The sequence below is a fragment of the Atractosteus spatula genome, chromosome 14 (genome assembly GCF_055471065.1).
Source record: "Atractosteus spatula isolate fAtrSpa1 chromosome 14, fAtrSpa1.hap1, whole genome shotgun sequence".
Taxonomy (NCBI): domain Eukaryota; kingdom Metazoa; phylum Chordata; class Actinopteri; order Semionotiformes; family Lepisosteidae; genus Atractosteus; species Atractosteus spatula.
In genome coordinates, this window is record NC_142719.1 from 37,788,823 (window position 1) to 37,860,911 (window position 72,089).

At 35.7% G+C, this 72,089-nt stretch overlaps 1 protein-coding gene across 1 annotated transcript; it reads right to left on the minus strand.

Annotated features, from left to right (window-relative positions):
- Positions 1-14,649: 14,649 nt before the first annotated feature.
- On the minus strand, positions 14,650-52,641 carry cplx2b (complexin 2b). Its single transcript, XM_088931718.1, has 4 exons — positions 52,492-52,641; positions 44,262-44,386; positions 26,499-26,674; positions 14,650-20,265 (listed from the first exon to the last, which is right to left on the minus strand). Exons 2-4 carry the CDS (start codon positions 44,290-44,292, stop codon positions 20,068-20,070), a joined length of 405 nt encoding a protein of 134 aa, XP_088787844.1. The 5' UTR covers positions 44,293-44,386; positions 52,492-52,641; the 3' UTR covers positions 14,650-20,067.
- Between the last annotated feature and the right edge of the window lie 19,448 nt (positions 52,642-72,089).

A 72,089-nucleotide genomic window follows, 5' to 3' on the forward strand; every position in this document is an offset into this window, starting at 1 on the left:
AGTCCAAGACCAGGGGATCCATCCGAGGTTAAAACCAGAACCGGGTCGGGACCGGCGGGGCAGGGAATCAGGAACAGGAAACTAAAACCATAACGGAGCCAGACGCGGCAGGATCCCGGGCTCTCACGATGCGGAAATCAATGAGAAGCGCCGGGCAAGCGCCTGCGTCTGGCTTTAAAGGTGGAACTAAAGAGGGGCTGGGATAAAGAACAGGTGTGGGGAATGGGACAGAACGAGGAAGGGCTGGAGTGCCCTTAAGAGGAGGAGTAACGACTGTGACAAGGACAAGACCTCCTACAGCACTGTGATTCCAGTTGCCATATAGGAACCTTAGTTTGAGATCTATTTTCTAGAGGGTAATCACATACTGGTCCACTTAATCCTTGAGTTTACCACCAGAGATCTTACGAAATCTGGCAGGAGGGAGGCATCGCTGATCTCAAGATGTTGATAAACTATATGATATTCATGTTATTCTCCATGTTTTATATTTAAATCAGTACATACTGTACTGTACAAATGATTCCCTGTTGAAATTTCCAAGATATTTTTGTGTCTTTGTTGTTTGGTATCTGTTTCAGCAGCCTGCAAAATTCTGGAATTGTCATGAAGATTTTCATAATCGCACAGACTCAAACTGTTCATAAAGAAACGTTAAACTTATGAAGATGTCTTGCTGCCAGAACTGGGACACACACTTCTAAAGAGGAAGAGGTTGGTGTGCTTTCCATATCTAAATAGCACACAGTTTACTTTAAACAGTCATCTGATCAGTTCACATTAGGGGCATCTTTGTTTCAAAAGGAAATATAGGCACAAATAGCACGATAGTGTCTGTAGTGACACTGAAATCCAGCTGAAGTGACATTTTGATGGACAAAGCTGTCTCTCTTTATTTATGCAACCTCTTGAAGTTTTTTCTCTCTTCCAAACATCTCTTGTTAAGATCCTTTGTTTGCATTAGATGAAATTCATGCATTCAAAGTATGTTTTTTTTTCATTCCGTTACTAAAAAAATGGAAGCAGATTCCATCTGAAACAGCAGGACTTTTGTCTCATGTATATTTTGATGTAGCTGAAGTGGTACTTGCAAAGCCATTATGCAGCTATTATTAACAGATGTGGAAACAATAATGAAAAACACATACATAATGAATGGTACAGAAAAAAGCTGTACCATTTAAATGTAAAAATGATAAACTAAATGTAAGATTTGGTCTTTTCGTGCCTTGAGTATGCGAAATGATTACCCTGGAGTTTTTATTTCTGGGGGAAGGGGTATAGTCCAGAGATGACTTCTTGAAAATTCAATAGCAGCTGTGCTATTGAAAACGTAGAAATGTAAGAAGTGTATGTTCTGCATACTAAACTGAAAACTATATATTTTATTGTGCTATCACAGTAGTTCAATATTTTTTCAATCTATTTTCCTGTGCCAGTACAAATAATAATAAATGTCAGATCTGTTAGAGACACCCTAATGATGTCTTACTGTAATTCCAAAGTTGATGTGCTAATAAAAACAGGAATTTGTGGAAAGGAATGACTTCCCAAAATTGGTATTGTAACATTACAGAAAACAGTCAAAGCCTTTTTGGTGCTAAACTGTTCCAATAATGTTCCAGGCCATTATTTTTGTTAGTTTACCACCAAACATTAAGCCAAATATAAAACTTGTACTTTTCTTAGATAATAAACACTCTGTTTGATGCCACTAATCTATCCGCTGATGGTGCCGGGAATTCCCATGACAGAATTAAAATCTAATCATACGAAAATGATTAGATATCAGGAAAGCTATTGGAAACTCAGATTGCTATGGCTGATGTCTCCTGACAGCTGACAGGGGGAGACTGAGGTCTCAGGGGAAGCATTCAGAGAGTGACAGACAGGGGAGAGAGAACCAATGTGCACTAAGGAACTCTGCTGTCTGTGGGTCATCACAGGCAGGGGATATATTACAGACCATTTAGAGCTCGGAATGACTATTAGGGTTTCGAAAATGGGTCCTGTCTGTAACATTCAAAAGAACACACCATGTACACAATGATACAGGCTTGACATTTTCCAGTGTGATTCTGTATTTTCTCTTGTTTGTGTAGGAATCTGACACTTGGTTATTTATTATGTTTACTTATTTAAAGACTTTGTTGACGCATATTTGTTGATTTAAACATTTTAACGGCAATTAGAATTGCAGGGCAGAAGGACAGAAAGACAGTTGGGAAGAGTTCCACTAACAGCACAAGCAAGAGAGAAACTCTGTGAACAGCTAGGACAAAATGAGTCATTGAGCTCACTGATGTCTCAGCAACTTCTAGAAATGTGGAGGAACCTGTTAGTGCCGTTTAGTTGTAGCACATGCTCAGTACATTACATTTTCTTTACATTTGCTAAACATATTCTTAGAGCTTCCTAAATTTACATTTACATTCAATATTTTTAACCTACAGTAAATTCTGCCTTTCAGTTCTCCTTGTTGCAACTATTACCATGCTTCCATTAGTGATCACAGTGACCCACAGAGCTGGCTGGCTTCGCCACTTGCTCATCAGGCCTGGCAACATACAATAGGAACTACACCTGCAACTAGCTGGGAAGAGTGTAATGGGGCAGCAAACTTACAGGGCAACAGAGACCAAAGGGGCTAAGAGGTGAGAGAAAATAACTTACATACAGCATAGGATATTTTAAGTTTGTCTTACAAAAAAAAATTAAACACATTTTGCAGAGGTGAAAGAAATTGCCCTCATCTAAAAGGGAGATGAATCACTTATGATTTGTTTAGGGTTTGAGCTTTTAATTTTTCTAGTCTGATATTTAAGCTTCTGACTCAGTGTCTTAATTAAAGGGTAAAACAATGATGCATGCTTAAACAAAAATAATTTAATTTTCCAAATTAGTGAGGGCAATAAAGGAGAACCTATTTTATGCTTGAGTTCCATCAGCCGAGGGAGTTGCTCTCTGTACATGCCTACACACTGGGCCCCACACACATTCACATTCGTCTGCTGGTTCTCGCCACTCTAATTGACAGATGAAGAAGATTGTTGAAGGTTGTCCACTGCCATGTTGTTCTGGGTCTCCCTCACTTCCATCTTGTGTTTTCTGGCTTCTATCTGAAGGTTGCTCTGGACAAATGATATTGTAATTGTACTAAATATTTAATAAAAAATAGCAATAAATCAGTATCTATTGCTAGGGGATCCCTTTTCCCCCTTGAATTAAGTTCTACTATCAGTTTATTTTAAAAATATCACAATACTATCCCAATAGTTCTCTGTATACTTACAAAATTCGGGGCTTTGGCTAAGCTTATAAGTTGTTTTTATGGGATAAATGTGACAAAACCCAAGACATAGTTTTTAAACCTGTCAAGTAATTAACACAAAATGAATGTTAATCAGCATGGACTCTACATCATGTACAATTAAGCACTTAAAACCCCACAATAAACAATTTCTAGGAACGCAGGTTGAATCATTGTCTTTATTAGTTGGGCCAACTAATTTACACTTAATGTACTTTGGCATTTTACTTTTATTTCTGGATAGGTGTTTGCCTTATTCTGTATAGTCTGATTCTCTGCCATTATTTACTCCTCCATTCTTCTGAAGAATTAAATATCTTCAGAGTACTTAGGTCTTATTTGTTTATATGTTGAATTTTGCTTGCAATTTTTCCTATTCCTTTTATACTTGGAAGACGAAAATTGTTTTTTTTGCCTTTATGAAACTGAAATTAGGTTATTAGGTCACTTCTGACCCCCAGTCATCAGCTCAATGTCACGATCAGGATCCCTCCTCTTAAGGGCGCTCCGACCCTTTCGTATTTTAGTTATTTTAGTTTTGTGTTCCATTATTTAAGCCTGGCGCTCTCGCTATTCCTGGCTCAGCATTGGAAGATGGACGCCCGGAAGCCCACCTACCAGCGGGTCCAGGAGAGACCCGACAGCATAGGCTTCATCACGGCATCCTGACCATCTGAGTCCGGGTCTCGGAGTGCCTGGTCTCGTTACCCTCGCTTTATTCCCCGTCCCTGCCCCTATTCCGGGGCAGTTTTGACTGTGTTTGTTTCCCCTTGGTTGGATCCCCCGGTTTTGGACTTTGCACTGTCTGGATTGTTTGCCATCACCACACCCCCCCGAGCTCCGGATCACCGCCGTCATGCCCCCCCTGTCTGTCAACCTGTCCTGATCCTCTACGTCTCCTCCCTGTTGTCCTTCTCCACTTACTTCCGGATTATACTATCTGCATAGGGTCCTGAACTACCCTTCATGGAACCTGGACCGGCTCCCATTACACTCAATAAAGCAAAACATGCGCTGACAGAGAGCAAACATAACAATGAAATTTGTGAAAAATTAGGAAATGTTAAATTTATGTAGGAGCTAACTTTTATATTCAAAACCATAAGGAAGCAAAACGTAGGTGTGGTATAAAGTAACAAACTCTTCACAGATTACAGCAAGCCTTGATAAATATATTTTCTGAGTGACAAAGTCACTTAAGCTACTGTTATTAAAGCAATGGTTACAGAACCTTTGAAAATAAACTAAAACCAAAAGATAGACCCCATTTGTCTCATGGGCTGGCATAAACTATAGCTACAATCCCAAATCAGTTTTTCTGTAAGCTTTTAAGAATATAATAAAGAAGGCTTTTGTTCCTCATAAATGGATAGCAGATAATTATCTTTTCTCTTTCACAAAGAGTGTAATTATAAAGGTTTTTTATTTTGGATCTGCTTTAATGCAGAACATATTCCAACTCAAATTGACACAGTTATTGATTTTCAAATGCTTAGCTTGGTTCACTGTAATTATATGCTCACCCCATTTTGAACTGACAGCAATCATGGAGTATTGTTTTTGATCATTTTTTTTATTTGAATAAGAGGTAGAAATAGCAGAATATGAAAATGGTGGGAAGTGCAAATTATTTAATAATTCACCAGATGTAGATTTGTAAAGCTATAGTGTGTGTATAGAATAACAATATGGTTGACCTGAAAAAAAAAAGAAGAAATGTATAAGTCTTTCTCTGTTTCTTACCTCGGACTGTCTGGTTCCTATTGGAATTGACTTTGAATTGAACATCTGAGAAATGGAATAAGAATGCATGACCTTTTCTGAGTCTGCTCAGACTTAACCATTAGTTTCATAGTTTGACTAAAAGGAAAACCTAAAGAAGTGCTCTCAATTATTATGTAAGACATTTACAAAATAGTTCATTTTATACAAAATTCGAAACTTTCTAATATTTTGAGCATCTTAGTTTTTTTTTATGTCTTGGTATCATTAATGTTAGAATATCCTGGTCAAGAAACCCACTGGTGGTTTTATTCTGTTCTCTGTACTTTGGCCCTTACTTTGTGAATAATAACATATAGGGACACACATCAATAGCAAGCCAAACAGCGTAGCCAATTAAAGCACAGCATGGCTTGTCAAGACTGCAACCAATAAGGGTGCCTTTTGAAGGCATGTATATATCAGTCAACAGGAATTTTGAAAAGAAAAGGAAGTCATGAGCAGAAACAGAATCAATAGAAATTGCAAACTTCTTTTTTTGTGTAGCTGTTGGGGTCACACAATACTCACATGGATATTTAGCAGGTCCACTTTCAGTTTATGCAGGGGTGCCTATTCTGTGCTTCTGCTCATGGCTTCAGATATGTGATTTCACTGGCTTCCTGGACAATTGGAAACTAGAACCTCCCAAAATATGCCCTGCTTTGTCTTTTGATGCAGCTTGCAGATGAGGGAAATGAATCTGAGTGCTTTATTGACATCTTGCACTATGTTTGGTAGCATCAGCTATACTGCCTAGAGTATGAACTGCAGTAATAATAATAATAATAATAATAATAATAATAATAATAATAATAATAATTGCTTACACTTATATCGTGCTTTTCTGGACACTCCACTCAAAGCCCTTATGGGCAGTACATACAGTATGAGTGAGCAAACGTTACAAAATGTTAGTTCAGTGGAGACACTTAGTGCTACAGGCAAATAGTATGTTCCCACCTGTCTCCTTCCTTTCTGTATACAGTGTGTGTGAGACAGGCTCAGGGAAAACAGACACTCATAGAAAGAGAAATTCATAATATTTGGGGATGTTTCCTCCTTATCCCCCTTTGTTTCTGACTAGGTGAAAATCCTATTTCCTTTCTCCTTTTTTCTTTTCAGAAACAGACACTGGAGGCCATTGTTGGTACATCCGCAGTATATACAGTATAGCACCAAACATGGTCTTGATATGGCGTTTACTCTCACAGCCAGGTATTCTTGGATTATAATGGATGCTGAAAAACACAAATACTGTATAAGCTGTGTGCTGTCAGCTTTATGTTGCTGTTATCAGAGAACACAGAGACAAAGGAAATTAACAAACAAGTGTTCTCTAGACACATAAAGTAAAGCACAATGTTTCGTGCTTTGATAGTTATTCTCACAACTGACCTCTAAAGCACAAAGCATGAATATGTATTTCTAATTAATACTACTTTACGATAAACCCCCAGATGTAATATGTCAACTTACCTTGATTAGCGGATTTGTAAGTAACCTGCAGCACTTTAAAATTTGCTGTTAATTGTTTCCTGTTTGGAACATGAGAAACATCAGAAAGGTCACAAATGCGATGATGCCATTTGTACTGTTGTGCTTACTTGTTTCTGATTCTCGTATGCCACAGTCACCCAATCAGAGCAGCCAAAAGGAGCCAACATGCAGACAAGCACCTCAAGCTGGGATCATCAAACCTAGGACTACAGTATGTAAGGCTATAACCAGCTATAGGCTATAACCACCATACAATTATAAACAACAGAAGAGTTTAGGAATTTTAGTATCTTAAAAATACTAGGAGAACCTAGATTTGTATATTCTTCAAAACAGCACAGAGAAAAAATTGAAATACAGTACAGTACACTCAACTGAATATCTCATATGCAGTTTTACAAACATCTTGCATGAGGTCAGAAATGTCAACCGTACCTAAGGTACAGTCAGCTCCATCCCCCACAAATAAATAAAAATGCATTGCTGTGAGCACTCAAGGAAGTAATTCTTGACTTGCAAAGTTCGTCCAACTCAATGCCATAGGGATATAATGACTATGATTACAAAACAAGCTTCAGACTACTTAGTGGTGAGCAAACTCCCACATCACCAAGCAGTGGGAGGCTATGAAGAAAAAAGAAAACTAAATTATTTGACCTGAGTGGGCTCAGACTTTCTTAGACAACTTCTTTTTCTGAATCTGAAACTTACATTGCCTGACAGTGCATAATTATTGAATTTAGTGTTTCTTAGTATTAGCAAACACAATCTGTAGCTAAGATATTAAAGAACAACAATTATTTCTAATTATTAGCATTTGTTTATTTTGATGAATGAATGTGTTTTTATAAAGATTCTGCTTTAGTAGTTAGAATATCATAATATCATTATTAAGCTTTTGAGGTGCCAAAAATAATAAATTAAGGAGATGCATTGCATTTGTCATGTTTTGTCAAATTAATAAATATATGTTTAATCTCTAAAACTGAAGCAAGCCATTACACTGAAGAAATATAAAAATTGGGTTTGATACATCTTATAACCATCTTACATGTAAAACTTGTGTCGTCCCATGTCCCTTGGAATATAAAGTGTTATTAGTGCATAAATAATCATTTAAATGATTGTGTTTTATAAGAAATAAACTTTATATTAATTGAGAAGTGCCTTTTTTTAAATGGTGTATATTGTATATTTTCCAACATGCTCAATGTGTCACGATCCTCATCCCTCCTCTTAAGGGTGCTCCAACCCTTTCGTATTTTAGTTGATTATGTGCACCTGCCCCCTGTTTGTTCGTCTTTATTTAAACCTGGCGCTCTCGCTTTTCCTGGCTCAGCATTGGGAGATGGATGTCTGGAAGCCCGCCTACCAGCGGGTCCAGGAGAGACCCGACAGCATAGGCTTCATTGCGGCGTCCTGACCGTCTGAGACCGGGGCTCAGAGCGCCTGGCCTCATTACACTGGTTTTATTCCCTGTCCCTGTTCCGGATCCCGTTACGGATTTTAACCTCGTTTGTCTCGGATGGATCACACAGTTTTGGCCCTTTGACTGCGCCCCGGATTTTCCCCCTTGGACTGTCAGAACTTGTCAGGTTGCCCTTGCCACGCCCCCCCACCGGATCACTGTCGTCACGCCCCCGTCTTTCAACCCATCCTGATCCTCTACGTCTCCTCCCTGTTGTCCTTCTCCACTTACTTCCGGATTATACCGTCTGCACAGGGTCCTGAACTACGCTTCGTGGGAGCCTGGACCGGCTCTCGTTCTACAATGATAAATTATAAAACAATAAAACTAGCCACTCGAGTCTCTTTTTAAGAAACCATTTTATTAATTTATTTATGCATTTCAATTTCCAAGAATTCTAAGTTGTTTTCTCCAGAGATGTGACAATTCTACAGTGATTTGGTTCCACATACAGTATATGACATGCAGTAAAAGAGTTTCTATTAGAGTTCACACAGTTTATATTCTCAACTTCCCCCCCACCCCCCCCCCCAAATCTTATTAGAAAAAACCCTACAGAACATGAACACTTTAAGTGTGGTCTTTGTAAAGCAGCCTTTTTTTTTACACAAAACCTTTCAACTTAATCACATTCATTAAAAAAATAAATAAACAAAACAATACAGAAAACAATGTGTTTTAGTAAATGGAAATGTCATCCACACGAGAGAAAAACTTTTCTTTTTTTTTTGGTCAGGATAAGATCAACGATAGGTTTTAGTGCAAATAGCAATACTGGAATGTACGAGAATTTGTGTTCAAGCAGACTGCTTGCTTTGCTTCGACTCGTGCTGTTTTCAAGCAGTTTAATTCTGTACACACCGCACATGGCAGCTGCACCAAGGATGTAGAAAATACCTTTTCTTTTCATGTCTTTCAGAAGCAGGTGCTTGTAACAGTGTTTGAATCACTCATCAAGGTCTTTTAGGCAGGACATCACTATGGCTAGTTTACTGCTATACTTGGGTGAAAATTAGATAGTCATTAGTGATTAGCTACTGTTCTGCATGTACTATGCTGCATTCTTTTCATGTTTTGAACGTTTGGGAAGTTGAAGAGTCAATTGATTTTTGTTCTAAGATTCATCTCACCTGTCTAAAGTCCAGGGTTCATGATTATACCTGGCATATAATGACACATAATTACTTGGCCTCTTATGCACAGTAATAAGCATTATGTCTGATTATTTAGATAAGATGGAGGTAACAAATTCACTGTATATCTCCTCCTTGAAAGTGATTACATGAAACTGTCTCTACTTACAGTATGTGTAATGCGCTAATTTTATGCTAAGAAAAGTGCAACAATAAACAATAATGTTGTCATTACAGTACATATTAAGCAAGACCAATTTTAGATGTTGTTGTCATTTCTGGTTTTAAAACCATTGTATAAAAATTATTTTCTTTCTTGGCATTTTCTAGCTTCTTATGCAGGACAGGATAGCTCACTACATTAGACTAAACACAGTGTTTGGGATTCTGCAGATGATGAAGTTGAAAGGATTAGATTGAAGGTTTACCTTTTAAGATGTTCTGTAGTGTTCCTCAGAAACAACCCCTAAACTCTCCTAATGTAGCATCAATAAATGTCATAATGTTTTAACACTAAAGAATAAAACATCTGTACAGGACTCTTTCTTTTTACACAACTGTCTTTTGTGTGTGACTAATTTTTTTACAGTTTACAAGGTGTTCTTATTTTTATGTAATTACAAAGATTAAAGTGACAAGCATGGCTTTAGGTAATACAGTTTGTACACTCATTGTGTTTACCATTGTGTTGTGCAGTTAAAAATGTATTATATGTATTTTATTTTTAAACTTCTAAATTTACAAAACAGTTATGTTACCTGGGCAGACAATAAAAATCTCCAGTAATTCAGCTATATCTTTTTTTCTCTGTATATTTATTTATCATTTGTCTTCTTTCCTTACAACAGAAACTGCCTAAATCACAATATCTGCTACAGTGACAGCATAAGGGTTTATCAGCTCATTTGACTTTTCAGGTTCATTCAGCTCTTTAGTAAACTAACACAATTCTCTTTCAAAAATGTCATTGCATTAAACAGGAAAGACAATCATGGAAACTACCAGACAGCTCCTTTAACTGTAGTAAGGTAACTTCTATCAGCTTTTTGAGAATAAAATATTTTAAAATATATTTAATAAACTGGAAAATAAACCAAGAAGTTTCCAGCACTCTGAATATTTCCTTCCATTTCTCTCACCTAATGCATTTAATCAAAGAGTTTTGAAGCATTCCAATCAATTTCATGCACACCTTAAAGTGCATTATTTAACAGCTTGTCTAAGACACTGTGATGTTCTCCTAGACTGAAAATGCATTTTAGACTGTAGTCTAAATTGTTAATTATTGTTAATTATTTTTCTAACAGATTTTATCAAATTCCCCTTAGGTGTAAAATACCTACTGTACATACAAGTGATATATCTATTATTTTCTTATTCTTCAATCACAGAGAACCTAATCTACTGTACATGCAAATACAACACCAACAAATAAAGCTGAATGGCTCTCTGCAAATGAATCCTCAACAAACACATTTCTTTGCATGACATAGACTGACTGAATTTCAGACAAGAACAAAGCACCCTGCATAAAAAAAGCTATTCCTTTCATCATTTTAATATGATAGTATCCACAATCAAAGCTTTTCAACAATTTCTCAACTCTTCAAACATCACTGTATTCAACCTCCTTTCTACATCTCTCCCATTTACTTTACTCCCAGTCCCTAGTGTTTGAATCCTTGTGTTTTTCTCACATTTTGGGCTCCAATGTTATAGGTCTCTGGAGATGTACTGTACATACAGTAGCAAGGAGGTATTCAACTAATGCACTATAACTTAACCCTTGATCTAATCATGGCTTGGAGATGGAAAAAAAATCATACCTACTGAGTCTAGATGATATTCGTAAAACTAAATTAAAAGCAATAGATTGGGTGGAATGAATGGATGGATGGAAATAGCCCTTTGCAAAATGTACTTTTCTTAGTAGTGATCTGTCTTGAATGAAATGCTGAAGAGTTAAAAAGAAAAGAATGTAAAATTTAAGGTTCTGTCTTCTGTCTTTGTTAGCTTTTGGACTGGGGGAAAGGAGGAACTGAAGCCCATCAGCTGAACTTCAGTTGAATGTGTAGCATGCAGAGTCACAAGTGCATTTCAACACTGCTTCCCTTGGGGTTTTACTGAATGCCAGCATGAGTTCATAGCCTTAACCCAGACCAGCTGTGAATGACCTGCTTCTGCGTTTTACAGTCTGTTGTGCTTCTTTACTGGAAATATTAATAAAATATGGTATAGAAAAAAAAGTTTTAAAAAACCCATGAAATTATTGATTTTTTCCCCTTTCTTCAAGCAAAAATGCATCCAAGGAAAAATCTAATAAAATAAAACCAATGATCTTATGGCCTAACACAATGGAAATTCCTAGCTTTGTTGCTCCTGGATTTCACATGATTACTCCTCTCCTTTTCTTGTATAGTTCCTGTGTACCAAATTAAGTCAATCTTTTAACCTCTAATAAATGTAACCATAATAACTTTAAACCTTTTAACAACTAAGCACTCACTAGAATTGAGCAGGATGTCCTGCTAGGCATACATATTATTGACTATATCATCTTTATCATTCCTTCTTTGACTTATTTGTCTGCGGATTACTCAGAAGAGGAGGGTCTTCAAACACCATTATTAACTATTTTTAGAGAAATTGACATCACTGGCAAATTTAACCTTCTAAACCGGCTATCCTGAACTACTGTAGCTATTTACAGTGCCTTGCAAAAGTATTCTGATCCTTGCATTGTTTTATTTGCTTTAAAGCTTGCAGCCCTGACAATTTGAAGTAGCAATTAATATTCGCTATATACTACTCCACACATTTAAAACAAAGACAACAAAATGAAAGAAGACAACGGTTTAAGGATAAGAATCCAAATGTACTTGAGTGGAGTCAGTCTTGACTTGAATCTTACTGGAAGTCTATGAAGACTTGAAAACTGCTGTCTGTGCAGGATCCCCAAGCAAGTTGAGCAACTCTGTTGAGTAATAAATTGCATTAAACCTGCATACAGTTGATAAGCTGGTAGAGAATGACCCCCCAAAAAACTAACTGCTAGAATTGCTGCCAAGAGTTCTTTCACCGAATAGTGGATTCATAGGTCTATATACTTACACAATTTTCATATTTCATTTTTTTCTCTTGTTTTTGTTATCATTTACTGTAACTTATCTTATCACTAGAAGCCTTCAGCTTGACCATACTGTTTTTGAATAAAATTTGAAGTTTACAAAATGTGTATGTGTTTTGTTGTAATTTAATAGGAAGGCCCTGAATACTTCTGCAAGGCAAAGTAACATTGCATTTTTAAAGAAACACCACAACTATCTTTCAAAATAGACAGTTCATTATAGTATACTCATGCATTTCTATCATTCTTAATAATTCCCTAAGATGATTACAAAAATGGCCCAAGTGTCCTGAAATAACTACAAATGAAAAAAAAGGCAATGGTTTTAATACCCCTTTTTGCTTTCTAGTCTTTAATTCTGATAGCTGTGGAGACTAGGCTTGTCCTTTAACAAAAGTAATCTTTCAACCAGGAATAATGGTAACACGTTAAATAAACTACATTTTTCTTAATGCATGTGTCCTTTCCACCTTTGAACCTACAACATATTATACAATATATATTAATTGATATTAAATATCTAAACAGGAAATGTCACAGCTGTAAATGTTTTTTGAATGACTCGTTCAGCCCTTTTGCCCCATTTTAAGTTTGATGCATTAAAGTTTTTCAAGACATATGAGCCTACTAATACTGTTCTTATACCAGATTCACTTGCTGAAGTTGTATGTTTATAAAACAGGCTACAAATGACTTTGATAACTACTTATTTCAATAGCTGTTAGTCTTTTCTGACAATTGCCTAATTGGAAAAAAATATACTGTCAGATATAATCAAGAAAATGTAATGATTATTTTAGTTATTTTTTTTTACCTTTTTTCACAGTTCAGAGATTTTTTCATGATTTTCTCAATATAAATTTGGATAGAATTTGAACTGAACAGAAGAAAATCTAAGATGGTTTGTAGAGTATACTACCACTATTTTAGATTTTAGTAAGTTTAGTTGTAGGGGTAGTGTCTCATTGTTTTTTAAAATTACAATTGTAAATTCAAGGGCATCAAAAATAAAATTATTTTAAGATATATATATACACATCTGCAATAACAAAAACTCAATAAGACATTACTTTACATATACTCCATACCCAATTAAGCGGATTAAAAATAAATAGCACTGAAATATCTGTAAAAAACTGCTCTTAAAATCATGTTTTTAATGCTGTATATCTTACAGTTAAAGGTACAAAAAAATAAACAGAAGCTAAAACTAACATATCATTTTTATGTTGCATTCCATGAAATAAAGTAGCTGTACAGGTCAGTGAAGTTATAAATAATCATGTGACAATGAACAACATACTGTAGGTGCAAAACCTCAATCACATAATTACTTGAATAACCCTACCAACACTGCCAGTTCTAATATCTTAAAGTGTCCTAATATTGAGTATAAAAATAATACTCTTTTCAATTTCATTTTTTAGATTTTGATTCAGTACATCATTCTGAGCTGAAAACCCCTCCACTCACAAAACTGTCATCAGAAAAGAGCTATTCTGAAAATAATTTGATGTGATATACTGTAATATTACTTCATAATTAAAGTAGGATGTTTCTACATCTCATTAAAAGCCTAAACCACTGGATTCAAAAGAACAGATTCTGTTGAAGGAAAAATAAAATGGAACAGGAATGTTTTGTATTGATTGATGCACAACAGAGTTGTAAACTCCGGTCTACTTTTAGTTTACACTGGAGAATTGAATGCCATGTTGTGTCTACTGAGTGTATAACCTCCATATTGTACTTCAGTGGAGAATTCTGTTAAAGGTGGAGCAAGTTGGCCAGAAACAGATTACGAGCAGGGACAAACCAGTCCGACAACATTAGCTAACATTACGGACAGACACGTAGACACACAGGTAGGTATATACATACAGTTACATACAAAGACATCATCACTGTGGCTTTTAGAAAGAAAAGTACCTTTCAGACACACATTTTTAAATAACACATATATATATATATGTATAGTTGTTTTATTACAGGAAACGTAAAAAGACGACAACTTTTTTACTTTTTTTTTCTTTTCAGGTTCTGACCCTTTTTTCTGTTTTAAGTATTGCAGTCTAAACAATATGGCTTTAACTATTTGAAAAACGTTCCACAGAGCAAAGAACTGAAATTACATTTTTAAAATAGTTTTCTTTTTCTAGGTTTCCACACTATTGTCATTGTATTCCTCCATCAGGAGAAATAAAAGAGGTTATCCTATAAGGAAAAGAAAGCTCAGTGTTGGGTCTAGGCATGAGATGTTTAACCCAACCACACAGATGAAGTCACATTCTCTTGCTTTCAGACATTAAGATTGCACTTTAACACGTTCATACGTTAGATTATTTGTACATTTTCTTTTTTTTTTACACTGTGATTAACCTTACATGCTAAAAACTAGTTTTGAGTGTTTTTGGAATCTATTTCAAAGCTCAGAACATTTATACAGCAGATAAATCACTTCATTGTCTACAACAGCTTCTTAATTTCATTTTAATTTTGTTTTTGGCTTCATCTAATGCATGATACTTGGCAGATTGTTGTGCCTCTACCCCAAAGTCCCATTTTAATACACCAGACCACTGTCCTCAAAAATACCTAAACCTTCTTTCAAAATGGTGCATTTCAGGACATTTCTTGAAATGAAATAGTGATGAAACAACCCAGAAATATTTATCTCAAATATATTCTTTCAATATTCTTCAATCGGACAGTTTTATTACTCAGTGTTGCAATTCAGAAATATTTATCTTACTCTTCCAGTGCTTGAACACTGGTGATTAATTGAACGTAAATGTAAGATGCAGTATGTAGACATGATAAGGTGCCAGCGGAATTATTATTTCAATTTTCAATTTTTACATTGCACCTAAAATGAAAATAGATATGTCAGTAAATGCAAATTTGTGAATTCATGCCTGCGTGTTCTAAATGCCATTTGGAAAACTGGTGATTGGGACGTTTTTAAATGAATGTAAAAAATGAAGGAGAAATATTTAAACAAATCATGAGAAGTAAACACATATTAAGTGAAATCTATGTGTGCCTAACAAGGAACTAATTTCATTCAGTTTCTCTACTAATAATTCAAATTCTCCCTTGCTTGACAGTCCTTTAAACTTGTTAGTTCAGAACATTCAACAATAATTTTAACGTTTGCAACACAGATCACGTGTAATGCCTACTAAGCAAGGATCATCACGATGCATCAGGTTTTTCTTTTACATCTGAATGTTGTTTAATTTCATTAAGGTATGCTTCTTCATGTAGTGTAACATTTAGTTTTCTCTTTTGTAACACAGTTACTGCTCAGACTAGTTACCATAGCAACATAAAGTCCAAACCTCCTCACACATCTCTGTCTTATAAAGGCATCTTTCTATAGCCCCTAACTCTGAGCTTTCCCGAGTGTCTGTTCTTGTTAGAAAACACAACAAAGCACTACCTTTGGATAACCTTCACCCCATTTATTTCACACTAAACATCTCACTGATATAGTACACTGCACGTCTGGGATATACTTTAAAATGCTGGTACATTAACACTTTGAAGCAACACTAATTTAAAGTGTTGTCATGTGAAATACATTTGTGCCAAACTTCCTGTATTCTGAAGATCAGCTACATGAACTCGAGAGTAAATGCATTTGTTGTTACTTTAAAAGGCCTCGACTACAGATTAAAAGACGATACAATCTATTGTATTGAACAATATGACTACGGAACAGTTAAAATACCAGTATCCTGAAGTACATTCTGCAGCCTTCTGTCTTGTGGAAAAGTGGATCCCATAAAATAAGCAAATTACTATACAAGCAACTCTCTTGCATAGTTTAATTCTTTTTTTTATACCGAGAACCATTACCTGAGATTTTTAAACAAAGTGTCCTAGAACTACAACTTAATGTTCTGTGTAAATCAACAAAACCATGCAAATTAATGGTTAATTTGTTGAGAATGACAAAACGTACTGTATCTCAAAAGGGGGCTGGAAGGAGGGGAAGGGGGATCCTTCTCTTTGGTCTTGGTGTTAACAGATTCAAACAGGCCACTTCCATAGCACTCTTTATCATTGCATTGTTAATAAATAGGTTGAAGGAAACCAACATCTGATAGAATAATGCTGACTTCTGCTAACACACTGATTCATTCTGTATATGGTGGCAAGGGTGAATAAAACATTGCAGAACTTTTTAGCATAAATTCTCATTTGCATTAACAACATTTATTGGACATGCTTTTTTTGCAGAGAAATGTATTGTGCAAAATTAATATAACAGGCTTTTGCCAAATATCATCAACTGCAATTGACATAACTTCAAAGATCATTGCCTTTTATAGTTGAATAGCTCCAAATGAGTTTACTCTCCTTTTCTTAGTTGCCTACAGGTTGAAAATATTTACCCACTTTAAACATAAGAGGCAACAACAGCTGACAATTTCTATTGTGGTAGCTTTTTTGTGTATATTGTGTATATGCTCATTTTTCAAATGTTTTGCACACTTTAGATAGAAATTCAGTTTGAGAAATGAGGGTGCTAACTAGTATCTGAAAAGTCCTTGTGAAAAATGTCAAAAATATTTTAATAGTTTTTTTTATATTCTTGTGATTGTATGCAACAGGAATTAGTTTATTTGTTATTTTATCAACATACGTAGTGCACACATTCAGTCAGAGGTGGTTGGTTTCCTTTGTGGAACCCTCACTAAAATATCAAAATTTACTTTGAAGGAAGTTGAAAATCTGCCCTAGAAGCAAAGGCAAAACTCTGGCAGCAGATCCGAAGACAAAATATTGGGTTAGAAGACAGCCTGTCTGCAAAATAAATCTATATATACCAAAATCCAAATATATAGATATAAAAAATACAACTTACAAAGTTATCAGATCCATTTCTAAGTAGGTCAAATTTTCCCTTTAAAGGTAAATAACTGCGTGTAAACATTCACATAGAAGGATTATGATGGTAAAGGTTGTAAACATTTCTATAGCAACTATAATTACAAAAATGGAAGTTACTCTTATCCTGTGGTAGACATCTCACATCTTACATCTGATCCTTATGCACAAATGATTGGTCCCTGTTTAAGCCAACAAGACAATGCTTCCATTTTGTTGGTGCCTTAGGTTGCACACAGAGAGTTTCATGAAACGATTGCTAAAAGTCACATTGCAAAGCCTTTTCAACTTTTGGCAGTCATCACGTTTCGTGTTATCTAACCTTTATTTATCCAGTTTGCTTAGCAAAACCAATCTGTATGTCAAATGAAAGAAAAAGAGAAAGGAAAGTGCATAATGGACCCTGTAGAAAGGCGACTGGAGCTAAATTTTAGCTATAAAATAAAGAAGAAATTTGTTTTTGTTTGTGTTTTCTTTTAAAAATCTCAGTCCCAATGACTTAGAAAGATGTGATTTCTAGGTTCTGGTAGCATCCCACTCATTAGCAGTAATAAACTTTCTGGAATCATTAATAATAGGCAAAATCATAACAAAAGTTATATACATCATATAGGACACATATATAAGCAACATGGCAACTTAAATGCAAAATGACATCATATATCGGCTACGTCCACTTCCATGCAGTGGTTGTGTTTGATTGTCTTTGGAATAGTCCTAAACTCTGGCAACTTGCCAGCTAGATGAAGGTCAGATTCCAGGTATACTGCAAAAACATTACAGACTTTGTCACCTACAGTACCCTTTAAAGCATCAATATTTATGCCCTTATGTACTTCACTGCTGTCTAAGTAATTATATTTTGTAACTCATCATCAGCGCCATTTAGGTATTTTTCTCCATTTATGACACATAGATGCTAGAATGTCTTTGTGAAGTTTCATAAAATAAAAAAAAACACCCTTTGAAAGGAAACTTCAGAGATCACTGAAACTCATGCACATAAAATTGGCCTTGCTATCTTCATTTTTTTTATAAATCCTAAGGGAAATTAAATATAAACCAAGCCAGAAAGAAATTATTCAGCTACTTCATTTTATGTGTCAATCATAGAGTCATACATGGAGACACTAACACTTTCTGCTTTACATAAGACTAACATATATACAGTATATACTGTATATAGTAAACAAAATGCAAAATGCTTTTCATGGAGATCTCTCTCTATAGGTAACAAGTCCATTTTTAACCTTGGCTTAACTTTTAAAAATCTAAATACAAAATAATGAATTTGCAGTATGCATTGAAGTTTGAATATCTTTCCACTATTGACTGGCTTTAGACCAAGTTAATATATTTACTTGCAATACATGAAAGCCATTGGAAAGACAGACAGCAGAGGACCTCCACCTAAAATGGTAACAGAAAGGAAACTGAGTACAGGAAAGTTTGACAAAAGATAAAAGTCTGGATTTAATGTATTTGTTATGGCAGTAGCTGCTGCTGTTCAAAACATTAATATAGATCCCAAGGTATGCACTGTGCATGACATATTTACCTTAGTTAATATAAAAATAAAATAAAAAATGAAACAGGATTTCAAATGAAACAGGGGGCTGACTGAATTCATTTAGCTTTTCACAACTAAGCACTGAAGCAGAAATAAAAAGGAAACGTAGTGGCGGTAGCCGATTCATGATCACAGCTGAATGCTTACTTTGGCTGTTTTAAGGCAACTTAAAAGAAAAAAAAAGAAAAGTAAGCAATTGAACAAAACACATCATGTTGAAGACGGAGAAAACAATCGCGAGGTTTTTAAGAATTGAGGTTGTATAGATGGAACTCACAGGACAGTGAAGATTGCTTCATCTTGCCTTCTGAGTCCCATTTTACCATCAACAGTTGCCTCTTCAGCATGGCTTGTGATAAGGAGAGGCACAAAACTGTCTGATGTGTTACACTTACTTAAGAAACCTATTGCAATAGTTAACAGCCTACTGAAGGATCTCAGAATGAATCCATGTCATGGAGAACTACCTTTTGAGTTATCTTTAAGTGAAATGGTGACTGATTTATCCGATTTTTTTTTGTGTGTGTCACACTAGTAACTTGCCCCACTTTATACATTTTATTATACAATGAAATAAATTCTGTATTTGACAAACACAGTTTAGCAGCTCAAAAAACAAAAATTATACCCCAATGGGAGCAATCTTGTTTCCCATGCAAAGAAAGACAAATGTATAAATCATCTCGCCACAAACACCTCTGTGCAAGAAAATGCACAAAGGCATATGCTAAATTAAACTCACGTTTTGTACCAAATCCATGTCCTGTTTTCTTTAGCAGCCTATTTTGCGTAGTTGGAATACATTACAAAATAAAAACAAAGATATGACTTTCTGTAATGAAGAGCTTAATGCAGTTAATACAGCATGTACATTTTTAAACAAAGTCTCTCAAACATATTTTCAAAATGAATGTTATACTTGCCTTACCTGTGTAGGGTGTGCATTAATCTTTCGTACAGAAAGCCTGTTATTTTTTTATCAGTGGACAACATCTAAAAAAACCCCAACGAATTAATGCTTCATTAAAAAACAAAAATACGTCTTATCGAGCGAGAGACAGGAATTCTGAGATCCTTGGTAGTGTCACTAGTTACATTTAAGAAAATGAAACAAGAAAAAGACAAAAAGATCAGTTCTTTTGATTGGCTGTTCAGATTTGCCCACTGCAAACAGATTGTTTGTGGATGATTTTTACTATTACAGTAATTTTAAAAACGGCGCCGTGGATGACCCAGTTAGGCAATCTCACCCAATCCCCTTCTCCCGCCAGCCCCATTCACCTCTCCTGCCCCTCATGTCCGTTACTTCTTGAACATGTCTTGCAGGGGTCCCGGCAGGAATTTGAGCACAGTGTCCAGGATGCTTTCCTCCTCTTCCTCGTCGTCGTCTCCGCAGCCGGCAGGAATGGCTTTCTTGGGGCGCGTCAAGGACCCCTCGCAGGGCTGCTCCATCGCTGCTTTTTCTTCCGCCTCCTTCTCCTCTTTCTTCTTCAGGCCGTACTGTGGGCAGACAAAGCAGAGCTGCCACAGTGGAACAGGGCAACGGAGTTCCTCTTTCTGAATTGCACTGTTAAAGATTGCCACGATAACTCAATACAAATCTTAGGTAAGAGATAATCTTCCGATAAATCAAGAGATGAGAGAGCAGCATCAAATAAATAGTGAGGGTCAGATTATTTCCCTAGCTTTGATTTTATAATCTGTGATGATCCTTTGCCCTTTGATGAAATCGTGTTCCTCATTATACTGTAATTGCATATTGATAGTGTATAGATGCATGACATTTGGCTGAGTGCGAATTTTATGAAATAGCTTAGAAAATTTACAACCTGTAATTCATTCTATTTTATCCTGATATTTCACTTTTGCTACATGGAGCAGGCCACTACTTACACTCTAAGAAGTAACTTTATTTTTCAGTTTCTTAAACATCGTTCAGTTGCATGCTCATGTTTTCATCTTGTTTTTAATACTTTGCTGCCTACATAAAAATGCTGTATCTATACATACACACAAAAAGATACTCTTGGTCTCATTTGCTATTGCCTGGTCTAAGGTCTGACAGGATATTATAGTGGTCCCTTATTGCTGTGCTGACTCTTTTGATAAGCAACATCCCTTGATATACACAAACAGCACAATCTTCATATCCATCTTTAATAATTTGTTGATATTTTCATTAAAAAATCAAATGCTTTCTTTTAGGTTTAAAAGAGATGAGCTGAAATCACATTAAGCAAATTTTTGGAGTATACATAATTATTTTATTATGCAAACTAATTAAACTTTTCTGCCTTATGATTATGATAGAAGAGGGGTTGCTTACAATACCTGTTTGTGTTGAGGGACTTTGTATTTTGCGGGTGCTTTAATCTTGGATCTGAGATTAAATAATTCACTCCATGATAAAAAAGCAAAGTGTATTGTCTGTGTAATAGTGCGACAAAGGTCTGAATAGTTGACAAGGTCTGAATTCTGAAACAAAAATTTAAAAAAAATCGACTTAGTGTTATTGTATGAACACAATAGTAAAGTCGAAAAAAAACATTTTTCAATTAGGGAGCTATAACATAAGTGCAGTATTAAAAGAATTGTATCCCCTCTTCTATCATAATCATAAGGCAGAAAAGTTTAATTAGTTTGCATAATAAAATAATTATGTGTGGTCCATAAATTTGCTTAATGTGATTTCAGCTCATCTCTTTCTTCAACTATGCTTTGGCTGTCATGTTCAGGTTCACTGATTTCATTATTTTTCTTTTTACATTAAAGCTGTCTGCGGCAGCGTGATTGGAAACTGTTGGCAAATGTATTAGACAGTGTCTCGTCAAGTAAGTAACTGTGTGGTCAATGACAATGTGCAATGGCCAATTATTTTACCAACCAACTGGGAATGAGCAGTTTTTAATCAACTCGGGTTTGCCACTGCGCCTTTTGTGCCAGTGTAGGTGATATGAGGCCTATATATTACTTTCCTATGAAATATGCACTGTCAGAATAATCTGCCATTTTTCACACTGAGAGCTCCATAGTGCCCATCGCAGGTTTAGTGTTGATTGCAAGAGTTCTGACAGCACTGTGAGCTTGCAGTAAGATGGAGATGGCTGACTCAAGTCCACCCAATCTCGAAGACACTCAGTTAATTGTCCACAGAAAGATGGGAGATCCTGCCCCATCTAGTACAGCTAAACTAATGATACAAACCAGTCTCAAACTGACAATTGTCTGAGCACCACTATAGCACTCAAACTGCACTTGGAGTGAGAAAAGATTTCTTAATGGGGACGAATGTGTTGTGTGTGAATTACTATCACCAGTCATACAGAAATCCTTACTGACATTTTTTTTTCTTCCTCTTACATTGATAACGCTAGACAGTAATTATGCTTTTGTGTTTTTTTTTACTTCTCTTGTCTGAACAGCTGAAGCAGACTGCAAATTAAAAACACGCTTTGTTTGAATTAATTATATGTTGCGTACATGCTGGAGACTGGAATGAGTTCCATTAAAAACAACTTCTTTTCAGTTTTAACTTGTAACTATTTTAAAATTGGTTAATCTTGGTATTTACACTATATTCAACTTTTTATTTGATTAGCTTTCTAAAGAGTGAAGCAAATGAATGCCTGTTGAAGACTGAAGTGCATACACAAAAGAAACATAGGGATACATTTACAGATTGCTTGCCGTTATATTTTTTTTATTTTAAATATTTTATATTTAAATATTTTTAAATATTTTCCATAAAATCATAATAACATACTTATTATGCAATTCATTATTTGTTTTTCCCTTAAAAGGCATAGTTTTACTTCTGCCTTTTTAGATACCTGACCCTTTTTTAAAAGCAGAATGACCCTTTTAGATTAATTTATTCAATAAAAGGGTTCATAAATGCTTATTGTTGTTATAAAACAAAATGGTGCTGCACTGAGAGCAGCTATAACTTGTAGGAACTAGGCCCTTGGCAATGATGCAACCATGCAACGGTAATAAAATAAAACTAATGGGGTTAAAAAGGAAGTAGACATTGCACTGCTGAAAATCTGGCAATCATGAGGCAAGAGGAGCAATAGTGGGTGAACACTGACTACCTCTCTTGTCTTTTTGACACCAGACAAATACTGTATGTGAAGGATCTGTAGGTGATAAGACACCAATGTGCAAGTAAAGAATATCGAGATTTCAGAAGAGTATACAGCATGTTAAAAAAGTGAATCATTTGAAGAATGCATTATTCCTTTGAGCATGTTTGAGAAACTTTAAGAACAGCTATAATTATTTATTATAATAATAATAATAGTAATAATAATAATAATAACAACACTATAATTAATATTAATAAGATTATTTAATAGCAAAATAATCTAAAAAACTCAATTATTGATATAATTTATATTATTTAGAATTAATAATAGTAACAGTTAAAGTGCTCTTCTAATAAAGAAAAATAAGACATTTAGTTTTTGTTCTACAGGCCTATTTATAGAAAAAAATTATATATTATGTCCATAAAACATAAAGATTAAACAATCTAAAAATAACATTACAGTATTAAATCTTATTTAAAAACATATAAAAGTATTCAATCTATTTGTTATTTTTAGTATAATATTTTTTAACTGCTAGATGAAAGAATGTTTCAAGCTATATTTAAAGCGTACTGTATAATTTTCTGTTTCTAAATATTTGTCATGTTATGCCTCTTTATAAATAATTTTAAGAATTTTGAATACAGAGATGAAACCACCTTTAATTCAAAGCAGTTTGAGGTTAAGTCATTTTGACAAGGATTTGAAATATGAATGACTGTTTTTCTTTTGGTGGAAATCCAAGGAGAATGGTTTTCAAAAACAGCAACAGCAGCAACGAGAAAAGCACAAGCTAGACCTAGGATTTGAGTGCAATAAAAACAAAGGGTTCACGGCACTTAAATTGCTCAGCCTGGACCTTGTACTTTACTGTTTAGAGTCTTTCTCTACTTTTTATAGCTTTACACAGGGAGTTGATAGTTCTTTCTCCTGTGGCTTTACAGTTTCTTCGCTCTGAATCTCTGGCACCTTTTTCCACTGAAATACATTATTAATAAAAATAAATTATGCTTAGTAATAAATGAAGATCAATATTCTTCAGATCAAAGGAGAGGTATTAAACTTATATTATGTCATGAATATTAGTCAACTGAAAAAAAGGGTCTCCCATCTGATGTTATTAGGAAAAAAAACAGACTTCCTCAACAACTGCTCTACACATCTTGAACATTTGACAATAAAATGTCGCCCTTTCTATCTCCCGAGGGAGTTCACATCGGTAGTTCTCACAGTGGTGTATATTCCTCCGCAGATGAACTACACAAGGGCACTGGATGAACAGGATGAACACTGTCACCTTAACAGACACGAGAATACACATCCTGAAGGAGCATTCATCATAGCGGGTGATTTCAACGGTGCGAACTTGAAGAAAACAATGCCTAATCTACATTAACACATCGACTGCCCGACGGGCGGAACAAACACGTTGGACAATTTTTACACTCCTTTCTGGGATGGTTACAAAGCTCTCTCCCGACCTCCTTTCGGCAAATCCGATCACATCTCCATTCTGCTACTTCCCATTTATACGCAGAGGTTTAACAGAAGAGGCCAGCATTAAGAGCCATTCAACGTTGGTCGGATGAATCAGATTTTACATTAAGTCACTGTTTTGCTACCACTGACTGGTAGATCTTCCACGAAGCAGCCGGAAATAATATCAGTCTGTATACGGACTATGTTACTGCACTGAAGACGTGGTTCCCAGGATTACTGTTCGCATATATCCAAATCAGAAACCATGGGTAAACGGTGAGATTTGCGCCAAATTTAAAGCTAGACCAGCTGCTTTCAATTCTGGCGATATGGATAGATACAAAAAAATCCAGATACGACCTGGAAAAGACACAATCCACACAAGGCTCCTGGCCCTGATACTATCCCTGGCCATGTTCTGAAGGCATATGCAGACCAGCTGGTAGATGTCTTCTCGGACATAATCAATCTTTCTTTAGCTCAGTCTATAGTTCCTTCCTGCTTTAAGAAAACCATCATTGTCCCTGTTCCTAAGAAATCCAGAGCCAGTTGCCTGAATGACTACCGCCACGTTGCACTCAAATCAGTTATCATGTAGTGCTTCAAGCAGTTGGTCAAAGCATACATCACCTCCTCACTGTCTAACACCCTAGACCCACTGCAATTTGCGTATCGCCAGAATAGGTCAACAGAGGATGCTATTGCCACTGCCCTCCATACTGTCCTCTCACACCTGGATAAGAAAGGAACATATATGAGAATGCTGTTTGTTGATTACAGCTCAGCATTCAAGACCATAGTGCCTTCAAAGCTTGTCATCAAGCTCCAAGACCTGGGACTGAACACCTCCCTTTGTAATTGGATCCTGGACTTCTTGACGAAATGTCCACAGGTGGTGAGGGTGGGCACCAACATATCCTCTACCCTGACACTGGACACTGGAGCCCCCCAAGGCTGTGTGCTTAGCCCTGTCCTCTACTCCTTATTTACCCATGATTGTGTCACCAGGCATAACTCAAACACCATCATTAAGTTTGCAGACGATACAACAGTCATCGGCCTGATCACAGATGGTGAAGAGTCTGCGTACAGGGAGGAGGTTGAAACCCTGGCAGCATGGTGCCAGGAGAACAACCTCTCTCTGAACATCAGTAAGACTAAGGAGATGAGTGTGGATTATAGGAAACACCAGGGAGGAGATCACATACCTATCTATATCAATGGGACTGCAGTGGAGAGGGTCAGCAGTTTTAAGTTTTTGGGAGTTAACGTCTCAGAGGACTTAACCTGGACCCACCACACCAACATCATGGTCAAAACAGCACGGCAGTGCCTATTCTTTCTCTGTAAGAAGTTTAAGAAGTTCGGCATCACATATCCAGGCCAGCTTCTATAGGTGCACTATTGAGAGTATCTTGACTGGTTGCATCACTGCCTGGTATGGGAACTGCTCTGCCCGGGATCACAAAGTACTGCAGAGGGTGGTGAAGTCAGCGCAGCTAATTACCAGCTGTGAGCTACGAAACATCCAGGATATCTGGATAGCCAACCTGCAGCTCCTTCAGTAAATCACCCGTAATGGCTACATGGACATAAAGCTTTCATTGTACTCGGCATACTGCACTACTTGGACGTAATATACGGCATACATCCTGGACACATAGCAGCTCTATTTACTGTATATTGAGTTTTGTCTGAGTTTATTTGATTAAATTTCTATTGCATTATTATCTATTATTACGTAACCTTATTTTTGTGATTTTTATCCCCCCCGATGAGCTTGTAGAAAAGACATTTCATTGCCAGCAACTACTGCTGCATGCTGTATTGTTGTGCATTTGATAAATAAACTTTGATTGATTGATTGAGTTGTTTGACAAATTTCAGACAGTAGTTCGACTGTACTGATGAGGAATAAATTGTAATGTTTTTGATCCTGTCTTATCTGCTTGCGCATGCTAACACACACTTATTTAAAATATGGTTAAGTAATATCAAAACCTGCATTTGGTTTGCCTCTCTCATTTTAAACAGATTAAGCTCCTATTCAAAGGAGCTCTTATTTATGGCCCTAGCTATTCCTTTTCGGTTTGTCTAGTTCTGGTTTAAAAAACAGCCATTGCCCCCTGGCCTTCCTCGGCGTGTTGACCGGCCAGTACTGACCTTGTCACGGATGGTCTGTCGTACTTTCTCCCTCTCGGCTTCCATGCGAGCATGTTTGGCCTTTCTCTCCTCCTCCTGCTGCCTCAGGGCCTCCTGCCTCTCCTCCTCCTTCTTCTGGGCATCTGGGTCTTTCTCCTCTTCCCCACCCAACATCTTCCCCATGTCTTTGGTGGCCCCTGCACAGAACACAGAAACACAGGTGGCCTGATGTCCCCTTATCTACCTCAGAGTCTTACAGTAGATGATGTGTACCATAACCCTTCCACAGTTCATCAGACACATTCCATCTGTGCTCCAAACTCCATGTAGGGGGCTAAACCTTTCATTTACTAATCGAGACAATATTCTTTTTTCAGAAGAGTGTGGTCATCTTTTAATTCCATGAGAAACTTAAAATACTGTATCATGATTTATGCTTGTAAATATTATTTTCTAGAATTTAGCAATTAGCTGTGCAGATGTAATACATTTCCCATGAGTTTTACTATAAGAAGAACAGAACTAAAAATTGGCATGTAATGTAATCTACATGAAACCTCTATAAGACCATGATCGGATGCACGATTTACTGGAAATAATTACTGGAATTTCTTTTCCTGCCCTCTCTGTGAAAGTGTCTTATTCCTCTTTCTTGAGCCAGCAGAGGCTTTCAATATAGCAGACAATAATCTTTACCCTGAGATAATGCAAAAAGGAGGCATGAACTGTGAAAAGTGTTACAATATATTTGGGATACTATATTGTTGTTCAAAAAAGTTCGTAGTTGACAGTGGTCTGTTTTTGAAGATAAAACTGCTTATGCCTCCAGTGTAACCAAATAATTTGGCTACTCAAGATTTCCTGCCAAAATAATAAAGAAATACATAAATAAATATACAAATACACAGAAAATGCCTTTCTGGAATCAATATACATCTTCTCACAAAGCATTCATGATACAGTATGTCTTTTTTCCTTTTGTCAGAGAGATCATGTGTACCCTTAAAAGCTTTTTATGTATGTGAAGAAAATCCAAAATGCATCAGAAATCCACAGAGATGTAATAGAGCCCTATTTCAAAGGATAGTCTTTCACAGAACTCATTCTATTCCACTACAGTTTCAAGAAAATGAAAAAAAAACTGTTTAAATTAAGCTCGGTTAAGGCAGTGCTGGGGAAACAACTTACTATTTTTCTTAGAATGTTGAATACCAAATGTATAAAATGTTTATACTGTAGCTCTGGAACATGTAAAGACTTTACGTGGGTGTAACAAAATGTGGTAAAGAATTTTTGAACCAGTAGAGTAACTATAATGAGTGCTATGGAGGGAATATGAATTGGATTTAATACACATTCATACAAAATAACAGCAAATTAAATAGTACAGATCACTCTTATTAAAAAAGAAAATAGCTTTTGTGGGAGATATTTGTAAGGTACTGTATGTACACTGCTAGATAAGTCTTGCTCTATTTCATCAAAAAGATTAATACAGAGAAAGTCACCAATAAAACTAGTTAGTATTAAATTTCATATGCACCTTAATATAACTGAAAACATCTGCATAACATAATGAAAGAGGAAACAGTAGGTAGAAACATCTGTGTGGATAATGTTCTAAGTTTCTTTTTATCCCTGGTGTGATTTTAAGTGCTTGACATTCAAACAAGACCAGGTTCTCTGGCTTATAAAAGTGAAAATCATACTAGATAGCAGAATATGTCCTGCTTTTTCTCAATACTTATTCACACTTTGCACATTTACAGCATGCATTCTACATTTTCAAGCCTGTATTGTAGACTCCATGTCTTCATGGAGAAAGCAATAAGCCCTTCAAACTCTAATTTCTCCAGGGTAATGAGAGAAGGTAAATGCTTTGATGAGGGACACGCCTTTGAAATTTTCATTAGAGATAGGAACTGCTGTAGCAGAGAAAAAATACGTGGCAGGGAGATGAGCAAAATGACATTGACTTCTTGAAACAGCTGGGTGGACTGCCTTGAGTCAGAGATAAAATGACAGAAAGTTACAGTCAAGTAGTGAAGTTAGTGCCACTGGAATAAGCTTCACTGCGTATAGTAAATGTAAATACTTCTGCTGTAGCTATTCTAAGCTGCAAAAGGAAATCCACTTTCAAGATTCATCATTTTAATATATATTAAGAAAGCCAGCCAAGATAGGCTGCCTAAAACATCATTTTAAAGAAAGGTATTGTTAATGTTCACCTGTATTTGCAAGATATGACTATTTTGTATTTGTAATTATTTCTGAATTGCTTGACATTCCTTGACATCATGTCTGCTGATTGTTTTTCTTCATCAGTTGCATAAAAGCTTACAGATGACACTGATCATGAATACCTGAGCTCATTTAACTCACACTTCAGTACTGAAGTCTCCCAACTTTGCTAGCAGTTACAGGACACATGCAGACAAATACAGTATTCATTTCAACTGAATAAAGATGTTTTTTTATAATGTTTAAAATCACTATATTTTAAGAATATCATCGGGCACCAAATAATTTTTCTAAATTGGAATCTAGTAAAGACAATGAATGCTAATTACAGTACCTTCTAGAAATTAAACACAGATATGGAAAACTTTGTTTATTGAATGATACAAAAAAATCAAAATCCTGAAAAGGATGAAATACACAGAACATTTTTTGCTTTGCAATCTGTTATTTGCTATGATTTGCTTTGTAATCTGTTATTTATAATATGCAATTTAAACCACACCTTTTATTTGTGGTAACCATTTGTTATTCTTCATAATTAGTTATTAAATTAAGATAATTGATCTCAAAATTAGTAAGAACTATGTTTTGGTTTGTTTTTACTGGTGTTTATTTGTACCTCTGTGTCTACGAGTCATATTTCATCAAGGTCGTATTTCTTGGCCTGTGCTTTGCATTTGGTTTAAAATTGCTGCTTTGTTTTTATTTTGGAGTAACTCTCAAACAAGAGGGCGACACATGGATGACACATTCAGGATAACCCTGAATGCGGTTTTGACACATGGAGTCAATGACATTTTGAGAGGAGAGGAGGAGAAGCAGGATGTCAGGAAGCTTTTTGGAGGAATAAAGGGAAAGAGAGAAACCAGCAGGAAGTAACCAGTATTACAGGAACAGAGCACAGTTTTCCACTTGGAGCCATCTGCCCCACTGGCACAGTTACTAACTACCTCCACCTAGAGCTGAACCTTTACTTTCCAGCTCTCAGCCTGACCTGTCAACAGCTTTGAATGTCTGCTGCTGTTACGCATCTACTACAGATACAACAAATGTTTATAGATTGAATTACTTCAGCACGTACTGCATTCAGGGTTGCGGAGGAACAACATTTTAAAGGAAGAAGAACTATAGCCTTTGCTGTCTGTATATTCAGTATTAATGAAATGTAAAGAAGGCAATGAAAAGAAACAGCATGGAGTTAAATTGAGAAATAGCCATTATTTTCATTATATTTCTTCTCTGCTTTGACTCTCGTTCTCATTGCTTTGACTCTCATACCAGAATGTGTGTGTATGGTGAGGACTGTGCATGCTCTCCTCCAAAACACACATTCAGAGCCTCTTGCCATTTTTCATGTTGCAATCCATGGGGCAAATGATACAGGTAATTGGAAGAGTGAAATAGTTCTGACTGAGAACATTGAAAGCTCACAGGTGCCTGACAAGTAATAGGGATTACCGATATGTTGCTAACCCAGGGAGACTCTGGTCAACTCCAGGCAAGGTAACATGCAGCTAATTGTGTCCTGCACTTAGTGAATACTGGTCAGTCAGCACAGTTTCAGACCAGCAATGCCAGGACCATGAGGTACAACCTTTGCTCTGCATGACAACATTCTCATTGGCTGATCTTCTCAGTCAGCTTTTTTCAATACTGTCCATGATATAAAATTTTGCACACATCTAACACTGCACACCACTATTACTGATTTTACATTTTAGTGCTTATTAGATGTTTCATTTTTACCAGTACCTTTCTTTTACATAATGTAGAGTTGCATTACACAATAAAAACAGCTAATTAATATTAAGTGATTTACTGTGCTTCTCATGCATCAGACTGACTAACAAGGTCCTTCTTATGTGATCTATTAGAATAACCTGAGGGATATGAAGGCATTATGCTCCAAAAGGTAAGGAATAGGGATCTGAAGGCATAATAACTTAAGGGATGGTAATTACACATTGTCAGAAATATTATGGATGTGTACCCAAGGGATTACAGATCACATATTTTGCCCAAGGGGTTAAGCATGATAAATGTACAAGTACCACAAGAACTTTAGATGAGCGGTAGACGGACAGTTTAGTTTGAGATGTATATCCTAAGGTTACAGATGGTATATCACAGTACAGATTGACCTATGGGCTAGTGGTAATTTCTGTATGGAACTGGCAGGTTGTATACCCATGGGAATAGAGAATTATTACTGAGGTTTTACATACATAATTAGACACTGTCTCATCTGTAAACCATCTCTCACATGTGGCATGTACAGAATAAGAATAACCATAAATCATGTCTGCTTGAAATTAAAGAAAATTGTGTACCTGAAGTTGGAGAGGAAATATTACCACAATAGTTTGCCTGAGGATTCTGAGATTACAATTTTGATGGAAGTTTACACTTCAAATGCATAAAAGATTGATATGTTGATATTGTTGACACTAAAGCTGTGGAGTTCAGAAAGAACTGTGGCATGTTAAATAGAAGAAAATTAAGAACTAGCGAGAGAATAAATATCCATTTTTAATTTTGATTTTATATACCATTCTCTAAAATATATTTTTTTCCTGTCTTTTGGGATTGATTTAGTAAGTATTAATTTGATTGAGGTAAATATCATTTTCAGTTAAAAAGAAAAAAACAATAGTGCACTCTGAAAATGTATATCGACTTCAGCTGTAATCTGCAAAAACATAATTAAAAGGGATAATTAGATGATTAACACCCATTAGTACAATAGCTCCCATCTAGAGATTTCCAGATGAATAGCTAACAATTTGCACAACAAGGATTTCAATTCTTCTTCATATTTAAATTCAGGACAATTTATGCTGATGCTAATTTAGATGGCAAACATATCTGAAAAGTTACTTTTGCTATTTAAGAGTGTTGATACTGTATAAATAATACAATCAAGAAGTTCAAGTAGGTAGCTGTGTCAGCAAGCATAGGCTGAAAAGGAGCAAATAAAGGTGTATTACATGCTGAAAAGAGACACAATATTTTGGCTGTGGAGCCTTCTTCAGGTGTGTCTCTCTTATTTTCTTTTCGGGATGAAATAAACCTTTACCTGTTCCTAAATAATACAATATTGCAGGTGAAAATACATTTTAAATCAAATTTGCTTTCCAACCAACATTCAAATTTTGGCAAAATAAGTTTCTGAAGTAAACTTTTTTTTTTACTTTTCACATTTCTCTTCTTTGTAAAGTCAGTACAGATGCCCCACAATATGAAGTAATGGAGGTCATTCTGAACTCTTTGTTCTTTACATGTGTCTCACTGGAACTTTTACGGAAGCGCATTGCTGACACTAAGGGAAAAACAATCGCCCCCTTATCTCGTAATTACGAGATAGCAATGCTGATGTCAGTGTATGTACAATCTGTTAGGTTGTGCAATGAACGCATGTAGAAGCTACGTGAACTTGGCTGGCACTTTCAGTTTTTTTGTACAGATTTCGACTGGGGCTTAGTCATAATGAAATCTTACAATTTTTAGCAAATATGAACACAATCATTACAAGCATGAGGACCGGTTTTGTGGGATTTAGAGATCACAGCAATGATGGGTCAGTTATGAACAATGCAATCACTTCCACTGCTTAAAACTGTAAGTCCGCACGTACTGTATAGAAATAGGTATTGTAACCGACACAGCTGACATTACAGATTGTGCGAGCCGGTTGCCAGCACGCTAAATATCAAATAACTAAAACCAAGAACTGGTGATTTTAAGTATTTAATTCGACGAGATAAAGAAAAATTACAACATAATTACATTGTACAATTGTAATTACAATTACAAAATTGTTACATTATAATGTGTAACATTTTCTTGTGTAGCTTAAAAAAGACATGCACAGAAGTGCATTGCATATGAAAATTAAAACAAAATCACAATTGGAAAATGTCATCTTCATAATATTTTTGAAAGCATTTCTTCAATTTCTGTGTTACTTAGGGGTCATGCTGTGAAGCATCTGAACAGCATCAGTCTTTATGGACTGGAATCATAGCACAGCCAATGGAATAATCACAGCCTTCCAAAATCTATATACCAAACTCCCCAGGAGAATGTAAGACAGTCATCAAGTGGAATAAATGTAACTTCTGATTATATTCTGCAAAATTAAATCCAAGAACGGGTTCAACAAACATTGAAACATTTTGGACAGATATGCAAATATAAACTAAAGATCAATACATTTAATTCTATGCTTTGAATCTGTTTCCAGAGAGGCAACTTTTGTATAATGGAAGTAAATATTTTAAGTACGTAATTCTAATTGAACAAGGACACATAAAAGAGAATGTCTTTGAGAAAGAAAATCAGCCTCATTCCTTGATCAAAGCCTTCCACATTTAACTGTCACAACCTATATTAACGACTTTCATTATTCTCATCGCTTACACTTTTATGAACATTGTGCAACATGTACAATAACCCTCTGCAAAAGCAATAACTGCTCTTACAGTCTTTTTATTTATCAACAAAAATAAATTGGTCTATTAGAACTAGTATTCTGCTGCTATCCTATAAAAATGCAAAATAACTCAACAACAACAAACTAACAGCAAGGGCATAAAAATATATAAAAATGCTCTTATCAGGCAGAACTACTCTATGGATGGTATAGTATAAATATACTACCGTGCCAGAAGGGATAGTAAGACGTTCATATTGATCACCTCATATTTCAACTCCACCTCTACTGTGCTCGGTGCCACACCCTCCTCTTTTTGTTAAGCTCCTACGTCGCAAAAAAAAAAGCACAAAGGAGCTGTGGGGCTAGAGTAAAGTCTTTTTGTCTGACTGTGAAATCCAGCGGCAGAAGCAGAATTTAAAAATGTACACCACCATCACAAGGAAATATATGAGGAATCATCCATCCATTTTGTAACTGCTTTATCCCAATAATTGCAGGGGAGCCAGCACCTATCCCGGCAATCCCAGAGCCTGTTCCGGAATGCAATGTGGGAAAAAGGCAGGATACACCCTAGACGGAACACCAGTCCATTGCAGGAATGCAGAAGGCGACCATAACAACACACAAAGCACTCACTGTCTAAAGCAGTTGTATATTGGGTACCTACAGTATGCACTTTATGCATGCTGTTTCATTGTGAACTAATAGTACTATTTCTATTTCAGAATTTCCATATACTTTTATATAATCTTGATTAAGATTTATAGATTCGTACTTTACATGTCACTTCTCATTATACATACAGTAACTGGCTTACAAATAGTTTTGGGACATTGTGTATGGGAGTTAAGTATATAATGAATGGTGCACACTGGAGCAATTCAGGATTTCTATGCAGTTTTTAACCAGATGTACAAAATAATTTCCTACGTTTTGTGCTCCTGTGCACGTTCCCGATAGCAAACATAAGTCATTACAGGAGCTAAATGTAGTACAGATGGTGTGACTGTGCAAGGAGAAATGCAATAACATTTGAGCATTTCCTTTTAATTTTGATCCAAGCTGCATTTCTTATGGAAAAAAAATGTTCTAAGTGCACTGCCTCTATTGCTGCTTCTATCTAGTAAACTCATAAACTCATCACCGCTAATTGATATCTCAACACATGTGGCATCTCTCAGCAGGACCCCAAGATTGTATTCATTATATTGATTGCGTTGTTGTTACTTTGACCAATCAATAGTAAAGACAGGACCGCCTGAGTGAATATGAATTATGTATACGGTAGCAGAATGAAAACTTTATCACAATATTGATCTGTTTTACGGAAAGAGGCAGTCTCTCACTGCCTGCAGAGACTCGAGCGACAGTGAAGGCTGCGGCCAGCAAATACCATAAAGGGCTGATTCTTATCATGAGCCAACAAAAATGACTTTGTCCTTTTAGAGTCCTCTAAACTGTTAGAGACAGAGGGATAAAAAATGGCAGACATTGTGCTGCCTTATTCAGCTTTAATCAGAGCTGAGTCCCACCCCATAACAAATAACATACTTGAAATCCAACTTTACGATCTATAGCTCTATAACCTTTTCATTACCCTTCTAAACTGTGTTTACCCATATTAGTCCTATTTCCTCACAGTGTAAAGCTACCCAACAGCTGTTAGTACAGTAAATGGGAAAGTGATTCAGTCATTGAATCCATTCTAGCAATTTAATGCCCTAGGTATCTTAATACTCTTGAATTCTACTACGATGACAGGCCACTCTTTTCATGTAGAAGAATTTGGAAGAGATGCTACAGTACATGAGGAGAGAATGGGAGGTACTTCAGAGACAGCAGGAAACAAGTTGAACAGTTGCACAATGTTGGTGAGACTCATAATTTAATAGGAGGGGCAGAGAACCAACTTTCAGTTCTTGAGCCTGTTATGGTGCTATAATCCCATAGGGACACTGAAATTTTTCCCATGGTGAGAGGATGACCTTGTGGTGTGGAGGAATTCCCTGTTACTTGCAGATGGTACTGTGTGGCTTTAGGGGGTGGAATATCTTGGCAGGAAATTGCACATGCCACACTCAGAGAAAACCTTCTACACTTGAAGTGATCAGCCTTGAAGTGGAGAAAATATGTATGTAGCACAAAGATAAGATAGTTGTGTCTTGCAAATTAAATAAAGCTGGACACAGATTCATGCACTGGACTGAGGTTCAAATCATAGAGTTGCAGTTGGAAAACTGAGGAAAATCATTTTAAAATTAGCTGCTCTGAAATCATTAAATCGGTTGTGAACCTTTCACAACCTATAGCAACCAAAGTGCTGCGCGCAGTATCATACAAGATATTTCTTAAAGCAACTTTTAACATTGTACAATGAAACTATTTTTAATGAAATGATATGAAATAGGGAATTCTGAAAACTTTTAATAAACATTAAGAGAATCAGTCATCACAGGAAGAGTAACCGGCATAAGATGGTTGCAAGTTGTTGTGTACAACAGGTCTTGTGACAGGATGGTCCAAATGTGATGGTCATAACCAGAGTGTCACTACTGAGCTTTTACTTATTACAATGGATGAACCCTGGCTGGTTCATCATGTCAGGAGAACATTCATGTCCTTTTGTAACAATGGCAGTGTTGAGATATGAGAATGTGACTGTTATACAGTAAGGAGGACATCCTAAAATACTTACCATAAATGAGCCCACTGAACATTTGTAGGACAAGCTAGCAGAACATGCAGCATCTAGTGAACAGGCACATGTGTATCACAGTTCTACTAGACGAATGGCACAGAGTCCCACAAGACAGCATCTGCAACCTGGTTCGAGTACTGTATGTGTCACAAATGCACAGCTTGTACTGCTTCCAACAGTGACCACAAATGTTACTATCTGGTAACTTGTACAATTGACCTCCTGCTGATCAATCCTGTTGATCACACGTGTTAATCAGCATAATGAATTTACTTGTGTCATGTCTGATTAATAAAATGTCAGTGCACCTGCTACATTTTTTTCTGAAAACTGTGTGGATTTTTTGCCTTTACAAATGATTTTCCTTTTGATCTTCAGTACATGAACTGTAACTTTTATGAAGGTTTTATGCTTGTTACAGAAAGAAGACTACATTCAAATAAAACATGACACAGTTCTAACTTTCAGCTATATTTAGAGATGCATTACTTTTACTGTATAGCCATGGCTGAATTAAACATCATATGCTTGAAATAAAGTAATGCATTGTAACAGCATCGCATGTTTAAAATAAATACTGTAATATTGTATCAAGCTGGTTTCAGAATCATGGAAGGTGAAAAAAGTTAACATTTTATTTTAAAATTGTAACTAAATTCTGCAGAATAGAGTTCATTTTCAGAATCACACAGTATTATTACTTTTCATTTTTGGATTTAATTATCTGATTTATAAAAGATAAATAGATAAAAAGATTATGCCTTATATGACAAAAAAATTGATTGATTGATATCAGACTGCATGGGTTAAAACATTAACAGATGTTACATATTCTAAAACAACATTCATAACACATACTGTGTAGAATAATATTGACATCCAGAGCCTACATATGCTGAGATAAAAAAACATTAAATCTCAATATTTTCTTTTTCAATCAGGATCACAATTTCATGATGAGAAACAAACAGACATATACAGTAAATATAAATTTGTTCTGCAGTCAGATGCTCCTGCAATCATGCCCCAGAGAGCATGCTGTGTGCCTGTACAGAACTCCGAAATGAACAGAGAATCTGAGTGGCAGAGTGCTGGGGAAGACAGATTAGCGCCCAGCTTGAGTCATGCTGCTTGCTAGTGGGACTCACACCCTCAGTGTAGAGAACCTTGGAGGGGAAGGTGGGGGGAAGGGTGTCTGAGCTCAAGGTCACGGTGCCCTCTGCAGAGAAGCTCTGCTGCTGTGCATCCTTGCGTTGAGCTGACACTGATATAGACCGGCAATAGAAGAGGTAGCAAAGAAAAACACTCATTGGGCGAAGACGTTTTTTTGTATATCTGTTCCTGCAATTTCCTCTTAAAAATAACAGCATGGGAAATTTGAAATAGATTCCGTGAAAACCACTAAAGAAATTGTCTAAAAATGGTATAATCCCTTCTTCACCAATAACTTACATTTTCACCTAATTTTTTGGCACCATTTCACCTCCTGCTAACCTGTATCTTGTTAACACAAAAGAGGATTTAGTTCCAAGCTTGAAATGCTTATTTGACTATAAATACTTCAGCAGGATCCACGTTTCATTCTGTCAGCAGAAGATCTGACTGTGACAAGCAGTAATTAGTAGTCCAAGCTCTCATTTCACACTTTCTAGTTGCTTATAGGCTTATTCAGCTTTACAGCAGATTGAGTGGCATTCTTATGTCTCTTTAACTAGCATTGCACGCTTACAACCTGTACATCCAGCTTTGAGAAGATTAGGAAGAGCTCACCTACTCAAGCAGTCCTCTGGGGTGCAGTATAAATTTGGGAGCATTTTTAATAAATAAACTTTTAACAGCAGGCACTGCTTAAGTGGCAAGTTTAAATCTGTCCTGCCGTAGAAAACTAACAGAATTATTAGGGGTGTTACCCCAATGTCCTGACCAAATTTCCCATTGGCCTTTACTAATCCTGGCCTCCTAATAATCCCCATTTATGAATTGGCTTCATCAGTTTGTTCTCCTCCCCACTGATAACTGATGTACTGTATGGTGAGTGTACTTTCCACACTATGACTGCCGTCACATTATCCAGGCGGGGCTACACATTACCCGTAAAGCACTGTGTCTAGAAAAGCGCTATATAAGTGTAAAGAATTATTATTACTATTAAATGTAGCTATCTCAAGTTTCATCTTTGAAAAATAAACAAATCACACAGTCACTCTTGGATATAACCACTGCAGAGCACAAAAATATGTCTATAATGGAGTTTTCTACTGTCAAAATAAGACAAGTAAATCTATATACAGCTTTATCACTAAGATGCTGAGTACAAGTATTAAATGCTTTAAAAATCAACACATACTGTATTTGCAAATTACTGAGAAATATTTATAGGGGACAATAAACCTACACAATGTATAATCAAAACTAGTGGCAACTGTTGCAACCTTCTTGTCATATCATAGGATTTAACAATCCATTTAGATATTTTCTCAGGTTTTCAGTGCGCTTTCTTAACTGAAGTGCCCATTTTCTTCTGTAATTCTCCATTAGCTCTTATAACCGCTAACCAGCTCCAAATCTCAACTTTACGTTTAGTCAATTAGCACATTAATACAACGGCATAAAATAAGAGAATATTAAAAATAAGTGCTTAAATCAATTTGCCTTTATCCACTGAAAGTGGGAAAAAATATTTAATAAATTGTGACTTACCACATTGCTCTGTGCATAAATCTGGATTATTGGTAGATTTCATAGGCCCTACTATACAACACATGCAGTAGTGGAAACATGATCTTGAACTATGTCAGCTTTAACAAAACTAAATGGGGTTTAGGAACAAGTAAAAGTTTATTTCATGCTGGAAAGAAAAGAAAAGAAACAAAGTTTCGGCTGTGGAGCCTTCTTCGGGTGTAAATGGAGTTTAGGTAATTTCTGGATAACCACACTCTTTTTGTCTCCCACAAGATGCTTGCTTTTGCTTATATCTATACTGTAAATCCTAGTTATATTTTCATACAGTATGAAGTACAAAGGTGGAATCCAATCACCCAAGGTGTTCAGGTTATTATTTTTTATTGTAGGGCTTGCATTTTAAAGGCCATCTGACACCCCATTAAAAATTCATACTGTTTGCTTTTCCCCAGGACAAACTGCAGGCTGCTTACTGTCTGCCATCTGGAAGAGAAGCACAGCTTCCTGTGTGATCCTATCCTGATGCAAAGCTCCTCCATTACCTGTCTTGTTTGCACTGCTTCTGTTCCCTTGTAAATCTGAAGGCATTGTTTCAATGTTCCATAGTAGTCTCTCTACCATTTTGAACAAAGCCACAAAAAATAATGAAATGCTCATTTAGGCTCTGGCTGCTGGAGACTCTCTTGTACATTTAAGGCCTGTCCTCAATATTTTAGGAATAACTGATTATACAGTAGTTCAAAGTGCCTATGGTGCTAATATTTGTGAAAATAAAGCAAACTCACAAATGACTAAGCTCTGTTTTAAAGGATGTAGAAAGTGCATCTTAAACCATGTCCTAGCCTGTTTTGTTATGCTATTTTTGAGTCTTTTTTAACAGTGATTGCAACAAACAATAGATCTTTTTTAAAAACATAACTACAAAACTATGGAGATCCTATTTATTGAAGTTACCAATAATTTCCTCTACTTGTAAACTAAAAAAAAGTTTTTTTTAATAAAACTTAGGCTAATATACATCTAAACAGTTGAACATTCATTTTTCACTTTTTTGTAATACAATATTTAATTATGACTAATACACACTGAACCTCCCTCTTTATAGTGAGAATAAACAAAACTACACTGTAAATGGCAACTTCTAAACAAAAGAGCTTCTCTTTGAAGTACAGATCATTTCTCTGATGTGAATACTTTTTAATTTAGCAAAGCTATATTGTACTAGCCTTCATAATAGCAACCAGTACACTTAAAATATTTTTCAAAACTAAATGCACATGGAGAAAGAAAAAAAACATTAAATCCTCTTTATATTTCATTCTAGCAGAACCCTGTCCCTACCCGTAAGGAAAATTAAAGTTTCACCAGAGTACTACAGCACATTAGCATCTTTAATGTGTGCACTCAAACTACATTACTGAGGAGGCAATTCACCCAAAAGACTGAGTTTTGTTTTCAACAAGGCATCTTACATAACCATTAACAGGGAATGAACAGGGACAAAAAGAGTGTATTTTTAAACAAGGTTACACAATCACAAGCATGCAAAATGAGAAAAGAATAACTATAGTGCCACCTTAATGTATGCACCAAATGTAAAATAATAGAAACCAACTCTCAAACAAAAACAATAATTTTGCATAATTTTGTTTCTCCCACAGAATCTTATGGTATCTTAGCATGTTATGTCCATAGTTGGAAGAGAAGGGATGAAAGAGTTAATAAACCCCACCCATAAACAACTTACTCATTTATCATTTATCATTTATGATCAGTAATTCATACATAGGATCACAGGATCCTTCCCACAGCAGGACTAAAACAGTCAAAGCCAAGCTCACTGAACCCCATTAGCTCAATAAACTAGGGTAACATGAAATTCACCCCACATTTACGTATCATATGCACATTCTTTGCTACAGTTATATATTCTATTGGAAACCGTGGAAGAAGGAAAGGGCATATTCACGATGACTATTATAAAATGAGTGCATCACGTAACTGTCAAGCTTTGTCATTTAGTGTAACTAAATGCTCTACTTTCACCCAATTATTTCACATGGCATAACAAAGAGAAATCATGGAGGAGCCTAGAGGAAGTCTTGTTAGATTTTGAAATATCCTACAATCAATAGCTTTGTAAATATTTCCAAGAAACTTGCAAAGAGCAAGAATGCAACATTCTTAGTTAAATAAATAAACAATAGTGTCACTCAATCTTTAAAACAATGTTCCCATGGATATTTGTGCACTGAGGCATACACAAGTAAAATGCAGCTTTTCATTTTGCGCTAATCACAATATGATCTCCCTCGCTCTCTGCATTTTAGTGTTGAATTTGTATGCAGTGCAAGTAACAGTACAGCAGAACTGTATTCCACACAGAAACACTGCTGAGTGAACAAACAGCTTCTAATAAATATATTCTCCTGCAAAAGAACTGTGTAACCTGTGAAACAGAGCGTGATCTCAAGACATAGTGCCTGCTTTTTTTATTTTTTTTTCCTGCTCTTTCATATTAACTCAAGTTCTTACTAGGAGCAGTTAAAAAGACAACATTTAAACAAACAACTTGCAGCACAGCATACAGTACATTGGAGAATGCAGAGGAAACTAAAGAGCAATGGGAGCTCGGACCATTGAATTTTAATACACAGGAAATGCATTGCAATTGCTGTGCCACTGAATAATTTGTACACCGCTATGCAAATAGAGGTGAATTGCTCTTATTTACTTGTTTGACTGTTGCAAAAAATGAAATGCACAGAAAGTTTGGGGAATATAAGCCTGTGAATAATTGATGGCGTTCATTTCTACAGCATGCTCCATTAAGTTGCAGGGAGCTCTGCAGTATATCAACAGAAATGTCAAAGCATGAAGCTCTAGTCAGCAAACAAAAACAACACAAAAATGATTTGAAATCCAAAACAACAACAAAAAATAATTCAGAAACTGTGTAATTTTCAGAGGTATACTAACCATGGGCATCATTTCACTTTGGATAAGAGCTTTCACACTCCTCCAAGATCTCCATATTTCTGTATTTACAAATATTCTGTTTTACTGCTGAATCCAAAGGTGGCTAGAACCTCATCAACAACCACTGTTTTAAAAAGAAGTTACGAATGCAAAGAAACTACATGGAGCTGGGGCTCTGGGATTAATTCCAGACCTGAGGTCCTACTGTATCTGTGTGGAGTTTTCATGCTCTCCTTGTAGTTATATGGATTTCCCCTGGGTGCTCCAGTTTCTTCCCACAGTCCAAAGACATAATGGTAGGTTATTTCCTTGTGTGAGAACTAGCGCTGTGAGGGTTTGCATATTTGTGTCAGTACAGTATGTGTCCTGCAATGGACACGCATCCCATCCAGGATGTACCCTGCCTTGTACCTGTTGCTTGCCGGGAGGGCTTCTGTCTCTTCTCCGACCCTATACTGGACAAAGCAGTTATAAAATGGATGGATGAAAACATACTATAATATTTCCTGATGCCAACGGCACACTGTGAGGTTTTTTAAAAATCACAGCCAAGCAAACTTTAAAATTATATATTCTCCTTTCCCCTTACAGGATGGTAAGAAGAATTGCGTCTTTCAACTCGGCTACAATCCTTTCTCCACAGCAACAAGGAAAATTGGTTGAATGCTGTGCACACACCCCCATGGAAAAGGGTCTTAATTAGATGTACTGCTTCTGTTGTTCTCAGATTGATTCTAATCTCGCTCAATTAGCCATTTCTGTGCCTTTAAGGACAGCCACCCATTCAGTCTCTGCAGGTTTCCTTGTGCTGGTTATAACGTGATCAGATAGTCTCTTGAGTGCAAAGCTTCCTCCTATGAACTGAATATCCCCTCCCCCTTTTTTCTGTTGTCAGCTGCTTTAAAGCTGAGTGTCTGCACAGCTGGTAGAGATTTTCCATAGGAAAATGCATTGCAGTAACAAAATGATGCTGTCAAAACCACTATCATGCAGGTTTATACTGAGAGAACTGCAGAGATTCTTGCCATATATTAAGAGGTTTCACGCATTTAATCTTTAATCCAAAAAGATTTTGTGGTGCATTTTTTTCCTGTCTTTTGAATAGATTATCAGTTATTTATTTCATTTCAAATTTATGGTTATTTCATATTACCTCATATTATTGCACAGAGCACAATTGATTGTGTGGGAGACGTTAAAGCTCAAACAAGAGGTACAATGTGTCTACTGCTGTCTTGATATTTATGCAGATGTCTTCAAACAACATGAGAATTGTTACATTGATTACACTAACACTACAAATACCCCGAGAACAACCAGTTGTCTCAATAACATTCAAGCACAACACAACCCTACAGAAAATTGAGACCCAAAACACCTGTGTGCCCAGTCTTGAAGTCTAATGTTTGCTATAACACTAGATTTCAAGAACATCCCTATAGTAAAATCAATTTTCCATTACATCAGGACCCTAACTGCCTGGAGCGTTCTTCATTACAAATGTTATCTTTTAGTATACAAATGGTCTGTACGGTTACCACAAGGATTATGAAAGCTTTTACCTTTTGTGTATTCTCACAATACAGCCTCATATATACAGTACAGTACAGTGGCTGGGGGAATAAACCTGCCTCTGGTAAAAGTACTACTCAAGGACACATTTGCAGGTGTAGTCTGTTTTACTTTATTTGGAACATCAATGCTGTTTTAAGAGAAGTTTAATCAATATTTTCATACTCAGTTTTTGCTATAACATTAGACCACAAGACAAAATACAAATGCTGCTGAGCTGCTATAGAACAGCCTGACATTTAACTGAATATAGTTCATCAAGATATTATTAACTTTACTGTGATATGTCTGATCTATCTTAAAGTAAAATTAAGATGACAGTCAGTCAGTTTCCTTATACACTTGCATCATCCACTTACGAATATAAATTCAAATGATTTTGTATTTTTTATTTTGTATTTTGAGGTATTTGGCACTATATAAAACTGAATTGGTTAACTTCTACTGAAATGTGACATATATTGTCTGTCTGTATATCGAAAATACAAAGACAGCAAATCCCACAACGGGTGAGAATTTCTGTTGAATTCTGACCCAGCAAAAAATGAGGCATAATAAAAGGTTATCAGATTGCCACAGCAACCATAGAGAAGGGCATTTAATCCATTTGAGTTTGTCGGAAGAACTGATGGCGAGGACATAAATTCCTTTTATTACATGTAGTCACCCAGCTTATTAACTCAAATGCAGAAATGGATTTATAGCCTTGCCGACCTCAAGGTAAAGTGCCACTCAGCTTGGTTTAAATTATTCTAGACATGTGGACACACATGCATGTACATGTGTGTATAAATAATATATGTACAATACATACAGTATATGGGGTTTATCAATTAGTAATGTAAAATCAGTTATTCTCCATTTACTGGAATTGTTATCTTGCAAAAGCCTGAATAACACTATGTTGAATTGGGCTAAGGTCACCTTGAGAAGAGAATCTTGTCCCTGGTAATCTCACAGGGTCTCAGCTGGTTTCAATCTTCACTGTTGGGCAGGCCAGGGCTATATTCCAGTCCTCCCCCTATTACTGCAGTTCTGTCTGCAATGCATCATTCCTTCCTTGACAGGAAATCACCCAGAGCACTATTCTGTATTAAAGACTGCCATTTCAGGCTCAAACAGTTTTGAATAAGTACTTGGTACCATTAGAATTAAGATGCTTATCTCTTCTACTTACCACCTAAAGCTTGCTTCATCACAAAATCCATGGTGCTGCTTCAAGTGTTTTCAAACCCAATGAGAAATTTGCATGCAGTCGGCTCACTTTCAGGTGTTTATAGGTCTGTGTGAAAGATTTATCACCTAAGAGAAAGAGAAAAAAAAGAGGAATTACTAGACGTCTAGGACTTCATCTGACAAAGCAGACAGAAAACGGAGGACCTGTCAATTGAAGACCTTGCTAAATATCCCATCTGTCAGTGGGGGTGATCAGCAACTTCAGTCCATGTCAATACTTCATCATTAAAGGTGATTTTGCAGGACCTCGTTCCTGAACCCTGCTGAACACACATTTTTAAAACTGTCTGCTTTTTTCAGCAGACACACTTGTCTCCCGAGACTCCCCTTTGATGGGAAAATACTATCCTGTGCCAAGCAGCTATTTCTAATTTGCTTTCCTTTGCATGAATTTTATTCCATCTGAAAATTATCAATGAGTACTGAAACAAAGTCTTGTTTTATGTTTCTTTCAAAATAGCAGATACAGTAGCACTAAAGTAGGAATTACTGAATACTGCCCTGGAGGAAGCACTATTTAGAAGCGTGAAAGAGAGCACTCAATGCCTTAAACCTTTCTGGTATTTTAAGGAAGCTTACTAAAGGGCATTCAGTTCACTGACTTTAGATAACATGGTATTTTTTTAGACTGTTGCCTACGGCTGCGAAAATCTGCTGCTGGACAAGACAGCCGATTTCTATTTCAAATGAAAAGCTTGACCATTAACTCACTTTGTCTTATAGGTTCATTAGATGTTTTATTCCAAGAGGATAATGGCAGCATTGTCTATTAACTTATGAGCTGTGCAACTGAGATCAGAACAGGGGTTTCCCATACCGCACCTGGTGACCCACACACCTGCTGGTTTTTGTTCCAAATGAACAGTTAAATAACTCAACTCTTAGACGCAATCATAGGTATAACCTGAAATATTTGCTTTCTGTTCCTGAAAGTATAGGAGGTAAAATCATCAAAAACTTGCAAAAGTTGTAAGAAACTGAATTAAAGATGCTTTCATTTAAGTGAATTCATTAAAACTGCAGCTATGTGGATCCCCAGGATGAGAATTGGGAACCCCTTCTTTAAGGGAATGCCAAGTAAATACAACAAATAGATTAGAACAATCCAAAGCAATAGGCGACTTGTTTATTGACATGCTGTTGTCTACAGTGGTGCACTGCCAGATTTAAATATAAGCAATCATATCGAACAACTTATGGAAAATAACACAAAATATGAATTTTAATGATACAGAAAATTAGGGTTAAATGATCATTAAATCAAAACACATGAAGCAGTGCTAATGCTCACATTGTCTGATGAAGCAAATTTGAGAATTTTGTGATAATGATTTAAAAAAGGCAGAACAACAGACTAAGATATATAATTCAGAATTCAGAGTCTGTGTCTAGACTATAGGATTATTCACCTCTAACTGAAATTCCCCAAGTGGCAACACACAACTGGCCATGGGCTGGCTCTGTTTTGTATTTTCCCTTTTCTGCACCCAAAGACATGCATTATTAGAGTTTCTACCACTCACAATTTAAGAAAATTTTTCTGAAAATTGAAACATACCACATCATATTCTCTGTTTGTAGCCGTTACTGCTATTGTTTGTTCAAAGTACAATAACAACTTATTTAAACAAGTCCCGAGTTTTCTAAATCCATGTTGACTAACCTCTAGAATCCTACTGGCACACAGATAATCCCAGAATTTATGTCTAATTATCATTTCCATAACCCTTCATGTAATTAAAGGACATAATTGGTGTCTAATCATTCAACTTAGTTGCTCTTTTTATGGGTGGGCACTAGATATTCTCGTCAATGAGCACTTCCCTATCCTGATATTTACTTTTAGTGTGCACAATAAAGGACCGTGCTTAGAACCCTTCTGGAAAAATATTTTTTTCTCCTCAGAAAACTGCGAGCACTTAACGAATGTCACATGTATTCGATGCATATAATGGCAAACAAACACATACACATTCAAACACAGATGATCAAACACACATCAGAGCTTATGTAAGGTATTCATGTGGACTTGTTAATACAGTATTTTGCATCATGAAGGCTTTGCCAATTGCTTCTTTAGAGTATGCGATGTCACCAATTTCTTTGTAAAGGACTTCAAAGCTTCTTCATTGTTCCTTGAAAATCTTTTAGTTATTCATGCCAACAAGCTACCTAATCCTAACTCGATTACGCTTCTATCCTCCCGTTTTCCACAGAGTGTTTTCTAATATCCCTTCAGGACAGAATTTTCCACGGCATTTTGCATTTTTACCAAGACTGCAACGTTAAGGATTTCAGTGCCTTCTTGAACACCACTGTTTATTTTTCTTTTTTCAAGGGATGAGACTCATATGGGTCAAATATATTAGCATAGCATAAAACATGTTCACCGGTCACTCATGGTCGCAATGGTCACAGATTTATGTCAATGAATAAATATAAATAAAAGGCTTTGTTACTTCTTTTTACAATTTAAAAAAGTTAATTCTGTTCATCAGTCTGGTGAATTTTGTTATATATATGCATTTTTATAATGCTGGTTGGACTGATAAATGGACTTTCCATTTTTCAAATATCTGTCCCATTATACATATTGCTCTTCATTTCCACCAGCGAATATGCATACAATCTTTCTGTTATTATTAATCAGTTAAAGGCCATTAACTATTCAGGAACATTATTACTTCAGAAACTGAATATTGGTAATAGGCCTCATTTTGTCCAAGTAATTATGTGAAATACATTTATCCTAGTAAGAGATGTTCTTGTCTGGGTCACACTTAATGGCTTGTTAGTAAGACGAAAGGCAGATTCTGTCTACTGCATAATGCGGTAGACTTCACTTATTAGGTTAAAATACTGAGTAGAATTCTGTATTAGATTTGCATGTTATTTTTCAATAACTTTTTCATCATCTGAAGAGTGTTTCTATCCTCAAGACATGCCCAGTGTTTTTTAAACAGACATATACTGCACAGCTTTATAAGTATTTTATTTTTGTATTTAATTTTTTATTCAATCACATAAATCAATTGAGAACAAGTCTCATTTCCGATAACAACCTGTTAAACCTGTCAATTTATATGACAGAGGATTTTCTGAAGCAATTATGGTTAAGTAGATTGCTAAAGAGTACAACAGCAGTATCGTACCTAGGATTTGAACCAACCAGTCATCTGCAACTGGGATTTCTGTGCCCTACATGTTGCTACTCAACTATCATCTGAGCAAACTTTAGCAAGATTCATCACATCTTTTTCTCTCACAGCAATAAAACATTTGGTCTTTCTAATAAAATAAAAGGGCTTCTTTTTTTAGTATTCAGTTTTGTATAGTTTTCAAATCAAAATGTAGTTATTTTCCATTAATTACAACGGAATTTATTTTGTTTATATGCACACAGAAGCCAGTCTGGTACGCCTCCATCAGTTGTCCTGGTAGTGACTTCGTGCCATGAAAGAAGATGTCTACAGCTTCTTACCCTTCACATCCAGTGATCCTGCCTCTAAAGAAGACTCAACGTTCTTAATTCATCATACAATCTGAATAAAAGCTTAGCACAGTGTGACACTGCTTACTCAGAATGATCAGACATCCCATAAGTCTCATTTCTGCCAGGGTGGGGTGATAGACTTTTGAAGGAGCACTTGGTGAAGGAATTGCTGTGTTCCCCAAGGCTGGTTGTATACTTGAAAATCCTGCTAAATACACTGTATAATGGAATCTGCTGCATCTATCCAGACCATACTGTACCAACAGATCTGTTCTTACATCAACAGAAAAAAAGGACAAAGCTGAGTTCTGATTTGAAACTTTAGTGAAACTTTACAAGCATTTTTCCGACCCAGAACAGACCTTCTAATATTACATAAATTTTCTTTACAAGGCAATCATATCATATATTTTATCACCAGACCCGAGACCTATCACCAAGCAACCGAAACCACACAGAAGTACAGTGTGACTTTAGTTTTGTTTCAATAAAATAAAATTGACCGAAAAAAAAATTATCTGTGCAATGCGATTTGTAAAAAATAATAATAGTTAGATTTAGAAAGTAAAGCTTTAATTAAAAAATGGTAACTTTATTCCCGGGCTCATATTTTCATGTTTGTTGTTACTCAATTGGAATGTATCATTGACAGCAAATTTTCCGAGAATAGAGTGGTTGTAAATGGAATGGAAAATGGAATTTTGGAAAGCTGCGTCCAGACCCCTTTTACAAAGAAAGTAGGCTTGTGTTCCAATTAACATCTCCCCCATGCTTCATAGATTACTGAAGATCATTCTGTGATGTATTGGTACTTCTGTGTATATGCTTTACAGGCGCGCATTAACTTTGGGTACCAGGATACATTTGCACCATTGATTGGGGGGCAAATTGAAATTCCTTATTCATTCTCACATTCTACCGTCTCTTTATTACAGACAAAATAAAAGAGCTGCTGAAATTGAAAAAAAATTACAATTATATCCAGTAGGACATTGCGAGTACAACAGGTCTAAGCTCATGTAGCTTAGTACTTAATTATAATCACAGCTCTTTGCAAAGAAGCAAAACATATATAAAGATGTATCTCATATAAAGAGCATACAGTATATTTTATATATGCAGCATATGCATACACCAGATGTCTTTTTGATACCACAGTGTCATCTCCAAATTGTGTATGCATGACCCTATTTATAAATGAAATCACTTACATTAATGGGTTTGCCTTAAAAATACATTTAATATAGTCTAGGAAAGCTGCAGTAATAGGGCTCTAAATAGAAATGAATTACTCAAAGACATGAACTGCAGTATGGTGATTGGAAAATTCTGCCGCAGATAATTATAACATAAAATTGTCCCTTTTCCCTACACCTGACTTCCTGACACATACTGTATGTAGGAACAATGAAAACATAATAAACAAATCCTGGCACAATGGATTTGGATATAAAGACAGTACTCCAAAACACCCACAGACATAAGTATGTAATTCTTTCATATTTGCAAAATAAACTGGATATCTTGTGAAAATATTTACCATTCAAAGCCCACATGTGCATTTAACCCAAGAAATATTTTGGATTCATGTTGCTTTAAACAAAACATACGCAAATGTCACAAAGGACACATGAAAATTGTTAACACTTCAACACGACAAAAACGTAAGTACCGTATATAGTTAGTTTACATCTCTTGGCAAAAGGTTAAAAAGTACCCTCTTATCAAAGTTTTACAACTGAGAAAAAAAGTTTATCTTTATCACTGAAGACACTTCTTAAGAACGAATGCACCCAAAAAGAAAACAAATATATATTGTAGTGTTTTTTGTGATAGTATATTTTCATGTATATGCATATCTATACATTTATGGGACTACTACATAATTAGTAAAACAAGTCAAAATCAACACCCATGCTGCAAAGGAAATAATCAACTATGGGATGATAATAGATTATCTATTATTGTTGCTACATTAAACTAATCTTTTGGTTTTTGACATTCATAAATTAAGAACTGAAGTAAGAAAATTACAATAATCTTCAATATCAAGGCACTTTGAGAGAAAGTAAACAATTTTTCAATTAACGGATTAGCAATCCATACAACTCCTGACGGAAAAGAGAGTAATCATCTCAAGACAGTTTTGTCTGTTTATTGTTATTTTTTATACTCCTGCTGAATTGTTATCAGACCATTGTCAACATCATCACCATCATCAACACCACAATGTCTTTGTAAAAATTATATAAAAAATGTTCTTGACTTTCTTATATGCCTATGTTGCCTATAAACAATGTATTTAGAACCAGGTCACGTTAAATGAACCTGTAAATACAGTACGTGAAAGCTTTCTCAGTTTGTCAGGATCACGTACTCAGACTACACCAGGCATACAAAGTATCGTGTCCGCTTTTAAAGCAAAAGACGTTCTTGTTCTGTTATGACGCCATTTATTTATTCTTGGTTCTGCAGACTTTGTCTTTATAAATTACGTTCTGAATAAAAGACACAATCTCTTTGTTTTTATTCTATTATAAATTTTAGAATGTCATATTTTATGGGTGAAAGTGAGACTGCAATTTTCAAGCATGGTTATAAAATATGAATACTGACCCATTTGAAAAACAAATATTATAGAAGCCTGAACTGCATTTTAATTTACTCCACTTAGAATACACTGCTGTGTTCAGGAAATAAAAAAGAAACAAAATGTAAAAGAAACATTTTGTGTTGTATAGAACTTAAAAAGATATGCTACGGGACATTTGAGACGAACTCCTTCTCCAGCTTTGTAAAAGGAAAGAAAACTCCCTCTGTTTGACCATCCGCAACGCAAACCACCGCTTCTCCTTAAATGGCAAAAGTTGTCACTGCTAAAACAGTACAACAACAAATCTAACGCTCGTCTACCTTATCTACTCTTGCAAGCTGCAAATATGTGCTTTCGAGGACTGCATCCCGTTTAATAACGCTACCTGTTTGAGATTAACAGAACTGCAGCGCTCCAGAACAGTGAGCATCCACCTAGTTCATTTATAAATCTTGCTTACTTATAAGGTGAAGCTGAAAAAGAGCTAAGTCACAAGCTCCAGGAGAAATCGGATAAGGCGACAGTGCGTGGCATTGATCTTTTCCACAAATGAGGGATACTAAACCTTGCCGATAACAAAAGTTAAGACACTAGCGAAAAAAGGAGCTGGAGCAGTGCCAGTCACGGTGACGCCCAATGATTCGTCTACACAATGACTAAAACCATCACGCAAACAATATGCAAACTATCGATAAGCTTCACGGGTATATGACAAAAAATAGGTTACCAATTATTTGTGCAGACAACAAATCAAAACAATTGCCAGATGCAAACTCAGCGTTTGTCCTGGGAACCCGAGGCTTTTAAGCACAAAACCACCTTTGACCCAAAACGGATCTACAGTACTGTATGTCCCTAGTGGGAACAACCTCCATGTCTTCCAGCGCACAAAGCAATGAATTACAAGTGAACTATTTTATTTTAAAAGGCATTATAAATAAAGCATAATACGAACTGTGGAAAGCCTAAACTGCATGAGGTCATTGTAAAGATAATTGCTGTACAACAGACTCACCGGTGTTAGAAAGGTATTATTTCCCACTGCACTGTGACACAAATCTGAAACTGCATGCAATAAAGACAAAAACAATCTGTGTCTTTTGAACACCAGGGAGCCTGTAAAATCGCCCTATCAGCACCGTGCATCCAGTCGTTTCCCCGGCAGCAAGAACACCTTTTTTCATTTGTAGGCACCGAACCTCAGTTTTAAGAGTATCCGTTTCACACGGGTTTTACGCCTTTAAGAAAAGTTGTGGACAAGCACTTACAAGTGAAAATCCATCATTTAGATTTTTTCACAAATATGCATTGCTACATTATGTTTATTCGTTATTACCTATGAGAATAATCTTAAAAATCCTTTTAGGAAACGCGCGTTGTTCTCCGCATCTCAGAAAACCTAGACGTGAGCTGTCCCTTCAGCACCACGGACAATGCAAAATACTCTAAAGCACCCCCTCACACTAATTGTAATAAAGAACATTAATAAAAAATGAAACCACTAAAAGTAACGATTTGATCTTTACTCCCAGAGCTTGGATATCAATGCATCTTGTTATTTTTCATCATGCGTATCGCGGATGTTATTAGAGGGAAAATACAAATACAATAAAAGAATCGTCGAACCTTAACTACTGTAATCACATTACTAAACAGGAAATTCAGCTTCTATTGCACGTGTTGCATTTAAATGCATGGCTTTACATGTGTTCCAAAAACCAATAGTGATACGATTGAATCAACTTATTCAGCTTCTGTGCTGTGAACTGTACTGTATGGTATTTAAATTAGTTCCAGTCCCGAATTTACACACACTCTACGTGTTTTATCTAAGATATTTAAGAACGCTTTTATAAACATTCGCTGCTTATAGTGATTACTGTATATACACATGCACGTTTTTAAGTCATTACAAATAGGAATCACGTGTGACTATTGGTGGTATTGAAACGGAGTAGAAGCTACGCGTAAGTTGCAAAGGCTAATGCAAATCCTTAACAAAAACGTAAAAAAAAGAAAAAAAAACAGATTGCTTTTTGACGAGAGGAAGGTAGTCATGAAGTCCTTCTTTTGTCCCGTACTAACCTTTAACAGAGTCCTTTTCAGTCAATCCTTCTTACAGCTTTGTGTTTTAAAAAGGTATGCTTCCTCAACAGAAAGCAGTCAAGTTCTTCTGTTTAGGATGATAATCGCTTCCTAAAAGCAAGCTCACCCAATCATTATCCTCAGCCACAAGCGCTCTCTCTCTCTTTCTCTCTCGTACTCATACCCTCCCTCTCCTCTCTCTCCTTCCATTTAGAAAAGGCACATCAAATTTACGTTCAGCTAGATCAATAATGCCACAGAGCTGGGGTCATATTTTAACCTTCAGTACTCACCGTTGCATAGGCCAATCCTGTATTTATCAGAAATTCATCCTCCTTACCTACTGTACGTACTACAAAGCACAAAGGTGTTTGTAATTGTTATGATACAGGGTCACCACATATAAAGTAATAACATTATCATATCTTATCTTATCTATAAATATGCCATTTCTCTCTGGTTGCTCTGTCTCTCCAAGATTGTATGGAAAATATCAGATCTCTTTTGTTCACCCTATTCGACTTTAATTAGGCACTTCATTGGATTGTGTTTACCTTACCAGATCTGCTTTCGAATATTAATCATATCTTGCTGTTAGTATAATAACACTAGGGATCTTTTCATGCTAGTCCTTGTTCCAGCTCAGGCACTTAATAAATTAAGCATTACGATACTGGCAAATCAGAAATGATGACTGTGCTATTAAAACACTGCATCACCAATGTATCTTCAATCATACTACAGTATATTGTGGACAGGTTCACATCATTTTAATGGACTATTGAATTAGTTTTATGATGATTTTTTATCTGACATTATAAGATTTTTTTTTATTTTGTAAAGATGTTATAAGATAATAGAAGTTTAGGGTTTGGTTTTCTGTTGATGACAATGTGTCTTTTAATTGACGAATTCTACAACATACTGTGCACCTTATTTAAAGATCTTATGTGGAATATGTTTGGGCTGTGTGTCTGTAGATGTGTATGTGTATTTTTTTTAATCAGGTAGTGTATATTGAAACCACATTTCTAAGAAAAAGGTCAGATGATTATCACACCTGATGAAACCAGCTTCCCTCCTCAGAACAATGGCTTTGGTTTGAAACTAGAATGTTCACTCTGCGCCATGTCACAAAAGTTCTACACATACAGTGTGTGATGTCTAAAGGCATTGTATGCAAAAAGGTGGATAAAGAAAAACAAATCATTTGATTGGCTTTATTTCTTCTTCAATTATATTGACATTGAATGTCCTCTGTGTTGGCCAAGTAAGTTGATCTCTGTGCTAAAAACAAGTTAGCAAATTGTTGATAGCTAGCAAAGCGTAATAATCACCTCTACAATCGTTATCTTTAAGAATGAAGTTTATCAAGGACATTAGTAAAACAGAAACTTTAACACTAGTCATCTGTTAAACTGAATGCTTCTACATTAAGTTCTCAACCTTTGCCCTGACAGAACTCACCTGTATATTTAAGTCTGAATACCTCTTATATCAGATAAACAGTCACCATGTGAGCATCAGAGAGAGGGACCCATTCCTTGATATTTGTTTTCAACAATTATTCACACATGAAAACAAAATCAACTCTAAGTACTTCCTGTCATGTAAATATAAACCACTCTAGAATTATGAACAACAGCTAGAGTTCCAATGAGGTTTAGTATATGTGGTGAGATATTAACTGTTGCCAGTATTAGAGTTGGAATTAGAATCATGCCTAGTAAGCCTTTGTAGAGGAATTTATTTTCCCTCTCTCATAAATAACCTGGCCCATCCAGCAGATAAAAAGTCATAAGCATCAACACCTGAAGAAGGAACCACAGCTGAAATGTTGTGTATCTTTCCTTTTCCTTTCAAGCATAGAATAAACCTTTACATATTCCTGTGCAGCCTATACATGCTGGCAGAGCTACCTACTTGAACTAAGTCAATACTTGTTGACTTAATGTTGTTTTTTATTGAACAATAGTGCAAGATTATTTAGTATACAGGCATAACCCAGAGATGACATTCCTATGCTAGCACAATCTTTACAAATGCTGTTTCATTTTTAGTTTACATAATTACAAGCAAACTCATATTGTTAAATGAATGTTAACTTCTAAAACATTTTAAAAGTATAGGATCATTTAAAAAAAACAGTACAGTATCTACAGTATCTGTATAAAACATGCAATTATTTCAATGGATGTAGCATGTTTTTTATCATTTGTTCTGTATAGTTCAATATGTTGGAATTGTAAGATAGTTATCTGAGCTCCGGTAAGAAAAGCACAGAAATTCTGAAATCTAGATGAGAAAACATCATGAGTGTTGGTGCTAAATTGTACAGAAAGAGATACTATGGTAACGAACGGTAGTTTGTTTTATTGCTTTTGTACTATAATTTACACCTCCACATCTGCATTTTAATTGCATTGTAAATTCTAGGGTTAATGACATTGAAAACAGCATTTACAGTGGCATTATTGTGTAACCAAACTAAATTTTAATTGCCCTGCAGTTCGGTTCCTTGTATTAATGTGGACTATTTAATCCACAGACAGACATGACCCTCTTCTAACCTACACACACCCGCACACAACACAAATTGGCAAAGACATTTAGAATGTAGTTACTGCAGCAGTACAAGTCAAATTAATTCTAAATGAAAGAAACAGGCATTAAGACTGAAAAAAGCACTAACAACAGTCTTAGTGGTTTTCATAATCATGAAGAGAAAGACTTAATGGAAATCACACAGATAAAGAAATCCTTGAAAATACATTATCATCTAAGTATTTTTGGTACAGAAATTGTACTCATGAATAAAAAAAAACAAATATATTTACGTTCAAAGAGGATTTGACTGATTTGAACACGGTCATATACCTGGATAACAAAGGAATAATTTCCATAAGCTGTGATATGTTATACAGGGGTGGTTTGAAAACCTAACACCCAGGAAAATAAATTTTGTTTAAGCTACTTACAAACCATGTCCGAATTCATTACTGCAAAACTCTAGATTGCTTTGTTTGTAGTTTGTAACAAACAAAATAAGGTTTAATGTTTGAGTAACAATTAATATGTGACCATGTTAAAAGGGTCAAATCTCATTTTACCTTATCATGTCTAAAAGCAAATTTAAAAACATGAAAATTGAAATCAACAAGCTGTTTAAGAACTGGAAGAAACAGCAGAAGGGTCGGAAATGCCTCCAGGACCAGGGTTCAAAACCACTAAATGGAAGATATTAACTGATGTTCGGGAGGGATAACAGTGACAAGTTAATCTCACACAGCTGTTCGTAATCACAATAATTACAGAAATTAGCTATATATATCGAACACAAACACAAATTCGTCTCGAGCATCCTTCCTCCACCCCATCCCCACCTTGCAGCTCCTCTTTGGTTAACTCCTCTCTCCTAATGGGGTTTGAGCTTCCTCATTTTATGACCAGAAGGCTTCTCATTAACCAAGTGGATTAAGCCAAACCTATCCTACAGTACCAAATAATCACATTCACAAATCATCCATTTCTTGGATGTTGTTGTCCCTCATGAATTTAGGATAATAATACAGTACTCTGATCATGAATCAGAGCAGAACAATTCTGGACTATAAAAGATGAAGTGATTGTCTCACACGTCTATATGTTTCATAAAAATAGCAGCTACAGTACAGTACTGCTCTTAGTGCGTTAAGATGAGTTATGCAAGTCCATGAGCACAAGAGAAAGTTGAAGTAGTTCTACTGTATGTCTCTTGCACTTGAGAGTGTAGATAGAAGCCTCTAGCATTACATACAGTGCTTTTTTACTTTTTGTATTCCGCAAAGGATTTGGTATGCAAGCCAAATAAATGCCCCTATGGCTAACAGAGGTATGGGAATAGATGAATTGGATTGCTAGAGGATTTGTAAGGAAGATACAAATCTGCCTCCACATTTTCTCCTATTAGTATGCATGTCAGGAGTCTACCAGTAAAAAGGCAACACTTTTTATATCATAAAACAAGACTCATGGGCACCATCCATTTTGTTAATGAGTTGAAAAAGAAGTTTGAAAAGCTAGGATCCACTTCAAAAGGAACACAGTTAACCATTTCAAATTGTGAAAGGAAGAGAAAACCAAGTTGATGAAGAAAGATTTTAAAATAGTATAAATGCAAGGACAATGTACTGATTTTATGAAGATATTGCATCATGTATGAATCAAAGCATTTTTGTGAATGTGTGATTTTGTTGCTTGTCTAAACTTGATTAAAGCAAGGCTTAAAGTGTTTCTCAAGTGACTTAACTAATCCCACATATTGATTGCTGATTGCAAATTGAGCTTTTCTCAGACCTTTTTCCATCATTAATGAACACTTAGAACTCTTCTGATATATTGCCTTTTACTAATCTGTTTGTTAAGGAAACTGTGTTTTAAGCCTTGACTTACAGAATACTGTACTGAGATATGTAAACAATTTCAATAGGATTCCACACTATTCACCTGCAGCGTACACAAAGCAAGAAAAAGCAACAATCCAAATGGAAAAATAGACATTGCAGCTGTGGGCTTCCTGGAAATCAAAGCATGTGTGCTCTGAGTAGATGTGCACAGGTGCTCTGCAGTGCTATTGCTTTCTGTCTGTACTGTTGTGTTGAGTGCCCCATTGGCTATTGTCATTCTTACTGAGGTGGTATAGTGTCACTTTTCAGCAAAGAAGGATCTGAAAGAGATGATTGATTACGAGATTTAACCTGCTGGTATGTCCTGGACCTCTGCATTATCCTCACATTCTCATTAGATAATAAGAATATAAGAAAGTAAGTGTTCCTTACTTCTTGACCTTAAAGTGTCAAATACCTTAAAGCAAAGAAAGGAGGGAGAAAGTGTGCAAATAAAGTACATTTCGATTTGAAGGAATTTATTTTCTTTTTCTTCATTTCTTTGAGCTTTTCCAGTCATCAGCTTTCCTATTTAATTCTCTTTCAGGCAGGTCTGAGATATATTGTCCATTTGCTTGAACGGCCTATGTGTAAGAGAACAATGTATGCAAGAAAAATGAAAGGAAGGGACACAGATCAAGGGGGAAATCATACAAGCCAGAAATGATTAAAAGGAATAAGCAGGAGGTAATGCTTTTACATAAACAAAGTGTATTTCTAGTTCTACTATCGTCAGGTTGTTACCGTATGAAGCATTTCTGTATTTTTTTAATCAGACAGTGCTGTCTGAGTCAATGAAGTGAGCCGGCTGAACCCAAGTATGATTGCTGCCTGCCGATCACACCCTGGTGTCAATGTCCTTCGGTGACCTTGACTCCTGGTGCACTGCATGTGTTATGTGTTTCTCCCAGAGCAATTCCCTCAGTAAGGAAAAAGTGAAACAATTACTCTCTCTAAAATAGCTGGAACTCCAAATTCCCTGAAAAAACTGTAGATATACAGTACATAGAGTATATAAAGAAATGTTCCACATTAATTTTTTTTCTAGGTGGTTTGTAGGCTGAGATCATGGACTCTTCAGTGAGACATGTAGGGCTATTCTAAAAGACTAGAAAATATTTAATAATATATTGGGGCCATGACTTGTTGCACGAATTTCAGTGCAGCTGGGTATTTGCAAGTGCCACAGTATTTTTAAATAAATAGCTCTAATGGATGTGGTTGAAAAAATCACACTCTAATCCTATTGCTAAAGAGAAAATTATGAGGTATTAAATTAGTGATTTACAGTAATGTTCTCTTTGAATTATATTGGACTATACAACAATACTATACATACAGTATATCTTTACTGTATCATTGTTCAGCTTGTTCAATTTTATTTAATTGATTCCCAATTAAAAAAAAATGCCCACAAAATTCCTACCCTCAGTGCTTCTACACATCCAAGGTTACTTGCCTGTAAAATATGGTATGAAACTAAAATATTGTTTTTATGGACTCTTTAAGGGTTTTACAAAGTATATACCCATTGTGGCACACCACCTTATGCTTTGAAGGTCTCATTAGCATGGGGTTGTGTCAGTGTAAGCTATTTCTGAAAATTAAATTAGCTGCTAGGGCAGAGGGATTTCCCTTCACTGCAAATTATTTGACCCATACAGATATTTATCCACCACACAAGGGAATTTATTCTTTGTTCTTCTAATAAGTGCTGTGGGATTCTTAGAAAAGACCTCTTATTTTCAGGTTTATTTCTATGCTCTGCAACAGAAACAATGTACTGTAGGACTATTAATTGTTGTGTCTATTAAGGGCAGCGTCTATAAGTCACTGAAATAACTGCTTACCCATGGACGATCATTTTAAATCTAAACCATTTTTGGAAAAAAAAGTTCTGTGTGTGTCCAACGTGTTACAAGAAAAAGAAACAGATACAGTATATCAAATGAAGAAAAGGCACAGGTCTCAGATACCGAGAAAATAATATATTTTTGTTTTCAGTAGAAATATACCTTACATTTGTGGTCAAAAGAAGTATAAAATTAAGTGTTTAATGAAAGTTCAGGAGATATCACAGTAATCAAGGTCTTCATATACTGACATCTTGTCATCACTTCCTAGAAAACTAGAAGAACCACAGCAAGCCTCCCTCTCTTTATTGCATTTATCTTTCTGCATCCCTCATCCAACCTGCCTCCACCTTTGCAACAACCCCTTGGTCATCCTCTCTGTGTGTATTGGGGTCCTAACTTCCTAGGGCCTGGTGGTTGGTACTCAGCCAAGTGGGGTAAGTCTACTGTATATCCTCAATAAACATTCCTAGCCACCTTGTCTTACTGTGTGATGTTATTCTATGTGAATCATCATTATTATCATTCTACTCTTATTAGGGACACCCACTATCCTGATTCTAGTCAGATTAGGTGCCATATATGATGCCAGGTAGAACTGCTGCTCTATATAATACCACATCGCTGACTTGTGAAGCTTCTTTCAGCTGCAGGTTGATCCGCTCGCTTTAAACAAGTGTCCTGCGAAGCAAAATGAAAATACGGGCTGAAAGGAGTCCATCTTCAAAAAAATAATCTGACAAGTGAACTAAGTAAGCAGTTCTGTCAACTTCATCCTTCATCCCCCTTGCAGCAATGAGTGAAAGAGAGATAGGGGCACTTTTACAAAATCATGTAGAATCCTGAGCCCAGCAAAATCCACCAGCAGCACTGAATACGAACTGCTGCTACTGTATGAAGTCGATGATTTACTGTTGGCACTTTTTAAGCCCTGAGATGACTGAAATGCACATATTGTATATCAAATGAACATTTTTCTTTTAACATGCTCATGTCTGATGCCAAAATTGCTTTGTAAATGCCTTTAATTTCTTGTTTTAAAAATTAATTTTTAGCACTATTATAATAAGTAGTATACATGCCATGTACTGTATAATACTATGTATATTTTGTTGATGTTTTGTGGTCGTATTTTAAAGTTCGGAACACATCAGCAAAACAAAAAAACAATGCCCGAATTATTAAAGTATATTTTTAATACTTTTTCTCCCTGTCATCCTCCTGCGTAGACTTATGGTGTTAAAATGTGTTGAAAGAACCAAGAATAATAAGATTTACACTCATTTTGTGATGCAAAATATCCTCTTTAGTGTAATGTGTGTGGGCACTCTCCATGTCCATAACAGCCTCTGTGACCTGCCATTTTTCTTAATGACTTAATGACACAGGGTGTAAGGCGAGAAATCAATAGCTGAAAATCCAGATTCTACAGTTAGTGTCCATCATTTGCTATCAGGTACATTGAGTCTGAAGACAGAGTGGTAAGATGTGCCAATCAGCAGCCACCCCCATTCAGGAAACAGCACATGCACCCAGCTCTTATACTCTATGTCAGGGTACACCAATGGTTTGTAAAGAAAAGTGCCAGAGTTTCCAGCCAAGTCACTGAAGGATGACTGCAGTTTAACATTTCATATCAGATCCTCTCTCCTTCGGACGATTGGCTGATGAATGAAGTTTCTACATACAGTAGAAACAGTCAAAAGCTTGCAGCGCATTGCTCTTCCCACACAAGAAAAAAAATATGCATCTCTTTTTAAAATATGGAAATAAATTAATAAAATCTTGCCACTAATATAGAATTCCACTTCCTTCAACGGCTCTCATTCCTTTATCTTTGGCATACTTTATTTATGTGGCTTATGTGTAATAAATATATCATGACCCTTTTCTTGCTGTAGGGACAGAAATGTGAAAGAAAGGATTCTCGATTTATATGCAGGTCCATGATAGTTCAACACAACTTGCACTGTAACTGATTATGCTGAATCTGGTAGTTTTGTCCAGCTGGGATTTTGTGACATTTGCTGGGAATTGTTCTTTGTCTTTTCTTATTAAAGCATTAAATTTAATATTTAGTGAAGTAATTCAAGGATGGTAGGACCTACCCTAAAGTACTGTGCATTTATTAATTGGTATAATTAACGATCATAAAACACATGATAGGTAACACAAAATATAAGCCCCTTCAACACGTCCAGCTTTTTTGTTACTTGTGAATGTGTATTGATCCAAGAATCTCATCCAGCTATTTCTTGAAAGAGCCAGTGTACTGACTTCAACATAGCTGGGTAGCTTGTTTCATCCTTTGTGTAAAGTGCCTCCAGTTTTCAGATGACACCTTCAAAATCTGAAGACATTCTCATTACAGATTATGTTAATTATATTATCATATCACATGACATGAACAGTCTAAGCAATTGTGTCATTTCAATTAAATTGTGTCAGTACAAACGCAACTGTAATAAGATCAACACAGTAATTTCTGTCCTAAAAAACACAGAAAACTTCTGGATTAAAAACATGATTAGACAATACATTAGATATTACTGTGCCCTGCAATGGACTGGTGTCCCATTCAGGGTGTATACTGCCTTGTGCCTGTTGCTAGGGCTTTGGTATCCCTTGTGACCCTGCACGATAAATAAATTTACAAAAGGGATGGACAGATATAACTATAATATTGTAGAAAATCAAGGGTTACACCTTGTTGAAGTTGAGGATATCTATAACATTCTTAAAGACCTGTGTTTTTAGACAACCTTTCTATTTCTGCAGTTACAGATAATGCTGGGTCTAACCACCATCCTTTATGCTGGAACTCTAGATATTAGCATATAAAATACTTTGTTTCCTGCACATGAGCCTTTAAGCTGATCATTCTGCCCTGGATCTGAAGTTATGTCACAAAGACCCAGTTCAAATGGATCTTCCGATGTGCAAGACTGCAAAATACAGAACCCAGATTATGCAAAAAGACAGTGATTTAAGGAAACACAGATTAGTAAATGACTGTTGCTCTCAAGAGAAATTACAGCATTTATTTTCAAATGACTAGTTCAATATATCTGTATGCCTATTACTTGCATTTACATCTTCATTTGTACATTTATTTTGCAATTATAGGATGATGTGTGTTGGGAAGCTCAAAAAAGCGTATCTACTGTATAACAATATACTTATAATCCAAAGTCAACTCCAAACACTGGTGAAGTAGAAATTATTTCTGAACAGTCTCAATTCTAGCTCTGTACACAGAATTGGAAATATCTGGGGGGAATAATTTAGATTTATTTCATATACAGTACACAGTATATATCAGTGTTTTTTACAATGCATTGTTTTCTATTTGTCATCCATGTGGGTGGTTATTGTAAAAGCCATCTGCCATCATCTGTATTTTAGAATAAGGCAATCATATAAACAGGCCAAAAAATACATTGATTCCATTTTCCATCAGGGAATACATTCAGCCCTTTTTTTCGGTTGTAAATATTTCTGCTTTCCTGTTTTAATCAAAGAGAAATTCAGTTCAAAGCAATCTGTTGTGTAATTAATGAATGATTGCAGTCTTAGTTGTGCTCGAACTCTTACACATACAGCAAATGCCATGTGTATCAGTGGTCCATTTTTAAGGATCACAGACTTAGTGCTTTAGCATTCTTGCACACTTTAGACTGGACTGCTCCCGGATGAGTAATTGAGCAGTAATGTCTGTGCTGTTTTATCCAGTAAATTGAGATTTCAGATATTATTGTCTTCACTCAGACACAACAGTTCATGGAGACCACATGATCTTTAAATACATAAACATAAAGAGAAGCAAAGGAGATAACTTTGTTTATCTGGCATTGTTTTTGAAAGAGCTAACATAAAGCCCGAATGGAAAGCTTCGATTCTTGCAATTCGGATTATGATGCTGTATAATTATTGCAGTGAGAAAACCAACAGACCCATGGACCTTTACAGTGCATCAGTTTGGATATCCTCTGGTAATTTAGAAAAAGAAGGACCTTGTCTGAAATTTGTAAAGCTGCTGTTGCTATACATCAGCAGATTCTTTTCTTACTTTACTTATTTTAATATTGTTGTAAGCTTGTATAGATAAAACAAATGATTCTTCGGTGAACAGGAAGATTGGCGTAGTACAATATTGAATATCCTGCCAATGCAACAAATAATTTTAAAAATAAAATGACTGGAACTTTTCCAAAAACAAATCGTGGTAAAAAACAACAACACTGTATTGTCACTAAGCAGATATTCTATTTACATTTCAACCTCCTCAGATTCAGTCTTGAACACTAACCAAGCATAATTTGCAGAAACAATAAGGAAGACAGGTATCTTAACCCCCCTTTATTTTAAGCATTCTAAGAACCAGCACAACTTCAGTAAAAGTAACCTGGAGGCATGTATTTCTTTGCTTGGTGGCAGTGATTTTACACAGAATAATTTTAATAAACTAATGCACTAACACTGCCATTTTCACAGGCAATTGGTTCTCTCACCCCCTCAAGAAAACTGCCTGACATAAAGCTTGGCAATCATTATGAACTCATCTTCTAGAAGACCTGTCTGACCTGCATGCCCAAGGCCTAAGCACTAATTGTAACTAGTTGAATTTATTCCATGGCTTTCGTTGCAGCGTTTTCTATTTCATCATTTAAATATAACTGTCTTCCCCCTCAAGGTCACAGTAGGATTGTACTCTTATCCCAGTTTGTGGCCAAGCTTGAATTCGGCTACAATAAAAAAAAAACTGTTGACAAAAACCTGAGGGCTGAAACTTACCAGTTGTACCAGTTTTAACCTTGTATCGTTTGAAGTTTCAGAAACAAATGCATTTTTATAATCACACGATTCTGCAAGAATAGAAAGCCAAAAAATCTAAATCTACAATTGTCATTACCTTTGCATTTAGCAATAAAGATAATTACTGGTAATTCTGTCATGTAAGAATAAATCTGAAAATCACTGCTTTGAAATGTACCAGTGGGAATCTTTGCATGGGAGATACTGTACATAGTAATAGTACAGGCACCCAAGAGTCTTGCTTATACAGTTATCTAAATTCCACTTATCTGCCAAAAACAATTAATTGAAATCATATTTATTTTGTTTATTACAATATAACTCTTCTGGGTATTTAAAAGAGAGCTTGACTAGATTATTTTATATTTGCATGCTCAGAAGATTGTTTCACACAATTACAAAATTGTTAGACAGTGACAAGAGACTTGATAAACTTGCAAAACTTGAAATGTGTGCTTGCATATTTTCCTATCTATTTCAGGAACTGTGTGTAATGAAATTTTCACAATAATCTGTATTTACAGGATTTGATGTTTTCTCACTCTGACTCGTTTTAGCAATTAGCATGAAACGTCCAATGTATTTTTTAAAATTTTGGGAGTTCACTATTCAGTGTTTTAGCATGAAAAATATAGATTTGAACTTAAAACTAATATTTCTTTTAAAAGGAAAAGAAAGGGGAGAGGTAGAGTAAGGTATAGGTCTGAGGTTAAAGGTAGAACAGAAAAGCAAAGGATGAGACAGGAGAGAGAAAGTGAGATAGAGGAGAGGGAGAAAAGCTAATTAGACAGTGCTCAATACAGCACTGCCTAGTTTACAGAGTAACTCAGACAGCAAACACAGCCCCCTAATAGATAATTAGATTACCAAATGGAGTACTGCTCGATAGTGAAAATGCAATGTAGGAGGATTAGAATGCTGGTCAATTGCAAGGAGTAGACTGTAATGGCTGTAAAAGGAAGAAAAGAAGCAAGTGGTCTTTTTAGTAACACATAATAGGTTTATTCCATGCTGAAAAAAAGAAGAAAGAAAACACAACGTTTCAGGTGAACTCACACCTGAAGAAGGCTCCATGGCCGAAATGTTGTGTTTTCTTTCTTCTTTTTTTCAGCATGGAATAAACCTATTACTTGTTCCTTTGCAGCCTACGTATGCTGATGCAGCTACCCACCTGAACTATTTGAGTAACACTGCATTTTTGCTTTACTACCAGAATGTAATAGAAAGATAGCTTTAGTGTCTGAATGAGGTCATAGTGGTATGATAGAATATGTAAGCCACAACGCCATATACTGTATATACCGTCTTCAACACTTGATGCATTGATTTATAGATTTAATACAAAATACAACAAAAAGGTCAACAAGTATCCTGATTTGGAACTTTGAGAGTAAAAGTAACCATAAACAAGAATGACTGAGCAAAATCGTTGTAATTTCTCATTTGATGAGGGCTCCATTGTTGCTATACATTCAATGTATGGACATACATAAATTATTACTAATTAATTATTTTATGATTATTAATTAAATTATTTATTCCAAGTTCCATAGCTAAACTCTGTATAAGAATTTTAAATATCTTATGTGCCATTTGTAATGAAAATTTAAAATTGTTGTGAAATGACTTGTGTGAAATGCTCTAGTACACAAATGCATGTTTACACATGTTTATAAAAAATAAACGAGCATTAATACAGCCTAGTGTTGGGTAATGATTTTGATGAAGACGGAGCCCTTTAAGTTGAGAAACTACCCTTTTGTTTTAACAAAAGTCTCATGTCTTCTCTGGGACTTCAAGACTTGAAAAAAAATCCTCTGGAGTCATAAAAAATGTACTTTTCACAACTGCAGTGGGGATCAAACTTGAATCATCAGAGCTGTGGAAAAACTTCCTATTACATCTCCTTAAGGCCTGAACCACCTGCTAAGGCAGAAATCCATTTGACCTCTCTTATAGTACACTGTGATACACATACTGCAATATTATCATTCATTATTTGCTCTGTCTCACATTGTCTCCCGAAAACCCATACATTTTAATTCATAATTCTTTATAAACAATATGGTGCCAAAATTACGATACAAGCACAAATATGTACTAGTGACTCTGCTCTACTCAAGCAATGCAGAGCAAACAGTATGAGGTGACTTTTTCTAGGATGTCCTGGGAATCAACATGTGTGAAATCAGTGCCAAATCTTATAGAACGATCTTGTTGACGAGAGATTGGTAGTATTATTGCCAGAATCGTCCAGATCATGTGACCTTTCATTTCAAAGACACGGATGAGTGCCCAGGTACCATCAACTGATAAAAAGTAATTAGCCATGAGTCCTTAAACTCCCCAATTCAATGGTGTTCTCTGAAGTTATTTTTAGTTAATTCAAAGCACAGTGGGGATGGTGTTTTAATCATTTTTCATAATCAATGGAATTGGACTCCAAAGGCACTTGGCAGAGGTAGCCCTTCCTGAAATAAGAATACCTCACAAAGGGGCCTTATTCCTCCATCGAAGTGAGCCGAACACATTTAAAGCCTTACCAATGGCAGGCCAAGGATAATCAGAGAAACCTATTACCATTACATGAGAACCTCTTGCTGATAATGTCACAAAAAATGCTTTCACGGTCACAGAGGGGAATATTCTCCTTTTGTACCGCATTTATGGGCAACTGTGATTTTCCTTTGGACACAAGTTATTATTGTAGAAGGGAACATATTAATGATATGAAATGAATGGTTTTAGAAAATGTGTTGCAATATTTTTAAGCTAAAAATCATAGATTTTGAACTTATTTTTGCATGTATTTAAATGTATTCTAGGGACATTTTAGTCCATGTTTATTTGTACATGGGCATCTTTATTTACACCAACATACACAATGATTTGAAGTAGAAGGTTTTTTTTAAATAAACACAGACATGTTCCTCCTTATACAGTACTCTTAATTGAACTTAAACCTAATCTATATAAATATAACTTAATAACATACAAATGTGCTTGCTAGGATAGACCCTGCTCCCTCATAAGCCTCTATTGGATAAAGTGGTAAGAAAATTGATGGATGGCTAAACATACTAATGACCTGCATTCAATTCACCTCATGGTTTTTAATTGTAGTTTATGCTGGTATATACTCTGTAAGGCATATCAGTGAAAATATAATACTTTATATTTGTGGATATGCTCCTGAATATGTTCCTGAAATATTTAAATTGAATTAATTGGTCTGAAGGAAACAAACAAAATCTTTAGTGAAAATAACAGAAAGAGTAAAGGTCAACATGGATATGAGCTAATTACATTTTGTCTTCAGTACAAAGAACATCATTCAGTAGCTATTTAGTAAATGACATTAAGTGCTGGAAAATCCAATTAATGTTTCCCAGAAACTGAGAAATTGAGCACTATTTTATGACATTACGACTCTCTACTTTTTCTTGGATTGATATTAGAACTGATGTGGCATAAACCACACGCCTCTTGTTTAGATTCATGGTGGCTAGAGTTAATTACATTAGCTATTTATTTTTTGTCCAGTGAACTTTGACCATACGAATCTCAAACAACTCTAAATGTTTATCTTGAGTATCATGCATACTGTATATACTGTATGTAGTTTCAAGTTACTCATTAGACATAGTCCTGGATTTGCTTAGTGAAATTAACTTTAGGAGGTGTATTATTAGTAGTTTATAAATCTTAATGGTCTAAACAGTGGATCCTGATCCTACAGTACTTCTGGAGAAACTAAATTGATTTCAGTTTTCTATATGGGATATATTTGAAAATTTGCTTTCTGTGTGTCATAATCAATCTGTCAAGTAGTAAGGGCTGTTTACTTAAATATAAAGGCAACAAATTTGAAGAAAGCCTGTGTGAAGTTCTGTAATCTCACGTGGTCAGAAACAGTACCCTTGCAGTGAGGTATTGTTAATACTCGGGACTGACCAAAGAAACAAGTTAACTGAAAGTCTAGATGAGCAATCAATTAAGTCATCAATTTGCACTGGAGATTTAGAACTCAGATGGAACAAAAACCAGAAGACACAGTATTCCTTCAGAACCAGTGTTGGGAACACAAAAAGGCAACATATTGGTGTCCTGGACTCAAACATCCTTTTAAAAGCCTTTTGAATGTGTTTTATTTGACACATTCAAATGTTTTTGAATAGAAACATCCCCTTTATTTTGAATAGTATGTTAGTTTAAATAAGTGTAGTTATATGAATCTACAACTGTGGAATATTTTACTGCATTGTTTTTAGTTATAATATCAGTTACAGTATTTCATTAAGAAGATTGAACAAGCAAAAATATCTTGAAAATAAATTATCCACACATCAAAGCAAAGCGTCTTAACAAAGTTACTGTAGGACATATCATTTGGTGAAACTGCATACAACACTTTATATATGGAGTATTTGTGGATTCTATGCTATGTTTCTATATTCAAGTTTATAATACTGTATGACTTTCACATTTAGTTAAAAGTGTCTCCTTCAACAAGCTCCCGAGTTGTCACTACAGCTTCAGGCAGCTTTATGGATCATAAAAGCCCTGTTCAACAGAGCTGTCAGTCTTCACACTGTCAGAGCATTGAATGTTCTGCAATATACTTTTTTTCTAATTATGAAAAATGTAATAGTCTATAATGAATGATATATACAGTAGATTCCAAGTGTAATTATTTATTTAAGTATATTAATTTTTCCTGATTAGCCAAAATATAATTGATATACGTTTTCATGCATGGCTCAAAAAATTAGCATGCGAAATACATTATCAATATTGACCTGAATTAGATTAAGGATCATAACATAAAGAACACAGTAGCCTTAACCCTGAATTATTACCAAGAAGATTCCTTTAAATGTCTACAGATTTTATAGTCATCTGTTTGAAAACATGAATGTTCGTGTCTCAATGGTATTCAAATGCAAATAATAAGGCAGGAGATAATATGGGGAAAAATGATCATCAACCATTACCATGAGCTGTTTAAAAAACAAACAAAAAACAGATAAAACAACTTCACAGTCCTTTGAAATCAGTATCAGCTCTCGGTATTCAGATTATTTAGTGTTTTTCCAGGCATAATATATGAAAATGAGTCAGTGGCACCCCTTGGGCTTTTGAGAGGGACAGCAACACCCAGACAGTATGCCCATGACACCTGTCATACTCAGGACTGCTGAGTAAAGACTGTGATGTCTCATATGGAAATGATACACTTGCAATGTACTGAATTAGGCTGCAAGCAAGCTTTAACAGTGGGACACTTCCTTGCCTGGTACAGATCCCAGCTTGCAATAGGGAAATTATTGCAGTCCATAATTGTGAACAATCTGTGGGCAATTCACTTTTTATGACGAAAAACAGGATATCAGTAGGACCCGAGATCTGTATTCTTTTCTAAAAAAAGAAAATCTTGAACAAAAATATCCCAAATTTGTGCATGAACTATCTAGCATTAATTGCTGATGAGTTGTATGACTAAGTGGACTCGAGACACCCTAGATGCAAATATAAAAATAAATGTTTAGTTGTGCTATGTTCATTAATGTGCTTTGTTGCTTTCTATATCTAGACATACACCAGAGCTAGACTTCGCCTTAAAAATTTCCATGTCTATAATCTTTGCTCTCCATTGTTCTAGGATAGTGGTTCAGGTGTCTGCAGTTTTCCAGGTATCTTTAAAGCACTAGCACCTGACGAACTGAAAGAAGTTGATAAGGTCTAATTAAGCCAACAAAAGTTCAGATCTTCAACAGCCAACTTTAGATAGGTGTAGAAACCCCTGTTTTAGAGTCTGGATCAAACACGAAAATATGTATATCAATCCTTCCCCCTAAGCAGAAAAATCTTTTTTTAAGCATCATTAGGGCTAAGTAATCTGTTTGGATTAGATTGTACTAAAGCTTTTCCCTGACTCGTTCATTTTAAAATACAAATGGTTCACATTTTAATTTTCACAGGGGTGTGTTTCACGTAAGATAAAAAAAACCACAAAAGATAATGTACAGGACACTAGAAGAACAAAAGGCAAAAAAGAGATTTGGACAAACTGATTTTGAAACTTCATATCCATTTAATTCATAGGTAAACTGGAAATAGGGACATGACGATATTAAACATGCAGGTTTCCATTACTTCAAAAGACTTTCAGGTCACCCAATTTGTACTACCGCCCTGAAAGGAAATTCATCACCGTAGAAGCTGGAATCACTAACTAGAACCAAGTGATAATGGTGGGGAGGTACCAGGGTGGACTTCATTTACAAATTCACAGAACGTGCTACCAACTGAGCTTCAAACACCTTGCCCATTTACAGACTTTGCATCCTTCCCAGCTGGCAGAGACTAATTTAGAGGCATTACAGCAACAGGTCTAGGGAGTTGTTACCAAGACAACATCTCATTATGAAAAATGCTGGGTTGGAACAGCAGGCAAGTCCAGGCAACAGCACAGAAGAATGGCAGTGTGCGAGCAACGAGTTAGCACTCCATTATGAAAGACCAGAACACTTTCCCCAAGATCCAGAGTGGCAGGATGGAAACAAGAATTCAATAGTTATTTCTCACTGTACTCCAGGAGTGGTATTACAGGGTCTATCTATCTATCTATCTATCTATCTATCTATCTATCTATCTATCTATCTATCTATCTATCTATCTATCTATCTTGCTGGCTATAGTAGCTACGAGGCACTACTGTCTTCATTTCACCCCACCTCTTCGTTAACCTCTCCTCCATCTGATCTTTTCTGGGTGCATCTCAGGTTCTTCAATTCATTTTTCGGCAAAAGTCCAGCCTTTTATTTTGAAAAGTATCATGAAAGATATGCATTTCCAAGATATCTCCAGTCAATTAGATATAGCTATTGCATTTGTTTCACATTGATTTTTCTTTCACTTGCTTTTAAAGTAAAGAAAGTATTGGAAATGTACCAAAATATAGCTGCTTCTGGTTAACAAAATTCCTTAAATAATTCAAGCCGTTTGATTCTACTTGTCACTTGAGTTAAGAAAAAACAATCTTGGTTGATTTGTTTTTCTCTCATTTGATGTCAAATTTATTAAACACCAGTGCTATAATACGATCATAAATAAAATGTTGCTTCTAATTATTATTCTGTGTTGGTAAAATCAAAATATAAAGGGATAATATTGTTTGCTTCACATTATACAGTATGTAGTTATGATTATAATTCAGTCAATGTTCCATACTTAAAACATACCTGTTCGTGCAAATTGCTAATCATTCAAATTTTGGACGAATTCATAAAGTTATGGGACATATATATATATAACAAATTAAAGCATATTGGGACATTTTTCAATTATTTCATATGAGGACATTCTTGTTTTTCCTATGCCAACATTTGCATAAGCAGCTTGACTTTAATGTCTTCTGGAGACACTGCAGTGCAATCCTGGCAAAACATTATCTTCTCTTGACTGGTTTCAGCCGAGAGTCGTGTTAGATACAGAGACAATTTATTTTTTGAGCAAAAAAAAAAGGAACGAAAAACAACACAGGACCCTGCCATATTAAAATGAGCGTGTTCAAAATGCACAAAAATCATGCCTGTATTACAGTCTACTGTAAGTGTTATTTTTCTTCAAAATCAGCTGCATCAAGTCCTGTTTGATATGCAGATCCACTCTACCGAATACCAATGAGCTAGCATGTGTGTCTTTTTGTGCTTGGCATTTTGTCCCAGTTTTCAGTTGTTCTTAGCATCTCCAGACTTATAGTGGTGATGAGAAAATTGTGTGAATTGTACAGGGTAAAAAAGAGTTAATCCTGGTGATTTTTCAAATGTGAGGAAGGAAAAAAAATGAGCACAACAACATCCTTCTACTCACAGATCTCTTACTTAAGACAGTGACACTAAAATTATACTTGAATAATGTCTCTTTTTCATGTGATGGGGTACATTTGGGTAAGATCTTACTTTAGGGATGTCAAAGTTAGTTCAAACACCTTTTCCCATTTTAAGAACAAATATTCATGATTATTTCAGGCTTGATTCTAAATTCTGTAGTTTGAAATTTAAGCATTGCTAGCAGTGACACAGGCGGGTTTAATGCTTTTAAGGGAAAGAACAAATGTATCTTTATTGATAGAAGAATGCAAGGGAGCAGATTTTGTTTATAGAGGATTGGAAGGGGGGAGGGGTACAGAGGATGTTGTCTCTTCTTAAATACAGTATATTCTTAAAGATGACTTCTGTGGAACTACCTTATAATAAACCATCTGTTTTCCAGAAGAAATCAATTCTGAGTACATTGAAGAGATACAGCACATTATCATTTTTCAAAATGTGTTTATTTTTTCATTGCAGAAGCTGCTACAGTATATCTGTCCTAGGAAACTGTACACAATTGTTCACTTCTATGCCCAATTATGATCCTTCTACTGAAGAGTGAAGGGTGGTGTGTCACTGCATTGGAAAAAAATAATTGATGTGGAGCCAAATGAACTTTGTATATTATA

Excerpts from the sequence above, each read along its gene's own strand:
- cplx2b (XM_088931718.1), bottom strand. The coding sequence starts at position 44,292 with ATGGATTTTGTGATGAAGCAAGCTTTAGGTG. Across the intron at positions 26,675-44,261 it reads GATGAAGCAAGCTTTAGGTG|GGGCCACCAAAGACATGGGG; the intron begins GTAAGTAGAAGA and ends TGTTCTGTGCAG. Across the intron at positions 20,266-26,498 it reads GACAGACCATCCGTGACAAG|TACGGCCTGAAGAAGAAAGA; the intron begins GTCAGTACTGGC and ends GTCTGCCCACAG.